At 36.8% G+C, this 72,089-nt stretch overlaps 2 protein-coding genes and 2 long non-coding RNA genes across 12 annotated transcripts in view; 3 read left to right on the top strand and 1 right to left on the bottom strand.

Moving 5' to 3' along the window:
- Positions 1-23,855: 23,855 nt before the first annotated feature.
- LOC149951618 (uncharacterized) lies at positions 23,856-32,764 on the top strand. 9 transcript variants are annotated; one of them, XR_016479854.1, is made up of 5 exons: positions 23,856-24,065; positions 26,287-26,314; positions 29,225-29,333; positions 29,837-29,892; positions 32,293-32,764. It is a non-coding gene; the product is annotated as an uncharacterized LOC149951618 (long non-coding RNA). The 9 variants fall into 9 exon arrangements; XR_016479856.1 differs by lacking the exon at positions 32,293-32,764 and adding an exon at positions 29,974-30,795 and having other exon boundaries at positions 29,837-29,888; XR_016479857.1 differs by lacking the exon at positions 32,293-32,764 and adding an exon at positions 30,112-30,795.
- Positions 32,765-42,180: 9,416 nt separating this feature from the next.
- On the top strand, positions 42,181-42,939 carry LOC149951617 (uncharacterized). The gene is made up of 3 exons (XR_016479863.1): positions 42,181-42,302; positions 42,386-42,797; positions 42,879-42,939. It is a non-coding gene; the product is annotated as an uncharacterized LOC149951617 (long non-coding RNA).
- A 5,657-nt stretch (positions 42,940-48,596) lies between these two features.
- On the top strand, positions 48,597-49,477 carry LOC149951616 (uncharacterized). The gene is made up of 2 exons (XM_090169623.1): positions 48,597-49,010; positions 49,082-49,477. Exons 1-2 carry the CDS (start codon positions 48,597-48,599, stop codon positions 49,475-49,477), a joined length of 810 nt encoding a protein of 269 aa, XP_090025749.1.
- Positions 49,478-70,451: 20,974 nt separating this feature from the next.
- Positions 70,452-72,089, bottom strand: part of LOC149951615 (uncharacterized) — a 1,779-nt gene continuing 141 nt past the window's right edge. The window contains exon 1 of the mRNA XM_090169622.1: positions 70,452-72,089. This exon is cut by the window's right edge and continues 141 nt beyond it. Within this exon, the coding sequence (XP_090025748.1) occupies positions 70,452-72,089 (1,638 nt within the window).

The following is a 72,089-nucleotide window of genomic DNA, read 5'->3' as shown; positions in this document are numbered from 1 at the left end:
ATGAAATGTTAATAATAAAATTAACATTTTTATCTTAAATATAATTTGATTAAAAATGTTTTTATTTTACATTTGAATCAAACAATCTGACGTGATGGTATTTAATAGGCTCCTCATATTTTTATAAAACGATTTTGAGCAATAAATAGGTTTTTCCCCGAGCTTTTCAGTTTCCCCTACCATAAAAACTTGTTGAGGTTAACGGTAATAGTACATAGGGAGTTGTTGGCTACACCTGCAAATTATTTTTACCATGTATATTTCAAAAACGAAAGAGTTCAACCGAGACTATATCTTACTTTTAGTGGGATAACAGTAACGTATTTTCAAAAGTATGAAATATATATCCACGAGAAAGGTACCGATATGGAAGCAGAATAGAGAGATGGAGATTCTGCTTTTTAAGAAGTATTACTTCAATTTTATTTGCTTTAATCATTTCAGAAAATGAAAGAACTAATTTATTAGTTGTTAATTACGCGTTAAGCGTATTTTTCGTAATGACGATTTTTATTTCTGGCTTGAGTGTATACCACACACGAGGAAACGGCTCATAATTTTTTTGCGTCTGAATCTATTTAACTTTCTTTAAACAGTGAATGAAGAAGGAATATTTTTACTTAAAAACCAAAAACGTATAGCAACGTAAAATTTAATTTATCAAAATTATTTAAAAAAGTCTTCAAACAAGTGTTTCGTTGTTGTTAATGTTATGTTACTTGCTGTAGCTATCCAAGAGATAAAAGCCCACGCTGCCCACGCTGGAAAGACCAGATCAGACTTGCTTGAAAAGCTGCATGGAACGGTTCTTTACCATTCACCACGGTTACATTCCAATAAGATTTGTTTCTTATTTTCAGTTACAAAATATATGATATATAAAATTTTTAATTTCTTCTGGTCACGATACTTTGAATCGCGAATGGAAATGGTAGGTAAAATCCGGGAACGAAAAACGTTACGGTTAGGGATTGCAATCCAGCAGGGTTTTCAATCCAGCTGGATTTTTGCTGGACCGACATCAATCCCGCTGGATCCAACGCGGATCCAGAAATTTATATATTTTTCAAAAAAACAAAAGAATTTTATCGCAAATGTCCAACAAGTTAGAAACCCAAAATATACCTCTCCGCGGAAGTTTTCCATGGAGAACTAACCGGAGTTTTTTTGAAAGGAGATGCTAGCGTCACCTGGCTGTCGTACTGTTCTAAATAGCGTGACAAATTTAAACTTCTCCTGTTATTCCTCCATGTTATGTCGATGATATTATTAATTGCAATTAGAAGACGTGGCAGTCATTGGCTCAGATGTAAAAGATCGGTGTTCCTGAAAAGCCACCTTTTTGGATTTTTGTCCAGGCCAGTGGAAAATACTGGAAAATAGTGGCTAATAATATCTAATAAGGAAAATATGCCTTTTGAGAATAGAATAAGTTGAAAATCTAAGTTATCAATAATTAACTTTTGGACCAACCCAAATTCTGGCAACTATGTATAGATATTTGTATTTTATAGCCCAAAACGCAAAAACATCAATATTGAAATCTTAATAAAAGTAAAAAATATATTGGCCACTTTTTTCCACTAAATACATTTTTGGCCAGGCCGGTTTTTACCACTATTTGCCACATTATTTTCCACCTGGTATTTACCACCCCGGAACCCTAAGATGCACTTGATAAAAATATAACTCCTGCTCGTTTCCTGTTCGCAACTGTACTTTTAATTATATCAAATAATTTTAATCTAATCTAAATAATAAAATATTGCTGATTAAATTAATATATATCATAAATAATATAGAATAAATGACGTTAATGAGTTCATAAAAACGTAAAGGAAGACGGACTTTTCCCAAAGTTGTTTGTATAAGTATCGTTGCAACATAATTTACCGTAACCCTAAGCACCCGGCCCGTCCCAAAAGTAAAAACAAATTAGGAGTTTTAGAGAAGAAAGCCCCATACTTACCGAACATACACAACATTCACCCATGTCTGAACACAAACACACAGTACACAAAACGTTACAAAAGCACGAATTCGAATACAAACGTTCAAAAGCTGGTTTACACTAACAAGTAAGTCAAAACCGTCGTTACGGTGTGCGTTAACGTTAAAAAATGTATCAGATGTAACGAGGAGTTTAGCCGTTACACCTGTTTTGCCCTGGTGAACCTTTTCCAAAGTTCATGAAACTGCCAAAGCGGGGAATACACTTTGCCAACAGACACACCGCAAAATTGTAAAACCCCTCCTAGGGAACTCTGTTATGGGAAAGTCTTATTAGAAGTAGGAGTTATAAAATATTAGTCTTGAAGTATTTTAAAGTATTAAATCAATCACGTTTGTATAATTTGTAACGCACGTGGGTTGGGGGAAACTATCTACACCAACTAGTTAAGGGGATTCTTGTTGACATATTGGAAGAATAATGCAGACAATTACCAATAAACCAGACTGTATTGTAAATACTGGCAACTAACTACTTTTAAAAAATATTAAATCACATACATTAATACAAGAGGCCTTTTTTAAACTTTTCTGTAAGTATAATCTCAAGAAACAAATGGTATTGATGGTCTTGTCTCACGCAGGGCCGTAGCGCACCTAGCAAAGCGGCAACGTTCACTTTTGTGCCATTCGCGTCGCGCGGCGCGAATCGCGATTCACGTGCCAATTATTTAAAAGTTAATTACTTGCGAATCCGCATCGCTGGATCCAGCACCACGTGCTGGATCCAGCAGACCGAAAAATGCGCTGGATCCAGCTGGATTGCTGGATGAGGGATCCAGCAATTGCAATCCCTAGTTACGGTATATGGAAAGGGAATGGTTGGGAAACAAATATTTGAACGGAAATGCAATGGTAATGTATATTGTTTCAACGAGAATGGGTGGGAATGGTTATATATTCGAAGGGGAATTTAATGGGATTGTTTATTTTTTCAACGGGAATTGGTGGAAATGGTAAAATATTTGAACGGAAAGGGAATGGGAATGCATATTGTTTCAACGGGAATGGGTGGGGATGGTAAAATATTTCCAAACCGATAAACCCATTTTTCATTCTACATTTTTTAACACCGATAATCTTATTTTACTTTACTTTATTCAAACGCGACCAACATAATTCTTTCGAGGAATGTCGCAGCTAGCCGCTCCAGAAGCAAGAACGCCTCTTATCTGTCATTGCCGTCGCTTATAAATTCGTCAAATGGTGCGCGGCGGGGGGGCAAACATTAAAAAGTCGCGTGGGATTAGCCTAACATCCCAACGCAGCTCCCGAAAGGTGCCAGAGGCATTTATAAGGTGACTTTATTTCTAGAAATTTAAAAACGTTTCGAAGATTTTCAGAGTTCCATCTATAACGTTGAAGAGATTAAGACGCATTTCATACATCCTATATCCAACTGATCGACATGTGGCGGATAAAATGAGCCCAAGATTAATTCAAAACTATATATTGATAAATTTATTTTTGAAATGGATTGAAAGCCTGTTGAACGCGAGGTCAAACGAAAAACTGATCCTATTTTTTATCATTCGAAGCTTCCGGACTTCATTTTAGCTTTGATTTTTAAGCTGATGAAGGCCTACGCTTTTATTTTAATTCATTTTATCCCTTTATTTTAAAAATATAAATCGCTAAATAAAATTGTCATCGTGAAAAAGTTTTTTTTTATTCTGAACGTAACGTAATTTATTGAAGCTTGTTTCGTTCATACCTTTTTAGTGCTTTTATTTTAGTTATGATATTTTTCGTTCAGTACTTAGTATTTCCATTTTAGCTTAGAGTTTTTTCGTTCAGAACTGTGTTTCTTTATTTAAGCTATATGATATTTTCGATCAGAAATTGGTCTTTATTTAAGCTATATGATAATTTCGTTCAGAACTTTGTTTCTTTATTTTAGCTATATGATATTTTCGTTCAGAACTTCGTGGCTTTTTTTTAAGCTATATGATATTTTCGTTCAGAACTTCATGTCTTTATTGCAGCTATATGACAAATTTTCGTTCGGAACTTTGTGTATTCTTTTCGGCTATGATTATTTTTTTGGTTCCAAACTTCATGACTTTATTTTAGCTATGATTCAGAACTTTAAGGCACACAGAAAGTGAACCAAGTGAAAACTAAAGGATAAGCACAAATTTAAAAAATGGACGGGCTATAATGTAATTCAAAATTAGAATTTTTCTCGCACAAAAAGCGTGTAATTTATTTTTATTTAACAAATAGGTGTTCCAATAAAAACCTATCTAACTCGCTTGTGACCCGTTGGGAATTCTGGCTGTTATGTTTAAGCCTTTCTTTTCTTGCACGGTAGTCTGTTTTAAATCAGTGCTTTAAACCGTATGATTTTTAAAAATAAAATCACTGCATTAAATCGCCTTTTATACTTCAATGTAGTTATGAAAATGTACTTCAGTAGGTTATCTAGCAGAGCGCACAAAATATATTAAATTTCATTAAGTACCTAAAATTAATTACGAATAATTTATTTTTTTATAAATAATGCTGCACTCAAACTATTAATAAATAATAATCAACTAGGCTAATTATTAATCAATTTATCGACAGACAGACAAAACGGTTAAAAATCAATAAAATCAAAAATTAATTAATATCAATAAAACCGATTTTTATCAATAAAATCAGAAATGAATTAATGTCAATAAAAACCGATTTATCTCAATAAAATCCAAAATTAATTAATATCAATAAAAACCGATTTAAATCAATAAAATCAAAAATTAATTAATATCAATAAAAACCGATTTAAATCAATAAAATAAAAAATTAATTAATATCAATAAAAACCGATTTAAATCAATTAAATAAAAAAATTAATAATATCAATAAAAACCGATTTAAATCCATTAAATAAAAAATTAATAATATCAATAAAAAGAGATTTAAATCAATAAAGTCGGTTTAGTTCTTATTTAGGTAATGTAATCCTTTTTTCCCTCAATCCATCTCTTAATCTTCTCTCTACTAAATAAACACGTAGATTTAGTTACTGTAAAAGTAAACCAAAACACCAATATAATCGAAGGACATAGTGAATTATGTAAAGGTTTAAAACCGAGCAACATCTGTGAAGAAGTGCGATGGCTGATTAATTCCATAATTTCGAAATAAAGGTTTATCCCAGGAAAACTGAACAGAGAAAGGCAAAACCCGTAAATCACCTCGAATCAAACCTGATCTTTAAAGTTATGTTTTCGGGACATCTCGTTTGATCTAATTGACCTACAAGGTTGAGCTAGGGCTCTTTCAATAGACAATAATGTATTCGACGTTTAATTGGTGTACGCCAAACCTTAAACATTTTAATTAATATTTTATCTCATTTATATTTAGGTGTAATTGTTTTTGACTTATCACTACATTGTAAACCTTTAAACTACATATTGATTTGGCATAATTACTAACGTGCTGACTTACCTGAAACTTTTATTTGTAATTTAGGGGAGTGTTCACGATAAGATTTACAACCTCCCACTTTCGGTGTTAAGTATGCTGGCTGTGAGGATTCAAAATAAGAAACGAATAGAATATAGGAATATTATAAATCTTTATTTCATTACACACAATAGTTTGTTTAAAAATTAAACTGTTAAAAATGATCAAATTGGGGCGTACTTTAACACCGGTTTAAGAACTTTTTTTAGGTCCAAATTTGTTCCCCTAAGAGTTGTTACTTTACCCCATTGAGTGTGTTTTACTACTACAATGTTACACCTTAACCACAATAAATATTAATAAATATTCCTTAATCTTAAACATCTTTTTCACAGATGCAGTTATCTAACTGAAACAGAAAAAAAAAACACTATTTAACACATTTTAAAGTATAAGAAAGGTGTTTTTTACACCTTTTGTTTTTTAAATTTATAATTCCCAAGTGCGATGTGACAACTTCAAAGGTGTAAAACCATATTTTCAGTTACTTTTAAAGGTGTACACCTTTATTTCTGATTTAATGTTGTAAATTTAAAGTATTAGTGATAAAAAACATCTAATAAATATAGTGCATCCCATTTTTACCTCTCCGAGGGTACTATGTAACCTAGGAGGGGTTTTACAATCATCGTGTCTGTGTGTGTGTCTGTTTGTCTGTGTGTCTGTGTGTGTGTGTGTGCGAACGCGTTACCGGGGGCAAAGTCCATTAGTCGTGAAATCGTTGTTAAAGGTTGGCAAAACCACCGTCTGAAGGTGAGCGTTAACGGGTAAAATTGCGGTTGCGTAGGGTGCGGTTTAGTCGTTTTTTTCGTTAACGCTCGCCGTCGTTTCGGGTCCGGCTCAGTTGTAATGGGAATTTGTTGCAATGTTTATGTGTATGTAGGAATGTTGAGTTTGTTTGTTATGGCGGTTGTGAGTGTTGAGTTTGTTTGTTATGGCGGTTGTGAGTGTTGAGTTTGTGTAATGGCGGTTGTGAGTTTTGAATTTCCATATGCGTCATTGCTCTCCAACTTCTACTTATTGACTTTTTAAGACGGACCGAGTGCTTAGGGTTACGATAAACGTCTCAACGTCCAAATGGCACGGTTTCCACCAATTGTATACGGTATTCGTCTAAGTATCAATTTGCGATCTCATCAGGCGGGATTTGAACCCGAGACTTCCTGTTTGTCAGGCGGACGTTCTACTACGGAACCACCGACACTTATTACTCTTAATCAAAAATTAGACCCTCAGCTTTATCGGAAGCGTTTATTACAAATTTACAGAGTATTAAATTTTGGTTGTTACTAAATAGAACGAAATTTCGTGTTCTATTTAAATTATTGCATCGAAGTAATTCTAATGTAGCGTATTCTCTGTTGATTAAAAACGAAAGCGCCGCCCAGGTTTCGAAACCGAGCCCTCCTACGTGACAGGCGATTGTTCTACCACAGAACCACCGTTACATGTTACCCTTTTTTGAAAATTATAAACTCAGCTTCTCGGAAGAGTATATTAATGGTTTTTAAAGTCTACATTTTTACGTATGAAATTTTAAAGGTTAAAATCTTGTTTCGGATACGTTTTTTGTTGTGTTTTTTAAATGACCCGATTACGTTCTTTTTTGTCTAATCTTTGGTATTGTTGGTTTTTTCTGTCTTATATTTGTATCTACTATTTTTTAAGTTTATTTCCTTTTTCCCGCAAAATCGTCCAGTCTTAGAGGAACCTTTCAGAGCATAAGTCATGCCCAAAAGCTTATCCGGTTTCATTATAATAAGGTGAAAAATCGTACTTGTGAATGGTAAGGTGTTGCGCTTCTTGATATTATATTTTCTATTGCTTGATTTCTAAATATTTGAACTAATTTATTGCTTGACTGCGTTATAATATTTTTCTATGAATTATTTTGATTCTGAAGTCTGATTGCTTGACTGCGTTATAATATTTTTCAATGAGTTTTGTTTCTGAAATCTGATTGATTGGGTTGTTAATGTGTATTTTTTTATTCGTTATTTTTATTTTTTGATACTCTAATATTTTAAACTGGATATATAGTATAACGTTAATTCTGCGTATTTCGAATGTGCGTGATGTGGAGGGTATTTTTACGTTTTATTAGGATCAGTTTTTTTCATTTTAAATATCTTTCGTTTTATTTGTATTTTATTTCGTTTTTTCAGTCGTATATTTGGTATGATTTTACAATGAGTGTCGCCCCCCCTAGATGGCGTTTTTGTTTCTCAATTTCCTGTAAAATGAAAATTCAGGGTACAAACGGGTACTTGACGAGAGTACCAATATTTTAGACTTGAGTTTGTTAATATATATATTATTAGTACCTCAATAATTTGGTTTTTGGCGTTTTGAGTACGTAGAGCACGTGATGCACGTGCAATTGTTTGATCATTTGCTAGATTTTAGGCCAAAGTAGACTAATATTGGGAGATATCGTTGGTCTCATTGGTTTTTGACCTACAAAATCGATTCCGACGATGGTGCCTTATCGTTCTGCGGCTTGTTCTGCGGAAATTATCAATCGCTGGGCAAAACCCATTATTAACTCATCCAAGGATAGTAAATTTGTGGCATAATACTTATCAGTGTATTGTTACTTGTTAAAACTAAAAACAACATCATCCACTTCTTGTACCTTGTATTGAACAAGAAGTGGATGTTGTTGTTTTTAAGTTATTGTTACTTGTCCATGTTTGGCAAAAACCAAGATTGCAAATGGCTTTCAGTTGGAGATATTTTCGTCAATATCATAAAATAGTTGTAGATAATTTTTTTCTCAAATATGATATAAGTATATTAATTTAAAATAATGTTTTCAATTGTTCCCCTTATTGGCACCTGACGGTGCCGCGCACTCGCTTCGCTCGAGCGCTGGGGGCGAGCGGCGCCACCCCACCCCAACCTAACCTGACCTAACCTAACCTAAATAGCTAAAATCTACCCAATACTAAACTGATATAAGCTTAACTAAGAGAAATAATCTGCAACGTGACAGATACTACATTTACCGCTGAGCAGAACAGCCGTCGAATCGCTCGAGAGCGTAACAGATCCAACATGTCCTCTTGGCCTAGAGGCCCTGAGACGGTGCATAGTATCGAAGATACTCTAATGTAGCTTCTTCTCTGTTGATTAAACAGAAGGCGACGCCCAGGTTTCGAACCCGAGCCCTCCTGCATGACAGGCGAATGTTTTACCACAGAACCACCGATATACATGTATATATTACGCTTCTTTGAAAATTATAAACTCAGCTTAGTGTAAGAGCATATTAATGGTTTTTAAAGTTTACATTTTTTAAGTATGAAATTTTTAAAGAGGGTTAAAGGGTAGAACCTGTGGGTTAGTTTTTTGTTATTTATTTACGGGTTTTATCATCGACTAAAATTTAGTTGTATAAATGCAAAGGCGTTTATTTGACGTTTATTGAAATACGAGCTGTCTTTTAGGCAAGTGGCTTTCTGTGCTTTGTTGATGGTAAGGTTTTTGCTTCTTGTTAATACATTTGGTGTGGATATTTGGATATCTATACGATTCATTACGCAGTCATTGATTTCCTGGGTGTGCGAGTCATTATATGATATTGGAAATTGGACGGCATTGGTCTTTTTCATGCGGTATGTGTCACAACGTCAACTGGAAGTCTACGAGTCGTCCACTACCAGATGTCGAATATAGCTATTCTACGGTATCTTCATCAAGGGCGAGTGTTGAAATAAAATGAGCGTTAAAGATGCGGCAAGTATTTCGTAAGCGAGAAAAATACAAATACCCTCTGTAGATATTTCTTTCATTAAAATTTGCTTCGTATTATATTCAACTGATAAACTTGTACTGTAAAAAGGGTTAAATTGAATTGTGCATTGTTTTAATACGTTTAACTCACTGTTGTTACTACTTAATTTATAATATTCTGAATAAATTAAAATCGGTTGTTTCGTCTCATTTATTTTAAATATAATTAAATTTTTATACCAGGCGGGATGGAACCGGGAATACGTTTTTAGTAAATAACTCTGAATTGCGGAGATCTATCTTTAAGGGTCATCTCGAGAAATTAATACAACTAGGGACAATGCTTCCGAGGAGAGGTATATTTTGGCAAGCTTGCCAACTTGTTTAAACTATAAAGTTATAAACACCCTTAACAGTACCCTAAAATGAAAAAGGTGTGTTGTATGCATACACACTAAAGAGACACCCTCTTTGGATTTGATAAGCTATAAATATCGTGTGTTCGAAAATAACACCTTCACTACACTTAAAGAAACGTTCATTCCTTCGCACTCTCAGAAGCCTGTGGGAAGGTAGAAGGGATTTTCCAGTGGCGCCGCCAGGATTTTTTCAAACGTAGGCACTACAATTTGGGGCCCCCTCTTGCCCACCAAATTAAATATATTTACTTCAACCATAAGTAACATAATAAACGTAAGTATGACACTACCTATTTACCTAATGCATTTTTTTAATAATAGTCTGTTTCGCCATTGACAACGTAAATTATTATGTGATTAAAGACTAATATCTCTCGGCGAATTCCTCTTAGTCTTTGGAAATCGCCGAATGATACAGCCAAGGCAAATTAAAAATTGAAATGCTTTCAAAAATGTAAATAACGCTTACTTTGTGTGAAAATATTTATGCATTATTATATCAGGAGATAAAAATAACTATTATAAACATTATACATTAGCTAGTTAATTCAGAGAGGTTACCCGGAGACCTCTCTACAATGTCGAACAGTTCTCTCCCGCCTTTACGGGCACTACGAGCTAGCCATCTAATTGTACCACTATTGAGTAAACGCAATATTTCTTGCCCCGCCCCCCATATAGGGCAGGCACGAAATAAAAAGAGAAAGTGAGTCACCCATTTTTCTTTGAAATAATACACTACATGTCTACATCTCTGCCACTGACGGTCATTTCAAAAGAGTCGTCAAAATATAGCGAAGAGAACTAAATACAAGCCTTAAATCTAGTCACAAGATAGCTTGTTGTTTATTTTTTTCTCTGTCGCACCTGTGCGATTTAGTGTTTCGTTTAGCCACGCGCTTAACTCCCCCTCAGCGGGAGGAGAAGTGACGGCCGCTTACGTGCTTACCCCCGGTATCATACAATGGGTATTACTCTTTTTAAATGGAGAAAATATAAACCCATAAAATATGTGCATTAGTTATAAGTCAAAAGTTTGAAATTTTTCAGCAATTTCTCTATTAATTCGGCTTCGGAAAATTTACCAATATGAAAAAAAGGGCCCCCTTTTTTAATAAATTTGGGGCCCCTCTAGTTTTCCACGTAGGCACGTGCCTACTCGTGCCTATTTCTGGCGGCGCCACTGGGATTTTCCCAAATTAAACATTTAAATTCTTGACGAGTCGGGCCGACTTTTTCTTAGGCTGGACCCAATTAACCGGAAAAAAATAATTACATTTTACCCAACCGAACGAAAAATAAAAAACGTTTTCGGCTCCGTAGCCGACTGATATAGAAAAACTGCTAAATGCTTATAATAATAATAATAATCAGCTAGGCTAATATCCAAGTGACTTTAAAATCCATTAATTCAGGTGGCCGGGTTACAATTACGCGTAGGAGGGTGGTGGAAAGCCATTCATAACACGCGATCCAACAGCTCCCTACTCTATTACCATTAACCTCAACAAGTTTTTATTCCTAGCTTAAATGTGTTTTAAGCTTTTAGAGTTACTTTTTGTTTGGAAACTTCCGATGTGTCTGCCAAATCTTCCTGGTCATTATCGACAGGGGTGTATTAACCATTAGGCAGAGTAGGCACGTGCCTAGGGCGCCATTTTTCTAGGGGCGCCAAAACTCTGATAAAGCCCCACGGTTGAAGTATTTTACTTGTCGCTACTTAGCTGAACAACCCGTTATACAATGCCCAGGGGGGTGAAAAAAAATTCTGTGCCTCAAGGCGACGAAAGGGTTAATCCGCCTCTGATTATCAATACTTTAAATCCACCCAAAAACCATTTGGTTAAAAATGGCAAGGTCCTTCAAACAAAAACGTCACGTCCTATATTACTCTAGGCCATAAAAGTAGTGAAATCAAATAACGGGCAAGATCTGTAATTATATTCCAATAAACGTCATAAACTGGACTTATTTATCGACAAGTGATGTGCTCTGAAATAATATGCTAGACCTTGCGCGTCCTAAGTGTTTTACTGAGTTAAAATCCTTTGTACAACCATAAAACATTTCAAAGAGAATGGCTAATATTAGAAGAGACAAGTTTTCTTAGCTTAGCTGTAACGATTCTAATGATACAATATCAGTTCAATAATTTACCAAGTTAATTCAAGAAAAAGGTCAATATAAGATAAAACGTTTTCTTAAGAATGTATAAAGAGTGAACAAACCAAAAAAATTACAACGTAGCGGACGAAAGGCAAGCATAAATATCAAGGATTAGTTTCTAAAAACGATGTAGACGGTAGCTAGGAGCAACAAACACAAGGAGAACGCAGCTAGCCTTTAAACACGCTAACGAAGGGTTGTGTACTAATTCCATTGGACGAGCGTTTACGCTGAACGTTTTACGGGCGGGGGGGGGGGAAGACAATTTCCTAATTTTCCCCTTCCGACGGCACCAGGCGCTAAAGCGTCTAGCCAATGAAAAATGTACACAAGAAAATCCGCGACTTTTGACGGGTTGCGTTCTCCTTGTGTGGGGTGTTGTGTTTGTTGCTCCTAGATGGCAGCATTACCTAATCACGGGACCATTTCAACCTCCCGACTTTAAGTTTTCTTTCGTTCTCGCAAAACGTGGCCCGGCTTGTTTATTTTATTTATAGGAGCATATATTGTTTAGATCGAAATATATTATCTACTCTGTTTAGATTTACTCTTTTACCTTAAAAGCATAGTAAACGAGTTTCAATAATCAGAGTCAACATAACTTGGCAGGGAAATAAACGTTGGCACGTGTGTAATTCTTTTCTCGCTCAAAGTACCACCTTGGCCAACCGAGACAAAATAAAAACACTCGATAAAATTACTGAAACTGGCCGTACTAGTGGTACTCGAACATTTCTGAACATTATCGATAGGTGGCGGTGCGACTATTGAAACAGGCCAATTACTGAAAGCAGACAAGTTGTTGACTGCAGTGACGTAATTACTGCAGTCAACAACTTGTCTGCTTTATTTAATTATGGCTTTAAGGTAAAAGAGTAAATTTAAACAAAGTAGATAATGTATTTCGATCTGAATAATATATTTGATACAATGCGATTCTAATATTAGCCATTCTCTTTGAAATGTTTTATGGTTGTACAAAGGATTTTAACTCAGTAAAACACTTAGGACGCGCAAGGTCTAGCATATTATTTCAGAGCACATCACTTGTCGATAAATAAGTCCAGTTTATGACGTTTATTGGAATATAATTACAGATCTTGCCCGTTATTTGATTTCACTACTTTTATGGCCTAAAGTAATATAGGACGTGAAGTTTTTGTTTAAAGGACCTTGCAATTTTTAACCGAATGGTTTTTGGGTGGATTTTACGCCTTTTTCTTTATAACAATAGAAGTGAAGTTATTATAATACCTTCAAACGTAACAAAGCGGAAATAATATTTATGAACAAAATTGGAAAGTGAACTTTCACCTATTTGGAATATTGAGAACTGCCTAGCTCTTTCGCCAACATTGTGTACGTTTAGATATTGTTTACTTTAATTTTTTGAAAACGTGACGTCATTATGCTCTTTAATTTATTTTTTAATGTTAATAAATAAGCTTGTACGATTGTTATTAAACTTTACACGTTTTGAACTGTTTTTATTACTCATTGCCATCGTTTACCGCCCTCTGACACTGGCGAGACACTTCGAACTCACTGCACCTCTTTCACTTAGAAACAACCTATAAATCAGTAGCATTCGAATGTTTAATCTATTTCCCTACGACAAGATCTGTAGTTATATTCCCATAAACGTCATAAACTGGACTTATTTATCGACAAGCCCTATGGCGGACAACCCCCACCCTGACACTCGCAAGACTATTGTTGTCGAACTCAGCGCCCCTTTTTACCTACAATCCACCTATAAATATGTTGCATACATAGTTTCCAAGTATATCCGTCATAGCGGGCATTTTAACCTTTAAGACTATTTTTTCGAACACAGCGCCACTTTTTCACCAAGAATCAACCATCAAACCTTTCGCATTATTTTTTTTAAATCGCTGGTTGCTCCGGTTTAGTACTTCTTGTGTTTATTACTCCATGGTTTCGTTACCCACTCGCTGAACTGTACATTTGTCGCCATAGCTCAAGAACTATACCAGATATGAACTTCTCCTTTGGCAGGACACAATGTGAGCTTAATTTAAAACTGTATACCAAACTTCATATAAATCGATTCAGTAGGTTTTGCTGTAGAGCGGTCTGCGAGGAGAAGATGGAAGAAGAAGAAAAATTAAGCCTTAATTTGCCCCATTACTACGAAACTTCGCCTCAACCTTGTTCGATGGAATTCGTATATGTTTGTCGCGTGCCTGTAACCTTTCAAACGATACATCACTTGTTTTGATACGACCTATAGGTTTTGAGATACGAGGGGTTAAAATCAGCTTCATTCTGTGCCCGGGTAGGTGCTCTACTCTACCGGACCTTGCATAGGGACTACCGTCCCTTTTGATTAAAGTTGTTAGTTTCCCGGAAAAATGAAAAGCGGAAAAATTTTCCAAATGGCGGAAAAATTTCCGCGTATCGGAAAAATAAAATTGAAACATATATTACTCTTTAAGGGTTTTTATTCTAGTTTACTTTTACTTTTTGATTCGAAAAAATGAGGTGAAAATGCTGCGAAATTTAAATTTGCGAATAATATTAGGCTAATCATGGAATGGAAACCCTTTTTTTATTTTGGATAAATACTGAAAATTTTCCGGAAAAAAGGCCTCGGTAATTTTCCAACTTACAACTCTACTTTAAATAATATTTAAATCACAATTATCAGAAAGTAACGTGTACTTAAAAAGGTTTTACTTGCAAAACCCCGAGGTTCAACGCCGCAACGTTCTTCCAAGCTGCCAGACGTCGCATACTGAAAGTAAAACTAAGGGAAGAGAAATGTGAGTCAGGATAACAAAAGCGGGAGCCTCCTATGGATGACTATTAGGCAAAGGTTATGTGAAACACAACTATATAAAATATAGAAACTTTTACCTTTCCACAGTTTTCAGTTTCCATTAGAAAAGATCTTATCAGGTAGGGTTGGGTAGGGTCGGGTAGGGTCGGGTAGGGTCGGGTAGGGTCGGGTAGGGTCGGGTAGGTTGGACTGATTCAAAGTGAGATTGACCCCTCAAAACAAACCCGACCCGAATATTAAGGAATACATGAAAAAGCCCGACCTGTTCTACCCGACCCGTAAAAAGTCAGATTTTTGTTTTCCGACCCGCACTGAAACCAGAATCCCGACCAAAACCGGAGCCCGACTCGGGTCTAACTATTATTAAATATACGGTCTTTTTTACCAGTTTTGTCGTTTAATTCTTATATATTGACCGTTGGTGGCCTCCTACTTTTGATATCTAACTACAAACACTGCTTGTCAAGCCAGCACTAGCTTGACCTTCCCTGCTAAGGCTATACTCCCTTTAATGTAATATTTCCAAGAATATATTTATTTATTTATTTATTTGAGTGAAGAAGATTAGTGAGATAGATTATGAGCAACGCTAAAAATCAAAAGTTTTCATTCCATGATTTGTCTAATATATTGTTTGCAAATTTAAATAAAACTAAACCTCTAGACTAGTTTAAACTGATTAACAATGTAACACTATTAATGTTTTGTAATATGTTTACTGGTGTTAGACATTATATATCGATAAAAAGTTAAAAACATTAAAAACCCTTAAAAAGTAATTTATGTTTCAATTTTTTATTTTTCCAGAAAATTAACAACACTAGGTGGCTTATTAAGTTTTAATTTCAGCATTTAACAACTTCAATTTCTCTCTGGTTTCCGCTTGCGCTTTATACAATTTACAATCATCAAAATGTAAATAAGTTATTTGGTTATTTAAACAGGAGGTATAGCAAATTCTTTCAAAATAAATTGGGTATAAAATTTAAGTAATTTTTCATTCTTAAGAAATCGTGGTGCGTTTAAAGTGTCAATACACCTTCAAAAATACTGGGGTATTATGGGTGTTTATAATAGCACAAAACAAATTTATGGTATCAATACTTTGTTAAAAAGTTTTCAAATGCGGTAATCTATATACAGGGTGTTTCAGAAGTCAGTGCAATAAATTTGAGGTGATATAGGGGTTGAGTAAAGATGTTTGACTGTCTTTGTCGCGATCCTCTGCGACGAAAAGGAAAAGCGCTAGAGAGCGTTAAAGTTTGGCCTAAAAACGCCTAAATGTAAGCTTCCAACGAACATAAGAACCCAGATAGAAAACCGGTTTTAAAGGGGTAGTAAGAAATTTTACTACTACCCTTTTAAAACCGGTTTTCTATCTGGGACTATAATGTCGTTAAGTGTTTTTTGTTGTTGTTTTTTTGTCGTGGAAAGCGACGACACCCTTATTCGAATGCAACCTCAATGCGACGTTATGCGACACCATTAATTTTGAATGCGACATCTTAGTTAACGAGATAATCGCTATCGTAAGTGGCGGGGCTAACTTAACGCCAGCCCCCCCTATATCAGTCAAGGCCTCGAAACACCCTTATTCGAATGCGACCTCAATGAGACGTTATGCGACACCATTAATTTCGAATGCGACATCTTAGTTAACGAGATAATCGCTATCGTAAGTGGGGGGCTAACTTAACGCCAGCCCCCCTAAATCAGTCGAGGCCTCGAAACACCCTTATTCGAATGCGACCTCAATGCGACACCATTAATTTCGAATGCGACATCTTAGTTAACGAGATAATCGCTATCGTAAGTGGGAGGGCTTACTTAACGCCAGCCCCCCCCCCCCCCTATATCAGTCGAGGCCTCGAAACACCCTTATTCGAAATGCGACCTCAATGCGACGTTTTGCGACACCATTAATTTCGAATGCGACATCTTAGTTAACGAGATAATCGCTATAATAAGTCTATGTTAATATATTTGACTAAAGAAATCACTTCACGACCGCCTTAAGCCATTTTCACACTGCCAAAATGAAACCGCCTATGAAACGCTTTGAAATGTTTTTAAAATTCATTAATTAAAAAAATTTTAAATTGAAATTTATCGCCGTCTATACGTATAGCCGAAAGCCGTTGAAATTTTTTGGGGCGATTTGCGACTAGTACACCCACCTTTTTAACTTATTGCCCCCAATAATAATGGATTTTTTTACAAAAAATATCAAAAGATTTAAAGTTTTGTCCGGACCTTCGACTCGTATCCGCGAGCTCTTACACAACAAAAAATTCCTAAGGGAGGTTTTATTTGCCATGGTCGGAGTATGGTTACAAAGTAAAAGAAGAATAAAAGTTTGTCTTTGCGGTACGATCTATTTTAACATCAAAATCAAAAGCCAACAGCATATGTTAAAGGGAATAATACAATCTAGCCTTTGGGGCTACATTAAATTGGCGCCCCCTATCATCAAATTCTAAAACTTTCATATGCGATCGAATGCGACCTCAATGCGACAATATGCGAAAGCTAAAAAAACGGATGCGACCTAACTATTTAGTAGGAATAGTTAAAACAAAAGGGGGTCTAACTTAATGGCAGCCTCCCCCTATATTAGTTAAGGTTTCAAATCACGCCTATTCGAATGCGACCTGAATAACGCGGGGTACTAGGTTAATGAGAGCCCCCCCCCCGGTGTAATAAAGACCGATAACAACGCCTATTCGAATGTGACGTCAATGTGAAGCAATGCGACACAGTGGCGCCGCCAGCAATAGGCACGAGTAGGCACGTGCCTACGTGGAAAACTAGAGGGGGCCCCAAATTTCTTAAAAAAGAGGGCCCTATTTTTTCATATTGGTAAATTTTCCGTAGCCGAATTATTAGAGAAATTGCTGAAAAATTTCAAACTTGTGACTATCAACTAATGCACATATTTTATGTGCATTAGTTGATAGTCAAAAGTCGCTTGATGACTTAGGCCTAAGGTGGTGCCTTGGGTATTAGCCTAGCTGATTACTATTATTATTATTATTATTATTATAATATTTACTCCATTTAAAAAGGATAATACCAGGGCATAAGGGCGTAAGCAAAAACGCAACGGGTGCCTTACGCAGCCGTCACTTCTCTTCCCGCTGAGGGGGAGTTACGCGCGTGGCTGGACGGAACACGAAATCGCGCAGGTGCGACAGAGAGAAAAATAAACAAACAACAAGCTATCTTGTGACTAGATTTAAGGCTTGTATATAGTTCTCTTCGCTATATTTTGACGACAATTATGAAATGACCGACAGTAGCAGAGATGTAGACATGTAGTGTATTATTTCAAAGAAAACAAGTCGGCCCAGGCCGTATTTTTATTTCCACATCAGTGTATTCGAGTGGGCAACCCATACACCCTTAGTAGACACAGGTAGGCAAACTAATACAAAAACTGTTGAGGCTACGTGATTTCTTATCGTTTGATATATAATTTACCGTCCTATGTTAAAGAGTGGCCACCGCCCACCCTCAGGATACCCGGGTGGGCAAACCAATAAAAAAGCTGTTGAGGCCATATGGTTTCCTAGCGTTTGATATATAATTTACTATCCTATGTTAAAGAGTGGCCACCGCCCACCCTCGGGATACCCGGGTGGGCAAACCAATAAAAAAGCTGTTGAGGCCATATGGTTTCCTAGCGTTTGATATATAATTTACTATCCTATGTTAAAGAGTGGCCACCGCCCACCCTCGGGATACCCGGGTGGGCAAACCAATACAAAAGCTGTTGAGGCCATGTGATTTTATATTATCCCTAGTGATTAAATTAGTATTTTCTTAGAGCAGATATTTAATATGGATTATTAACAACTTTATAAATCATATTATAGCAAGAATGTATTTATGTACTAAGACGGAGATTCTGTCCCCTTGGCCGCATACTTTTCAGCTTAAGGGCCTGTTGCCAAAGCCCTAGCTAAAGTGCTAGCCCATTGAATTTAACATGTTTGATTCTAGCAAAGCAGACTTTTGCAACACGCCCTAAGTTCGACTGCTTTGGATTTTTTGGTCTCACTCTTTCAAGTAGATGCGAGCGTAGACGATTACAAACTTTTACTTTTATTGTTCTATGAGACCAAATTGTTTTTTTCGATCACTCTCCCTTTAAGGGGGGTGGAAATAATAATAATAATAGTAATCAGCTAGGCTAATACCCAAGGCACCACCTTAGGCCTAAGTCATCATGCGACTTTTGAAGCCCTTAATTCAGGTGGCCGGGTTACAATGCGTAGGAGGGTGGTGGCAAGCCCTGCATGCCACGAGATCGAGCCAACAGCTCCCTACACTAACTATTACCGTTAACCTAGACAAGTTTTTATGGAAGGGGAAACCGAAGAACTCGGGGGAAAACCCCTTAAACCAGTGGGGAGAGAACTTGCAAACTCAACGCAGAAGGAGTGGTTCCGAGTTTTCACCCAGTGCCACAAGCTGGGATCGAACCCGGCTCCTCTTGCTGCGAGGCGAAAGTGCTAACCACTCCGCCACCCCACTTTTTGTTCCTTGTCCCTTTTGCTTTCTGTCTCCCACCCCTTTCCCTCCCTTTCTTATTGCCGTTATTGTTTAATTTGGCTACCGCCAAGTCCTTCGAAGTGGCCGGGCCGCGTGTGGACGAGGGGTCGGCCATGTTGATGAGCTCGGGCGAGGAGGATTTCCCAGAATTGGGCTTTACGACGGTAGAGAGAGGCAGAAAAAAGGCGCTCACACACGAACGGCAGGAGGGAGCGACTACCCCTCCGCTTCGGACGAAGGACTTCCCGTTCAAATTGCGCCCCGCTGTGGGATAAAAAAATTCCACGAACTTGGGACGAAGGCGTTGCATCGTTTGGTAGAGTCCACTTTCGGGAGGGGGGTGGAAGCGAAAGCATTGAAAAGCGGTGAATTACTGGTCTCCGCTGCCACGGAAGAGCAAGGACAAAGTATCCTGCAGACCCCCGCTCTCGGTGACGGCACCTACACGGTGGTGACGGGTAACTCCGCTACGTCAACGGTTTTCAAGAAGATTATCGGAGTACCGCAAGATATTACACGGGATGACATTTTGGAGGTTCTACGTGACAATGGTGTGGCGATCTCCAGTATCCGTCGCTTGGGGGGCCGTAGCTCGGCGTTTGTTTTGGGATTTCCTGGACAGGCCCCTCACCGAGTTATGTTCTACAGCGCCTCTTACCGGCTGTTCGATTATGAGGCGGGTCCTAGCCAATGTTACAGGTGTCGCCGTTTCGGCCATTTTGCCCGGGAGTGTAAAGCCTCGGTGCAATTCGAAATCTGTGCCCAATGTGGCCAGGACCATGTTTATGACAAAACGACCCCGTGTACGAATCCACCAAAATGCGTTAACTGCAAGAGTGCGCACAATTGCAAGGATGGTCGCTGCCCGAAGTTACGTTTGGAAAAAAGGTGGTCACCTTACAGCGCACGGAGCACCTTCCGTTTCCGGAGGCCCGCGAGTTGACCAAATCACGGAGCTATGCTCAGGTCTCCCGTCAGACCAGGTCTCGCGCTCCCGGACCCCAGCTTGTTCAGCAACGGGCCACTCCTCCCCAATCTTCGCAGGCCCGCATTACTTCCTCGGATAATTCACAACAGCCGCCCTCCTCCCAGCCCCAGGGGGATAACACCACATACTTGGGCGTGGCGGAATTCCGCGACTTGCTGGAGACCCTTATCCGAGGGGTGGCGCACCTTCTCACGGGGGCACCAGCTATTCCTCAACAATTGGATGCTGCTCTCTCCGTCTTGGTGGATCAAGTTGTGGGCCGTTTTGGCAACTCTTCAGGCGTCACCGTTAGTCCTCAGAGCTATGTCGCTGTCTCCACCCCCACCGGTAGGCGCTCCGCTCCCCCTCCCGCACGCCAAGATGGGGCAACATAACTTCGCCCTTCTTCAGTGGAACCCGAAAAGCGTTAACGCCCGCCTTGGAGAACTGTTTAACCTTATCCGCATCCATCAGCCGTCCGTTATCGCACTTCAAGAGACATGGCTTCAACCCCATGACCTTCTTCGTTTGGACTTTGGTATATACGAGGTCTTCCGTGTTGACCGTCCGCACCAACCGCTCGGGAGGGGCGGCGGGGTCGCTACTCTAGTTGACCGTCGTCTCAACCCTACCCAGATACCCCCACCCAGGGGTGGCGGGGTCGAAGCGTGCATGGTCTCATTCTCTCTCGATGGTCGACGTGTGGCTCTCGCCAATGTCTACGATTCCCAGCGCTCGGTGGATCGGTCTTTTCTGGATCGCCTTCTACGGGTTGCTGGCCGCTCATGTATTCTTTTGGGTGACTTCAATGCGCATCATACGCTCTGGGGATGTCAGGAGGTCAACGCGCAGGGTACTCTCCTTGTCGACTGGTTAGAAGATGAAGATAGGATGGTTCTGCTTAATACGGGCGATATTACTCGTCATGCCCGGTCCTCTGCCGATAGTGCGCTGGATCTGGCGTTCGTCACTTCTGACTTGGCGCCTACTCTGTCTTGGCGGACGCTCCAGGGCGGCTCAAGCGACCATCTCCCCATACTTTTGGAGTCTGATGCTCTGCATGCCACCCGCACCAAGAGTGGGACACGCTGGCACTACCCGCTAGCAAATTGGAACGGCTTCCGTCGGATGTTGGAGGCTGTGTGGCCGAACCGGCATTTGAAGCAATGGTGGCCTCCACTACGTCTCTTCTCCAGAGCGCGGCCAAGGCGCATATTCCGAAGAGGGTGGTTGGCCCCACCTCACAGCCTCGTTCTCCACAGTGGTGGGATGCCTCATGCGCTGCGCGGGCTAACCAAGTGACGGCTCTAAGGTGGAGGGCTATTCGCAGCAAAGACACAGCAGTATACATCAAATTCCGTAAGGCTTCGGCCGAGTTTCGGCGCCACGTGAAATCGCTCAAGCGGAAAAGCTGGCAAGAGTACTGTCATAGGTTGAATGGTCACTCGTCCCTGACGCAAGTCTGGAACCAAGTCAAATGGTTCACGAAAGGATCCACTTCGTCTAGAGCCATCACGTTGGTTGATGGTGGACACACCTACGACAATGCGGTTGATGTAGCCACCTCCTCCCAGGCCCCTGGTCATCTTCCACCAACCCGCCGTTTTTTAGCCGAACCTTCGGTCTTTGACCTCCCTCAGGGGGCCCAGTATAACACACCCTTTTCGTTTGCGGAACTTGCTACGGTCTTGTCATCCCTCAAGAACACAGCTCCAGGCGCCGACGATATCTCCAATCTGATGTTGACGAATACTCCCTCGCTCTTCCGCGAATCCCTCCTGAAGCTATATAACTCCTTGTGGGAAGCGGGCTCCTACCCAAAGGCTTGGAAATACGCTATCTTGCACCCGATCTGCAAGCCGGGCAAAGATCCCCAAAGGCGTCTTCCTACCGAGAAATTTCGTTACTTCCGACACTTGGCAAGGTCTTCGATAAACTGGGGCTGAGTCGTTTGACTTGGTTCCTGGACGACAACGCTGTCATCCCGGATTCCCAATCCGGCTTTCGTAAGGGCAGGCGGCCCACGGATAACTTAGTGCGCCTCGTGCAGGATACTCAATTGGCCCTTGCCAGGGGCCACTCTTGTGTGGCTATCTTTTTGGATCTGAAAGACGCTTTTGGAAGCATTCACCATGATGCCCTGTTGGAGAAACTCCGGGCGAAGGGTTTGTCCGGCTCCCTTTTCCATTGGCTGGCAGATTTTCTACGCAAACGGACGGCGGCGATACGTATTGGGGAGACGGTATCGGACACTTTCGAGGTCAAGCGAGGCGCGCCGCAGGGGAGTTCCCTTAGCCCAACGCTTTTCAACGTCATTCTCGGGGCCATCACGGACTCTTGCCCAGTGGGCGTTTTACACGGTGAGCATGCCGATGATCTGGCGCTCTGGGTTACTGGTCTTCATGCCGTCACTCTGCGGGAGCACTTACAGATTGCACTTGACAATATGGTGGAGTATTGCAGCGAATGAGGCCTCACTTTTCAACCGTCTAAGTGCAAATACATGGTCTTCTCCCGCAAACGAAGCGCGGCCTTTTACGATGATATCTACTTTTCACTCGGAACCTCTCCGTTGGCGAGGGTGGAACAATTTGTCTACCTTGGTGTTACCCTCGATCATAAACTGACCTGGCGCGCCCACATTGATGCCTTATATCGATCGTCCATGCAACGGCTAAATTTGTTGCGTGCGGTTTCCGGTACATACTGGGGAGCCTCTCGCCGCGCCCTCAAGGTGTTGTATTTGCAGTTTATTCGCTCCCGGATCGATTATTCTAGCATCGTCTATAACTCCGCGGCTGTCACCCACTTACGGCGCTTGGACCGTCTCCAAAATGCTGCACTTCGTGTCATCTTGGGTGTTCCCAAGTCGACAAGTATTCAGCTAATGGAAGCTGAAGCGGCGATCATGCCGCTTTCCCACCGTAGAGATCTGCTGGGTATGCAGTTTGTCAACCTGGCCGCCGCCGCCGATGCTCCCGACTACTACAGGCGCTACATAAATGGCTCGGTGGCCACTCTCAGTCACTTTGACCACATCTGGACGATACATAATACCCCAACGATCCTCAAATACTGGCGTCAACTTGTCACTCTTAATCTTGACTGGCTTCATGAACTGGTTCCTTCTCCCAGCCTGATTTCCCCTCCTTCTTGAACCCCTGTCCAGGCGGACGTCAACTGTCGCTGGCTGAGCTCCTGAAAGTCCGAGTTCTCGGATGTCGAGTTGCGTCAGCTCTTCTTTTTCGAACTCCATGCAATGGCCGGCGATTCCGTGGTCATATATACCGACGGCTCCCTCCAGGACGTCTCCAGCTGTGCCGGCGCCAGCTTCTGCATTCCTGATCGCGCTGTCACTCGTCCGTTCGTTGTGGATCCGGGCCACCCGATTAACACGGTGGAGCTCTTTGCCATTAATCAAGCGGTGGCTTTCGCTCGCAGTGAAGGTCTCGGGAACATTGTCGTATGCTCCGACTCACAATCGGCCTTGGCTATGATTTTGGGGGACGGCCCTGACCCTCAAGTGCTACGTTTCCGGAGCCTCTGTCACGGTTACCCCGGGCGTGTTAAACTGTTGTGGTGTCCGGCTCATGCCGGAGCTATTTCAATGGTCGTATTTTGACACTTACTCATGAGTAAGTCTATGGAGCTTTAGGCTGGAGCAGTGCTGCCAGACATAACATTTTTAGAAAGGCTAGCATGGTGCTACAAAGACGAAAGAGTCAACAATTTTAGAGTCCTGTAGGCTTTATAATGCATTTGAATTGATATTAATCTTTGGATAGGATTTGATTTGCTGCATCGACCAAAGAATCAACCAACATGTTGGGACTCCGTAGGATTATAGGATTGAAAATAAGATTTTTACTCTTTGCTAATTTCTTAATAATTTTGTCAGCGAATGTATTTAATTGTTCTTATACCTTTTTTTGTTATATATTACGAATTTAGAAAGGTAAAATGTTGTTTTTATATCAATATCTTGGTTATTGTGTTTTATTTACACTTTTTTAACTTCGTGGAATGGTTTTCTTGTTGTTTTAGCTCGTAATTAATTTTAAAAACCAAGGCTTAATTAGTTAAAATATTAGTTTTTAACTATTTATTACTTGGGCCTGCGGTATTAATTTAATTAAGTACCGCGATAATTAAGTGGTACTATAGTTAATTAGGTAGTACTATAGTTAATTAGGTAGTACTATAGTTAATTAGGTAGTACTATAGTTAATTAAGTGCTACTATAATTAATTAAGTAGTACTATAGATGTGGAGAGAAGCACATTGTGAAAAACTAATTGAAAAGAGACTTAAAACCGTTTTAAGTCTCTTTTCAATAAGTAGTACTATAGTTAGTTAATTAAGTAGTACTATAGTTAGTTAATTAAGTAGTACTATAATTAGTTAATTAAGTAGTACTATAATTAGTTAATTAAGTAGTATTATAGTTAGTTAATTAAGTAGTATTATAGTTAGTTAATTAAGTAGTATTATAGTTAGTTAATTAAGTAGTATTATAGTTAGTTAATTAAGTAGTACTATAGTTAATTAAGTAGTACTATAGTTAGTTAATTAAGTAGTACTATAGTGAATGAGGTAGTACTGTAGTTAATGAGGTAGTATTGTTGTTAATTGTGTAGTAATGTAGTACGGCATTCAATTAAGTTGTTATGCCATTTATTGAAAGTCTAGACTTCTTTTGGAGTCTACTCACATCCACAAGCCACTATCGAGTTCTTCTCTTCCATATGACAATTTTATATTTATCTATTTATTTATTTACCCAGTGAAAACGCTTATAAAGCTAGTGATGGCTTTTATACGAGCTTCAATACAAAAATAATGGTAACAATCATTTATCCAAATTTTTGCAAACTCAATATTGGTATACTTTATATAACTCCTCAACATTTTAATTAGGGTCTAACGGTGGTACTTCGGAGGTAAATAGATAGCCTACTTCGAAACGTTAATACTGAACCGATTCTAATCGGTGACATAAATTGTAATCTTTCTGCAAAACCTTAAGCAATAAAAAATAAACTATTAAGAGAACGATTCTAGATTTAAAAAACTTACAACTTCGTATACTAGAATGAAAAGGCTGACGCCTTGGGACGGGAGGGTGCAAGAGCTGGGTTTAGTGGGCCTGTATTTGCTCTTCCCATCCCCCGTGACATCCAAGTATATATCGGATTTTCAACTCAAGCTTTGGCTTGAGATGAATGGTCAAAGGCAGGACAATGAGTTTATCCCTGGCCCCTCTAGGCAGAGAGCAAAAGAGCTACTCTCGCTCATTAAGACGAATATAAGGTTGGTAACTGGCCTATTTACAGGCCATTGCTGAAATGTATTGAGCAAAAGATGGCGCTATCTCTACCGCATCCAAACCTCCTGGGTTTACTCGAATCTTCGCGAGCAGCGATGATGAACAGAATGACCGGGCGATGTAGAGAGTAGCTATGCAATTACTATTGTTATACCAATAATTATTTTTTTTGTTATATAACGTATTCGTTTAAATTAATTATAATAACTTATAGTAAGTCAACCTTGTTGTCTTTATTCAACGCCTAGACGAAACATAATAATTGCTAACTTAACAGACACCTAAATCTTATTGGAGTCATTGATGACCCAATTTGTAGGGCTTGTCTAACCGAGGAGGAAACTGCCTATCACATTCTTTGTAGCTGTGACTATTATGCGGCTCAAAGGTTTGAGCATCTTGGTATGCATCGGTTGGAGACGCATGACTTCTTCAACATCCCGGCCCAACAGATTCTTAACTTTGTGTCGGAAATAGGACTTTTTTTTACCTAAAGTCACAGGCTGGGGTTGTACAATGGACCTAAGGTCGAAGTGCGAGGCTTTCCACCCCTTCAATAATAATAATTAGTAGGGGCCGGGTGGTTGGGTCAAGCGCAACCCTGCACTTCGACCAGAGGTCCATTGTGCAGCTACAGCCTTTTAAACTACATGGAAAAGCCCAGTGTCTGAAACGCAGCGCGAAATTTGCTTCACCAAGGTATTGGAAAGATCGCTCGTTTAAAGCCTGTGCATACCAAAATACTTTCATGGTACGAGTGTTTTTGCATTAATGCTGTGTCATTGAGAAGTTGAATTAGCAAAATCAAAAGATCTTATGTGTTTTCTAAAGTGAAAGGTTTTTGTTACAGGAATCAATTTGCAATTGAAGAAATCATGGTAGGTTTAAATACATACTTTTAGAAATCTTTGATAAAAGCAGTGATGTCCAGTTATGGGCATGGTAGTTATTTGATTTCACTGTCAACAAGCTTGTAATTTACTTTTGTCTCTACTAGGTTTAGGAATTTCCTTGTGAAAAATATAAATGCCGCCCCTAAAATAAAATAAAAAATATAACATGGTTACTCAGCCTTCCCTGAAATCTAGAAAAAAAAGGAAACCAAAATCATACCTAGGAGGATTAAAAAATGAAAATTAGCAAAAACTCTTTGGAGGTTTAATTTTAATTACTTAATTTACAAAACTAAGCTACGGTCGCTTTGGCGCCAATACTAGCGCCGTTGTCAGGCTAATTAGTACAGAGGTTTTTCTATGGTAAGAGCAATCTATTTTAATTAACCTTTTTTTTTAATTTATCATTAAAAACGTATCGTGATTCTCCTTATAAATATTTCCGATTACTTTGCAAACTTTTAAAAGTTTGTTTTGCTCCACTTCAATTATAATTTTTTAGTCTAAAATCACTGTGGCTTAGTATAAGCCCTATTTGCTATAAATTAAGTGATATTTTATTAAATTGTCAGTTTCATTTTACACCTGTCTATCTTCATTATTTTTGTGTTAATTACAGAAAATAAGTTAAACTCTAGGCCTAAAAATTAGATACAACTACCCTTACCAAAAAATAAGTTGGTTTTTAGTTGGCTTTTAGTTGGTTTACACATTTCAGTTGATATTAAGTTGGTTTTAAGTAGGCTCAAGTTGCCAGCATATTTCAAGAAACTAGTTAAAGGGGTAATAAGTTGGTTTTAAGGTGGTTTTAAGTTGGCTGGAAAATACTTCTTTTTTCTAAGTTGGTAATTAGTTGGTTTTTAGTGGTCAGAAAATTTCATATTATTTTTAAGTTGGCTTTAAGTTGCCTCCATTAAGCGAAATCAGAGTTGGTTTTAAGTATACTTCTAGTTGGTTTTAAGTAGGTTTAAACTTGGTTTTAAGTTGGTATTTGAGACAAATACCAACTTAAAACCAAGTTTAAATATTTTTTAGACAACTTATTTTTTGGTAAGGGTAATTTGTTTAAATATTGGTTAACCGGAAATCGCCAGTGTTAATTAAGGCAGTGAAATTCTATGGTACTAAAAGGAAAGAAAGTAAGCTTATGCCTCATTATCTTTAAAAAGGAATTTGTTTAATTTTTTAGTTATTTTAACATAACTGTGCTTATTTAAATTACTTAAGGCGGCCATTTTAGCTATGCAATTCCATGTCAGAACTTAAAAAGCTATTTGCTTTTTATTTTTAATTTTTGAATTTTAGTCTAGTTAAATGTTTTTTTTTAATATTTTCTAACAATATGACATAAAGCTCTCAGCAAGAGTAGCCAGGTTCGATACTAGTTTGTGGCTCTGGGTTAAAAGCTAGAGCAACTACTTCTGTGTTGAGTTTGGAAGTTTCACCCGATATCTTCGGGTTCCCCTTTCTATAAAAACTTGTAAAGGTTAATGGTAATATTAAGTGTAGGGAGCTGTTTTCTCTAGTGGCATGAAGAGATGGCCACCACCCTCCTATGTATTTCAACCCGGCAAGAAAGTAAGTTTTGGCCTATACACAAGACTACTTAATTAAATTAAAATTGATTTTAAAGGGACATGTGTTTATTAATGGTTTATGCTTGTGCTTAATATCGGTTGCTAGCCTGAATTTTAACTCCTGACTAGTATTCTTTACATGCATTGCTAATGAAACCAATAATTGGGTTATGAGTTTCTAGGCACTGAGTTTTAGCCATAGTTTAGCATTCCAAGATCACATTATCCTTGAGTCGACACGGCATTTATCCTTTTCCAGTATTAAAGATTATATACTAATGACGAGGTAGTAGCTCACTGGAAACCTCTGGAGAGTAAATTTTTATTAGTGCTGAAAGCAAATTAGAGGTAGGATTTTCTGTAGAAAGTCTAGAATATTTGCTACACCATGCCTTTTGTCCATGTAGAGAAATTTGATCTTTTGAACTGAAAACTGGCAATTTTAAGTTTCAAAATTAAAAGGAGTGAAGTGTTTAAAAACATGCAAATATTCTAGAGGTCATCATTTTGGAAATATATTTTGGTCTCTTGTTGCCTACTTAAATAATAAACCTTTAGTAAGTCCTGTCCACCTTCCCAGTGTGAAACATAATGTATGGAAGTGTAAATCATGTTTGATAGCTTGATCAGCTCAATTGTTTTCTTCTGTTTAATCTGTATTATTTTGCTTTATAGCAAAAAGAGTTGTTTCAAAATACCAAGGCGCCTAGTCTTTTAGTATGCAATACCAATAATGTGGAAATAGATAGTTTATTTCTTTATCTTTCTTTTCAACACAAAAGCAAAGTATCATATCGACACTATTAGACTCTTGGACAGACAAGCTTGTCCTCCTAACTAAGTCTTCTGTTATCCTTTTTCCTATCTTGGCTATTTTATTTTTGTTTAATTCAATGATCAATTGCACTTATGGGATGTATTATTGAAATTTGGTACATTCATTTAAAAGTGTGTGGTTTGGCCGTGTACGGGGCATTTCTTCAACATTGTACCAGGTAACAGCAAAATTATTCAAGATAGTAAATTTTAAGTTTGGTCGCATGCTTCTTAGAAGTTCATTGCTAAGAACTAGCGCTCAAGAGTTATTTTGGATTGGTTTTATTTTCATATATGTAAGGTAATTTACGAAGCAATGAAATTTTTGGAACCGTTATCCAGGTCTATTTATGTCTACTTCATAAAACATGTACAGAAATTGTACTATTGGTGCCAACTAGTGTGGGTTTATTTCTTAGGTATAATTAAATAAAATTAGCATAATTAAATTTAGTTTTAACCATTACATCCTAATATGCTTAGAATAAAGTAATTTTTTTAGTTTATGGCTGTTCATTGGACAACAAAATGAAATTGGAAATAAAAAACGTTTTCTTAAATGGCATTATTGAGGCGTCATCAGGAAGAAGTGAATTTGAAGATATAATTTGGTAATGTTCTTAGATTCACATGAAATCTCTTAGGGCACCATAGTCTTCCTTAGATATTTCACGCGTATACATATATAGTTTAAAGCTTATACTTAAGTTTCTAATAAACATAAAATGCTCCATGAAAATGTTGTCACTACATATTCAATTGCTATTCCAAGCTTCAGAGCTAAGTGAAACTGTTTATTTGTGATTTTTAACATGGCGAGAAATAAATATAAGTCTTAGACTATATAGCTCCTGGACTGACTTGATAATGGTATATTTTCAGCATGAGAAAAACTCTCATTGGTGTATTGGAAAGTTATGTTTTCAAAATAGAAAAATTAATGGATCTATCTCAATGAAGAAATCAAAGAAAATCATTGCCAGCCAATTACCATTACCACTTTTATTGAACACTATGGGTAGTTTGTGGTCCTAGGCTGCTTTGCCCAACTAATATTTCCCCCCTTAATTGTATATTTTCAAGATGATCAATCATTTCTTTTTTAAATTCTAAGGTGGAGTCTGTACACAGTTCAGTTGAGGGAACTAATAACTCTCCTTAAGCCAGTGCGTGAGTAGTAACTATTATTAGTTTCTTTTAAGTTTTATGCAAAATAAGTAAATTTAAAGCAGGTCTCTCAATTATTTACAGTTGGCCATTGCCAACTTAGTCAGTAACGTTATTAAGGTCCTTGGCGTTCACTAGTTAAATTTGATTTGAAGCCTTTTCTGAACATGTGAGGGTCCGGCTATCACATTATTTATTGCACTGAACTTAGCCAACCCTTAGATTTGCCGCTGGCTTTTGGTGAAAAGAGACCACAGATATAGGAATTCATGTTGCCGTGTCACAGGAAAAATAAATTAATAACAAAACTACATGCTGTTGTTGGAATAAAAAGACAAAGCCAATGATATTTGTGTTAAATGCTTAGATACCAAAGTGATATGTAATTTAGTATAACCACAAGACTGTACTTAGTTTCATATGCCTGTAATCATTGTGCAGATTTTTAGGAAGTGCATGGCTAGCTCCTCAAGATTTATAAATATTATAGAATAAAAATAAATTGCAATACCAGTAATGAAAAAAATCATGCGTAACACATTAGCTCTTGGAATTTCTGATGTATTGCATGAAATGTAAATTTAATCATGACTCACAAAAAGGTTTATCATAATTTAAAAAAAAGACAGCTTCTACAATTCCCACTACAAATTCTAGGTGTATCTTATGACAAGTTAGAAAATAAAGAACACTAAAGGCCTTTTCACACGAGCCAACTTTTTGACCCAACTAGATGAGTAAACTTGAGTTGAGTCAACTAGTTCGTTCGTGTGAATAAAAGTTCGATGAGTTGATCCACTAAAAAAGTACACAAGAAAAGATGTATCACTGATCAATTTTTGCTGACTCAGTATTTTGATTTGAAAAGTTGGCTCGTGTGAAAAGGTCTTTAGTCATGTTTCCATTGATAATGTGATAATGGGGAGCAATTTTTATGTACCATTTGTATTTATTTCAGTTTCATTATATCTGAATGATCATTCCTTTATCACAGACGATCCCTTACCAAAAAATAAGTGGTCTAGGAAATACTTTAAGTTGGTATTTGAGACAAATACCAACTTAAAACCAACTAAATACCAACTTAAACCTACTTAAAACCAACTTACAAATAATATGTCATTTTCTGACCACTAAAAACCAACTAAATACCAACTTAAAGAAAAAGGCATTTTCCCACCAACTTATTACCAACTTAAATGTGAATAGTATTGAATACCAACTAAAAACCAACTTATTTTTTGGTAAGGGATTAACCACTACAAGAGGTGAAGTACTGCGCCCACGAGCCAAAGAAATCTTGCAATATGCATCAAAATTGTGAAATACTGCCTCAGGACATAAATGGAATCTTAACGTTTTTCCCCTCCACCTTTATAGTGCTGAGAAAACACACTTAAAATCAGGGTTCGCAAAACCCAGCCAAAACAGGATTTTGCTGGGACATGTGGGAAAACCGGTGAAACAGGCTAAATTACTCATTAATATATCTATTAAGTTACGAATTTGTGGTATAATTTCTGGTTTGTGTATTATGTATAGACAGACGAGTGAATAGAATAGAAGAGAGTATCACTGCTTTTATTAATTTTTTATTGAATTTTGCTACTAGGTGTGGAAAAACCATGGAAATACATTTTTCCACACAGTTTTTAACAGGAAAAAACCGCGGTTTTTTCCACCCTTGGAAAAATCGTGCCAACCCTGCTTAATCTGGCCGTGGGCTACAATCACGGAAAGGGATAAGAATAGTTAACAATAATTTATTTCAATTATTTTAAAGTGTAGACGACTTAAGGGTTTTAATGGCAACAAATTTTATTGGTGGAAACTAATAGTCCATTTCAAATTTAAAGATTTATTATAAGGTTTTTTCAAACAATGGAAGTTGTATTTCTAATGACAACCTCATTTTTTTTGTGCGTTTAGAATAAAAGATGTTGTAATATTGGCCTAGCCAATGAAAGAAAAGTATCATAATACACATCCCGACCACAAAGGAAAATTTATTGGTTTTAAAACAACATCTTAAGTAAAAAGTAGTAAAATGTGCAAATTTATCCCTTTTTGTTTTAAATGTAGTTATGTGCTGAACATGATGCTATAATTTTTTTCTTTTAACAAAAACACCTATGGAAGTTTTACTGTGCATCAAAAAAAGGGCAAAAGTTAATAAATATTTTTGTCAAAATATTTATTTCTGAATTTTTATTGAATTCATTAATTCTGTGTTGGCTCTCTTTATAGTAAACTATTGCAGGTTAATAGCACTACCTATTAAGCAAGACCCATGCATGCATTTTTTTTTTGAAAGCCCAAAACAATTTGGATTTAAAAATTTGGGTTAAAAACTGGGAAGGTTTCATAACCACTAAGATATAATTATCAAAACTTTTTTTGTAGTTCTGAAGCATGGAGTCTATCAAAAAATTTCTAGATCAGACTGGTCTGCCTTACGTTTCAGAAACATATTATCTTAGGGATGTGCAAGTAGTGGTTTTTGGTGATCGAGTCGGGTATCGAGTACTCGACAAGCTTTCGTTGAGTAGTCGAGTCGGGTAATATTTTGGTCGAGTCGAGTACTCGATTAAGCTAAAATTTTTCCTTATTCGAGTATCAAGTATTTAAGAAAAATCGTTCGGGTACTCGAGTAGTTTGAAAAATCGCCCGGGGTTGTCGATTGAAGAAAAACCAGTAGCTAATTAAAAATTTTAATTAATTTTAATAACTTTAAAATCTAAATTAACTTAATTATATTATTCTTCTACTTAGCTTTAACATAGTTCCGTACGGTTTTTAATTGTTAAAAGAATACGTGAAGCCTAACACCCGAAAAACGCCGCTGTCAGAGTCGTGAAAAACCGCCTAAGTGAAGCTCGATTCGAAACCGAAACTTTAGAGAAAGTTCTTGTTACTACTACCAATTCAAAGCTAGCCGTCGTACCGTATGCCTAAGAGTACCAGGTAATGATGGCATTTATTAATATCATAGCTGTGTACTGTGCAGCCGCGCGTTGAAGATAAAATAAAACGCTTCATCGGTGGAGAAAAGGGCTACCCTTACCAAAAAATAAGTGGTCTTGTAACTTTTTAAGTTGGTATTTGGAACAAATGCCAACTAAAAACCTACTTAAAAACCACTTTACACCAACTTAAAACCAACTAAAAGCTTTCTTAATAAAGACCACTTAAAGCCAACTTATAACCTACTTAAAAATTATAAGGAATTATCTGACCACTAAAAACCAACTTAAAACCAACTTCAAAAAATGAGTATTTTCCAGCCAATTTAAAAACAACTTAAAAACAACTTATTACCTCTTTAAATAGTTAATTAAAATATGCTGGCAACTTGAACCTACTTAAAACCAACTTAAATGTGAAAACCTACTAAATAGCAACTAAAAACCAACTTAAATGTGAAAACCAACTAAATACCAACTAAAATCCAACTTATTTTTTGGTAAGGGTAGACGAAGAGAAAGAGACTCTTTTAGAGGGGGAGTGTGGCGTTTTTTAGACGATTACATGACGGGCTGAATATTATCGACGGGGAAATAACTCGACGAGTTTGGCAAGCGGCTTATTCGAGTAGTCGAGTACTCGAATAAGGCAAATTTTTACTACTCAATAATCGACGAGTATTTAAATTTTCTTATTCGAGTTCGAGTTTCGAGTACTCGACCTCAAAAAACGTCGGGTACTCAATGATGATCGAGTACTCGCACACCCCTATATTATCTCCAAAAATGGCATATCAAGATAAATCGATTTTTTTAATTCTTATTAAAAATAATAATAATAATAACAATAATCAGCTAGGCTAATACCCAACCCTTACCAAAAAATAAGCGGTCTAGGAAATATTTTAATTTGGTATTTGAGACAAATACCAACTTTGTTAATATCGGCCACGGATAGCCAATATATCGGTCAGCCAATATATCCCCTTACCAAAAAATAAGTTGGATTTTAGTTGGTATACACATTTTAGTTGACATTAAGTTGGTTTTAAGTAGGCTCAAGTGGTACGTCAGCATATTTCAATAAACTAGTTAAAGGGGTAATAAGTTGTTATTAAGTTGAGTGGGAAAATACTTTTTTCTTTAAGTTGGTAATTAGTTGGTTTTCAGTTGGTATTTAGTTAGTATTTGTCTCAAATACAAACTTAAAACCAACTTAAAGTATTTCCTAGACAACTTTTTTTTGGTAAGGGTCGGTTCTACCCATATTGGTGCATCCCTAATAGTTTTATGTTTAAGCTACTGGTTACAGTAATAAACTATCAATTTTAATGTTTGTTATGTAAAGAATAGCTCCCATACTGTGAAAATGTTATCAAACAAAAATTAATTAAGGAACTTAATTGTTACCTGAAAATGAACAGTTTGGCTCTGACGATGTGCCAAATATCAACTGATCTTCTCGGTTCATACACAAACCCTGCAATACCACTTTGCAACAATCTGTAAACGTTTTAGAAATAACTTGTATGAAAACTGGGGTTTCCTAAAATACAAAGTTATAAATAAGATCAGGATTAAGTTTGAATATGATTTTATACTTAAATTTTCAAAAGTAAAAAGAAAATATATAGACTATAAATCGTTATCCATTAAAAAGAAACGTTCATTTTAATAAATATTTATTGTTATTGGATTAATGTAGTTACTTTTAAGGTTCTTGGTTATAGATTAAAATCTAACAAAATGAACCAATTGTGTTCTTTGTACATGGCATCATATAGCACCATTCTTAGAAATCTCCTATTTGTAAGCTGTTGTGTCATCAACCTAAAACCAAAAAAATTATACTTTAATTGTAAATCTAAGTTATTGATAGTATATGAATGCATGAGACTTGTAAGCGCAACTTCCATTTTAACTAGTATCAGTGACTAAATAATAATAAATGTGCAAGTAACAACTTCATAATAGTTCTTTGCCCTGCCCAATATTGATTTGATGGGGCACTACATTATAAAAAAAGAACCGAAGTGATCTGAGGAATACCAATCCAATGGATCTAACTATACACAGAAGAAGTTCAACTCAAACATTATGCAAGACTCAATTATCTGTTATGTAGACTAGAAGATACAGAAAAAATCTGAAATTCTCTGATACACCATCCAAATAAGTTGATGACGACGTGGCAGCATGGGCTTATCAAAATAGTTTTTTTTTAAAAACATACTTGTTACCTTGTAACAAAAAAAAACAAGTTTGATCTCATGCAATCAGAATCTGATAAAGTTTCTAGTTTAACATTGAACAGTTATTTGAAGAAATGGTTCCATTTTATGAAATTTGAATCGTTGGTATTAAGTCTAATATGATGTGCAAAAAGTTAGATATTATTAGATATATATAACCATCAACAGCCCCAATATAAGAGACTTATTGTAACCCCACATTAACAAGCAATGTGTAAAAAATTCTCAAAATAATGAAATTGAGGATTTAATACAGAAAAATGCTAACAATCATTTCAGCTCAATGGGGAAATTTTTCCTTCGCTGGAAATAATTAAATGAACTATATTTTGGAAGAAATTTTTGTGGGTTAGTACTTATTACTCCCCATGAAAAGCATACACTTTACAATTTTTTCATATAAACTACTTTCAAATTTCAGTCTATGACAAATAAGTGTCTCAATTTGGTTATATTAATTAGTTTTTACTGTGGTAGTATCAAACCCCTTAGCCAACTCTTTTGATGGAGTAAAACAATGGTGGTAATCACTAGGGCAAATAGTTTCCTGAGAAAGAGAGACTGGGATAGATGGCGAGAGAGAAAGCCTGAAACTATGAGACTCGATGGGGAAAGATAAGAGCGGTGGTTATTCTTCCAGAATCAAGAGGAAAATAAGGTGCAGTGTTTCCAGCTAATAGGAAAATTAAAGTTAAGGAATTATGGGATTGAAATCACAAAATTGTCGGAGAAATATACGATTAAAATTCCAAAATTATAGGAGAAGTACAGTACTTATTTTCAATTTATAGGGGTCTTATATGGTTAAAATACAAAAATATATGAGTTTTACAAGTTATTTAACAGAAAGCGTTGCATTAATTATTTTATTGTAATTTATAACCGTTAAACTTTCAACATTTCATAGTTAAAACTTTTTCCCTTTAAAATATCACATACATAAATAGTTAGTGTTGAACTATGTTAAGCTTCAAACATTTTATGGTTAAATTATCTAGTTTAAAAATGTCACAATATTATGAACTTTTTTCACTTTTTTACAAAAATGCGAGATTTTCAATGGTAATGGCATCTTTAAGTTTAGTGGTAGCTTGTTCAAACCAATTATAACCAACTTCCTCTTCTTTTTTATTTGATTTTTGTAGATACTACAATTGAGATGGTAAATCAGTTATTCCCTTCTTTGCCTGCAATTACTTTATTTTTTTCCTCCTGTTTTTCAAGTCTAGCGTAAGAAGAATGAGCTACTTTTGAAGCTATAATAAAATCTTTGGTAGTAGGGAAAAGGTGTAAATGTTGTCGGTATGGCCTTAGCAGTAAGACATACGTTAATGGTCATCAGTGACAAGTTAGTTCTGTCCTATGTTAGACATCGTTTGGCCTCAGATAAACTTCTCCCAACCTATGCGCATGGCCATAGCCCAGGCATTGTTGTACACCAGGCAAATAGTATTTTAAGGGGGGAGTGATACAAAAGCAGGGGTCTTGGGGGTTTGTGTAAGTGACGCCAGGTCAGTGACATAGCAATGGGGGAGGAAGGGATGGTCCACCCCAGGCGGTACTTTTGTGGGGGCAGAATTTTTCATGAGTTACCCTTGGAAATAGGTAGAGGAGAGAGAGAGAGACTGAAATCTGGTGTATATTAAGAGGGTACGTGGATAACAATGGGACCACCCTGGGTAGAAAACAGGTCTAGCTACGCTACCGCACCAGGTTGGGCGAAACAAATCCCCGTACAGCTAGTTCGGGTTTTGATAAGAAACCTTAAGTATTATCGTAAGGTGGTATACTTTAGTATAGGAGCTACACTATAGCAGAACTCATGAAATAGTTCTACTTTATTTCATTAGTATTTCAACTATAGTACTACTTCATTAACTATAGTACTACTTCATTAACTAATAACTATAGTACTACTTCATTAACTAATAACTATAGTACTACTTCATTAACTATAGTACTACTTGAAAAGAGACTTAAAACGGTTTTAAAATTCATAATTTATTTATTTAGAAAATCCAACGTTTCGGAGGAACAGTTCCTCCGAAACGTTGGATTTTCTAAATAAATAATTTGTGAATTTTAAAACCGTTTTAAGTCTCTTTTCATTTAGTTTTTCACAATGTGCTTCTCTTCACTTCTATAGTACTACTTCATTAACTAATAACTATAGTACTACTTCATTAACTAATAACTATAGTACTACTTCATTAACTAATAACTATAGTACTACTTCATTACTAATAACTATAGTACTACTTCATTAACTAATAACTATAGTACCACTTCATTAACTATAGTACTACTTCATTAACTAATAACTATAGTACTAGTTCATTAACTAATAACTATAGTACTATTTCATTAATTATAATACTACTTCATTAACTATAGTACTTCATTATCTATAGTACTACTTCATTATCTATAGTACTACTTCATTATCTATAGTACTACTTCATTATCTATAGTACTACTTCATTATCTATAGTACTACTTCATTATCTATAGTACTACATTATCTATAGTACTACTTCATTATCTATAGTACTACTTCATTATCTATAGTACTACTTCATTAACTATAGTACTACTTCATTAACTATAGTACTACTTCATTAACTATAGTACTACTTCATTAACTATAGTACTACTTCATTAACTATAGTACTACTTCATTAACTATAGTACTACTTCATTATCAATAGTACTACTTCATTAACTATAGTACTACTTCATTAACTATAGTACTACTTCATTAACTATAGTACTACTTCATTAACTATAGTACTACTTCATTAACTATAGTACTACTTCATTAACTATAGTACAACTGCATTAACATAAGTACTACTTCTTTATCTATAGTACTACTTCATTAACTATAGTACTACTTCATTCGCTATAGTGCTGCGTGCTACCTGCCATTAGCGATTAACATCTGAAACCAACTCTTATTAAATCTGAAAAATTAATTTAACATATAATCAAACGTTTTAAAATAATAATCAATAACAATCATTCCATTTTTTTAAGAATCCGTCTGTAAAATTAAAATTTACTCGCCTTAATCGTGGGACAGACCTAATCGTGGAAAGTGACAAGAGAAAAAGATATAGAAATACTAGCAGACAACTTAAACTACCGCGAAAAATAACATTTTAACCCTTACCAAAAAATAAGTTGGTTTTTAGTTGGTATTCAATACTATTAACATTTAAGTTGATATTAAGTTGGTTTTAAGTGGTCAGCATATTTCAGTAAACTAGTTAAGTTGGTAATAAGTTGGTTTTAAGTTGGTGGGAAAATGCCTTTTTCTTTAAGTTGGTATTTAGTTGGATTTTAGTGGTCAGAAAATGACATATTATTTGTAAGTTGCTTTTAAGTAGGTTTTAAATTGGTATTTAGTTGGTTTTAAGTTGGTATTTGTCTCAAATACCAACTTAAAGTATTTCCTAGACCACTTATTTTTGGGTAAGGGAACAAGAAAACATATATATCCTCGCTTCAGCTGCTATAAATACGACGTAATCCGCATTATCGGTAAGTTTTCTTCGGCTGACATTCCTCAAAATTTGGTTGATTTACACGTGTAGTAGATAAACATTTCAAAATCCGATAATTTTGATAACCCGCTTTCTGTTATCACCCGTTTACCGTTATCAATTATGCTAGGTCCCAAAGTGATCACGTTAAGCGGGGTCTACTGTATCAGAAAGTGTGCTTTATTAAGATAGAGCTAACAGAAACTCCACTAATTAATTAAATACCATCTAGTCCAAGTCGTCTTTGTTGTAATTTTATTAAAAAAACTCACTAATTAATCTCATTGTATCTAGTACTAAAGTTATTTAATGCATGTGTCAATAATTTCTTTAACATGCTAAATAAAACTAATATTTAACTACAGTACTACCTCATTAGCTACAGTACTACTTCATTCACTATAGTACTACTTAATTAACTAACTATAGTACTACTTAACTAACTATAGTACTACATAATTAACTAACTATAGTACTACTTAATTAACTAACTATAGTACTACTTAATTAACTAACTATAGTACTACTTATTGAAAAGAGACTTAAAACGGTTTTAAGTCTCTTTTCAATTAGTTTTTCACAATGTGCTTCTCTCCACATCTATAGTACTACTTAATTAATTATAGTAGCACTTAATTAACTATAGTACTACCTAATTAACTATAGTACTACCTAATTAACTATAGTACTACCTAATTAACTATAGTACCACTTAATTATCGCGGTACTTAATTAAATTAATACCGCCCAAGTAATAAATAGTTAAAAACTAATATTTTAACTAATTAAGCCTTGGTTTTTAAAATTAATTACGAGCTAAAACAACAAGAAAACCATTCCACGAAGTTAAAAAAGTGTAAATAAAACACAATAACCAAGATATTGATATAAAAACAACATTTTACCTTTCTAAATTCGTAATATATAACAAAAAAAGGTATAAGAACAATTAAATACATTCGCTGACAAAATTATTAAGAAATTAGCAAAGAGTAAAAATCTTATTTTCAATCCTATAATCCTACGGAGTCCCAACATGTTGGTTGATTCTTTGGTCGATGCAGCAAATCAAATCCTATCCAAAGATTAATATCAATTCAAATGCATTATAAAGCCTACAGGACTCTAAAATTGTTGACTCTTTCGTCTTTGTAGCACCATGCTAGCCTTTCTAAAAATGTTATGTCTGGCAGCACTGCTCCAGCCTAAAGCTCCATAGACTTACTCATGAGTAAGTGTCAAAATACGACCATTGAAATAGCTCCATGCCGGTATCCCGGGAAACGAGATGGCAGACAAATGTGCCACAGTGGTGGCTATCGACCATCCAGCGCGGCCTATGGTTTTTTGCCTTGCACCAAAAGCTACCTTAAAGCACGGGTTTCGGTTCTGGTTGCGGACTCTTGGCAGGTTTCATGGAACCACTTTGTTTCGGCTCGGGGCGTCGGGTGGTACAAGACTGATCCGTCACGGGACTGTATTGCGGGTCTTCGGTTGCCACGTTGGCAAGACTCGTTAGTAGCACGTGTTAACTGTGACCGGCTTCCAACTGCTGCGGTGCTTTTCCGTTTTCGCTTAAGAACGTCTTCTGTGTGTCGCTCCGGTCAGTGCGCGGCTATAGAGACGCTTCACCACATTCTTTTTGAATGTCGGGCTGCTAGAGGTCCCCGCCATTCGTTTTTGGAGTCGCTTACTGCAGGTGACTTTCTCCATTCTGTGTCGGGTCTCCGTATGGCCTTTTCTCGAGGTGTATTACCGATTATTTCGGACGTGTGTACTCTGCTTCGCGCCTTTGGCATTCGTTAACTTTACCGAGTCCAATAGTTTTTTTTTGTTTGTTTCTCTTCTTATCGCTGTTTGTATTTACTTTAAATTTGTTATCTAATCTGTATGATGTACATGGTGTGAAGGCCTCCGCTGCCATATACACCAATAAAGTCTTTCTTCTTTTTGAAAAAAAAAATAATGAAAATTATACAAAAAATTATTTTTCGCAGCTCCATCTACCGTGTCGTCGCTTTTCCACGCCAAACAAACAAACTACAACACTTAACGACAATCCATCCATAGCAATAGTCCCACTTCGATATATATATATATCTCGATGTGGAACTTAAAAGGGTGACTCGCTTTCTCTTTTTATTTCGTGCCTGCCCTATATTGGGGGTGGGGCAAGAAATATTACGGTTACTCAATAATGGTACCATCTCCTGATATAATAATGCATAAATATTTTCACACAAAGTAAGCGTTATTTACATTTTTTAAAGTATTTCAATTTTTAATGTGCCTTGGCTGTATCACTCGGCGATTTCCAAAGACTAAGAGGAATTCGCCGAGAGTTATTAGTCTTTAGTCACAGAATAATTTACGTTGTCAATGGCGAAACAGACTATTATCAGAGAGTGTAAAGATTATGAGGCCGGGAGTAGTGGCTCACTCCTGTAATCCCAGGCGTCCGGGAGGCAGAGTTTGTGGATGGCCGTGTGAGGACGACCACCAATCCCCCAACGGGTGGTCGGAATACTTCCGCCACGGGTGTACCCCACCCCTGTCCCCACGTATCCCCCCGTTGGCGTGGCCGTTACACATATCTCGCCCTGATTAATCAGATGGACGAGAGGACTGTATTGTCCCACACGTTACAATCGAATAAAAAAAAAAAAAAATTATGAGAGGCGTCTCTTCCTATTCCCGTAACGTTAAAATTTCGTACAAGATTTTGAGAGCGCGCGCCCATAGGAGAGGCATGGCCAACTTCGCGCGCTCACTACGCTCGCACCAGGCGGCCTACCCAAAAGATCAAAAATAGCGAAATTCGTTCTTTGCCGCTACGGAGGCGCTGGAGCCACCTGCGGACCTAACTATTAGCATAGAATCGAATGGAACGATTATGGTTTTTCGTTACTTTAAGGAATTTATTGAAAACTATTCGATATATTCGTCGATGTCAGAGGTAGAGTAAACCTTTTTCCATGATTTACAACCCTTTTCAAAATTTTCTAATTCATTTTTCCCGCCGAGATCGACTATTTCCAAAAGTGCCACCGCTCAGGCGCCAGTGAAAATCACGTGTTTAGAATGGAATGTAAACAAACCGACATGTGGAATTTTTCATCAAACGTTTTGGTTTGGATTTTAAACTATTTTATGGCAAGTAGATAAACAATTAAACTGATATTTAAAGTGATGCAACTAAAATTTTAGTGTAATGAGCATAAAAAATACTTTTAATATTTTTATGAAATAATTTGTTTGACGTAAAAGTTAATAATTGCATTTTTTCATTAAATTTTAGAGACATATATAGTTGGAATAATAGTGATAATGAACGAAAACATGAATGAACATTGGTAAAAAAAGTATGAATACTGGTAGAATAGAATGAACGCTGGTAAATATGGTTATATGAATACTCGTTGATATGAATGAACACTGGTAAATATGATTATATGAATACTTTTAGATATGAATGAACACTGGTAAATATGAATACTGGTAGATATGAATGAAAACTGGTAATTATGAATGGTAGATATGAAAGAATCCTGGAAAACAATGAAGTATCACTGCATGGTGTATGGTGATCCAAATATGAAAATCCATAATGAAGATGAAAGACCTTTACATTTTCAGAAGTTTTCTCGATTGAGGTTTGTAAACTAGTTCCTTTACTTTCTCAAATCAAATTGTCCTAGTTATGTTATCAACTACGGTTGGTATTATTTTGTCACAGATAAATTTGGCAGATATCGAGGCATGAGGGACATTAAAATTGCAATGCAAAATTGGACACCTGGTAAGTTTCGGCAACACGGGAGCTTCAATATTTTCGCTAATTCTTGCTGATTCTCGTAAATAAGGAAGTGCTGCCTCAATGAACCATTACAAAATCCTTATTTGGGTAACTTATACCTCCTCTGTCGGATGTTTTAATAAAGTCTAAAAGTGGTGAATTAGAGAAGGGTCCGGAAATGCACTCGAGACACAAGCTACAAAATTCAGCCTGCTCCATTTTCTGTACCACAAAACCAGCTACGTAAGCCAAACTTGCCAATTTTAAAGTGGTTCGTTGCATATCAGGCTCTGTACTCAACGCATTTGGTATCATATAAGTTGGATACTGTATAGCCACTCTACTCTAGAAGGTTGGGTAACGTGCCTTCGGAGGCCTTAGTGCGAACTATACAATAACTATCCTATTATAATAAGATACTAATATTTCTTAGATATTCCCACCAAGGGAAGAGAATGCAACCTGGCAGCCACTGGGGGAAAACTAGAACTGACTAGCAGGCTAGCTGGGAGTTAACCACTCCCATACTAGTTTCTGACTGCTACTAACCACTGACTCTACAGCTCTGCCTCTATGCTCCTAAAAGCCCTATCTCTCTCTCTGCTACCTCCTTTTATACCAACTCCCACACAGGTGCCACCACCCGCGCCCTTGGGAGTTAGGCCTAATAACATAAGGGTTTGCCTGTTTGGCCTACTAGCAATATGACTGCCACTGTGGGAATACCGTAGGTATTGCCATTTTTTCCAGCGTTCGTAATTTAAGACCTTTACGGTAATCTGTTTCACAAAAATATAAACTACATACAACGCTCAATTCTGATCTGTCATTTATTTGAAAATTATCCCTAGAGATATTTTCTAGCCACATGCCTCTCAACGCCCCATCAGAAGGAAACTCATGGAAAGAAACTCCAGGTGTTTTGCCTTTTACAGATGGGTCATAGGGAACGCAACTCGAAGGCATATTTGGGTAATTTATACAAAAATTATTGATATGTAACAACTTTAAATAATAATTGAAAAATGAAATAAATATCTTTTTACATAAATCTGATATCACACAGCATTAAGTAATTATCAAGTGTTCGAATTTCCCGCCGCGAAAATTGTTTTAAAAGACAACAAATCTTAAATCCAACAAGGCTTAACTATTCATACAAACTATTTAAAAATTACCTAAGTAATTAAGTATTTTAGGGGTTATTTATGGAAATTGAACTTTTAAGTTATAACCTGAGTATAAAATAAATACAATTTTCTGATATTTAAATAATTTCCAGTACTATGTACTCATTATGGTCAAGTTTCGCGCCATAGAAAACCATGTTATTTATATCGTAAAAGGAGCCGACTTTAAGGTCCGGAAGTAGCGCTCCCGACGGCCGTCGAAGACACTAAAAACCAAACTTTTATTTCGCGCCAATACATGGATTTGAAATTCTTTGGGTAGGCCGCCTGGTGCGAGCGTAGTGAGCGCGCGAAGTTGGCCATGGGAGAGGTTACGATACTATCCGACACACGATGTCGCTTCCTGAAAAAGTTTTAAATTTTGTAAACATCCGGAAAGTTTTTCATCAGTCATGGCTGTTAAACATAGTTGAATTATGCTAAATTAAAATTAATAAAATTCAATTTCATGAAAAATAAAGAAACGTAAGTACAAGAAAGCGGATTATTTATAATATTTTGATACTTAAAGAATTATTTGTTTGATTAACCAAGGAAATTCATTGGAAATTTTATGAAATGGCCGAGGCTTAACGAGAACAGAGCGTTATAAATTAAAAAATACGAGGAAACATTGAAGTTGGTAAAATGAGATTAATGTTGTATTTTTAACAGTTTCCTATCTAATCTTTTCTGGGTTTTCATGTATTCATGGTTGAGATCTTGTTTCTTAAGGGAACTATGTATGCAGAATTCTATGAAAAAAGATATGATGTTTTGGTATGCAGTTGCGCATGGAGAATCTTCATTAGCTTTAAAATATTTCTTGTCAATTCTTTGAATGATGAATCTCTCCAAACGTCCTTTGATATTTGTCATGTGCGATAAAAGCTTAAAACTGGTGTCAAATACTTAATTCATTTGTCTCCGTTACAAATTTAAAGAAACTATCAGTTGGTACGATGAGGCTGCTGAGCAGCTGATAGAAGAATTCTTTGCTGTTTTGAAAGCTTTAAAGTAAAAGAGCAGATTTGTTGGGTCAACAATTGGATTGTCTTTTTTGAGTTGACTTATGCAAGAAGAGCATTGAAGGTTTGAGTAGCAGCGGTGAATTAGATATCCTGAAATGTAACTAAGAACATTTTGTTTTAGCAGGTTTGGACTTCCAATAGAATTACAAAATTCTAAGTCTTTATCGGAACATTGCCCCTGGCTTTGCGAGACTACAAGATTTTCAAAATTAGAATCCGGTGGTTTCAAGAGATTATTCACAGAGGCCGCCCTGTATGCAGCTCGAAATTGTTGTGGATTGGGATGATCACGGACTCACGGTTGCCTCCTTTCTGTCTTATAGATCCAAGAAAATTATCTACAAAATCTTGGCTAATCCTGTCCTTTAATAAAAACTTAAAACCAAAATTATCCTTTAGATCTTCCCAGAGGAGTAGCAAGGCTTGAATTGAAATTACCATTTTCTGAAATTCCCAATGGTGTAGAGTCATTAAGACTGAAAATTGTTGGCACAGCGGATGGTGTAAGCCTATTTTTAGTTTTAATATTCATGAAACTGGCATCAATGAAATGATTCGCGCAAATTATATGGTTAACGTGTAAATATCCCGTAGTTTTATTTGTAAGCCCATCATTATTTACATTTTTCAGCCACAAAATAGAACTAAACTTTATATTAAGTTTAATTTGCCAATAAGCCTATCTAATGAAAATGCGAATTTACCAGTCTTTTTCCTTTGGAAACTTAAAAAAAAAGATAAACAAGGATTTCTTGTTTTCGATATTTTACAATTTAAAACAAAAGAATATACCCCAGACCTACTAAATTATTTAAACACCTTGTAAAACTAGCATTAAAAATCTGGAAAGTTTTTGCGTCTCTTTTAAACCTAACATCGAAACGCACGCGCTGTGAGAACGGCGCCACTGGTGGCGCCATCGCTTTTACGGTAGTAGTGGACATTTTTGGGAAAAAAAAGTTAGTACGCTTTTTTGAAAGAGAGACGCCTCTCATAATCTTTACACTCTCTGCTATTATTAAAAAAATGCATTAGGTAAATAGGTAGTGTCATACTTACGTTTATTATGTTACTTATGGTTGAAGTAAATATATTAAAAATTGGTGGGCAAGAGGGGGCCCCAAATGTAGTGCCTACGTGGGAAAAAATCCTGGCGGCGCCACTGATGCAACACTCTTAATTTCGAATGCGACATTTTAGTTTACGATATCGGTAACTGAATAACCGGGGGTACTAGGTTAATTTATTTTTGGAGTCAGTTTAAGTGGCGTAACGACCAAGATATCAAACAATTTATTATTTTTGTTTTGAACCAGTAGGATATTGAGAAAGTTGAATTAAAGCATGTCTTTAATTCGTCACGTAACCCACTTTACCCCATTTTTACAAGTTTTCTGAAAATATTGTCGTTAAGTTGACCCCCATTTTGTTTTCGTTATATATCGAAAGTTAATGTGGCGCACACGAAAATAAAGGTGGCGCATAAGAGCGCACGACGAGCGCAATCGACTACCGTGAAAAAAATGATAAATTCTAATATTTAGCCGGTTTTCAATTGTAACTTTTGAACGAAGTCGGCGCAAACGAAAATAAAGGTGGCGCATAAGAGCGCACGACGAGTTCTATCATTTGGTGCTATTTATATAGTTAATTTCATTGGGGGGGGGGCTGTCGTTAGCCCCCCCCCCCACTTGTTTTTCGATCTATTTTTAAAACTAAAGCAGCGCAAACGAAAATAAAGGTGGCGCATAAGAGCGCACGACGAGCGCAATCGTTTCCATACATTAGTTCCAGTATACGATTGGGTGGGGGGCCAACTTAATAGACCTGTCGTGGCTTCGACTGAATGAAATGCGTCTCAATATGGAAACGTCGAATATAATAAAAATCCACAAATGTATGGTGTTGAAGATAACTAAATTCCGTGCGAAATAGAAACAGAAAATAATGTGATTGTGCCAGAACCTCATTTTGTATTATAATTATCAGAGGAAAATAGTTTAATTCTACGAAATAAATCCAATTGAAGATGATGAAAACCATGGAATTTTACTATTCATAAAATCGTTAGAAATAGTAATGGATTTAACTTTTCGACAGTGATTAGTGATACGAATGATTCCGATATTTCATAATATTTTTACTTAGTAAATTATTTTTCAAAAAATCTTTGTTAGACTTCATCGTTTCTTTAATATCTTTCAATTTTTTCGGTTAGACGTTTATGAATGTTTTTTTTTTTCTAAATTTAAACTCGAATTGATTAACGGTGTTTAGGCAATCTGTGGCATTATTACTTGAAAATTTGACCATTTCACGATTTCTCGATATTCATTTACGAATCTACGTATATATATATTTTAAATTTATCTTTGAAAATTAAATTTCTGGTTAGGGCTTCATTAATACTGCTTAAACGTATATATTTATTTAGTTAGTTTTAAATGAGGTTTCTGGTGCTATAATTTTATCATCGCAACCTCGAAAACTAGACTATTTGAGTATTTGTTTCTTATCACGAGACTCATTTCAACGCTGCTTTTTTTGGGTTATAAGAAGCAAGGAAAGCTTTTGGGATTATTTTGTTTTTCGGCGACGGTCGGTTCCGAAGGTCCATATCATTGATATTAATTTTAATTTGGCAACGGAATATACCTTATAAAAAATCAGGGATTTTCGGTTTTATTTCAAAATACGTCTCCGTTCACACTACACCTTGAAAATTTTGAATCGATTTTAACCGATTGGTAGACTTCGCAAAACTACTCGTAAGATTTTTAATAGAGCTAAGAGGACTGGTGATTGGTCAGCCTATAAGCTGGCCCTCACTTCCTATCATAACTTCATAAGGCCATCCGAGTAGAAAACAGGCTTCCTGGAGGGATTTTTGTGAGAGTATCTTTGACATTCCCACTACAGTCAAACTAATGAAAATTATGGCACATGACAATACAAAACATCTGGATACTATTAAGTTGAAGGATGGTAGTTACTCCAGTTCTGGAAAAGAAACACTGACACATATGCTGTAGGTTCACTTTCCAGATTCTAAAGTCACTGACAAAGATGACTCTTATGATCTTCCTCTTCGGTTCAAAAGAACTAAAAAGGTAGATTGGGATGTGGCAAAACAAGTTATCACTCACTCCAAGCTTATGTGGGCTATGAAGTAATTTAAGCCCTACCAGTCTTTTGGTGCGGATGGGATCTCACCCATCTTGTTGCAGGAGGGAATAGATATTATCTCTCCTGTTTTGTGCAGAAAGCATTCAAAGGTTATCTTTATTCCTAAACCCGGGAAAACCAGTTAACTCGAGGCTAAGGCATTTAGCCCAATAAGTCTAACTTCATTTATCCTAAAGGTTTTGGAGAAATTAGTTGATAGATAGGTTCTTAGTGTTACATCCCTCTCGAATGCTGACTGATCGGGTCACGACGGCTTCCCTGCTTGGCAAATCGCTAAGGGTCACCACCAGCCCGGGCTGCCCCCAGGGGGGTGTTCTTTCACCCCTACTGTGGTGCCAGGTTGTGGACGAACTCTTAGTGAGGCTAAACAGGGATGGCTGTCGCGGCTTTGGTTATGCTGACGATGTCGCAGTGATAAGGAACCATTTCGACTATGATGAGAAAAGCTCTCATCTCTGTGGAATGCTGGTGTAGGGATGTTGGCCTCACCGTCAATCCTGACAAGACGAGCCTGATTCCTTTCACTCCGATGATATTCAATGATATTTCTTTCTTTGGGACCGTGTTGGTCAAATCAACTGAGGTAAAATACCTCGGTGTTATTCTCGACAGTAAACTAACATGGAAGCCATATCTTGATCTCGTTATCAGGAAGGCAAAAATGTTATTCTGGAGAGTAAGGGTCTTAGCCCAAAGGTTGTGTATTGGATCTATACCATGATAATCAAGCATATGCTGACGTATGCAGCCGTGGTCTAGTGGCCGATGGTAGTGCTTAAGTCAGTTCAGGCTGAACTACGAACTGTGCAAAGACTGGCCTGTGTCAGCATTACAGGAGCTATGAGAACGGCTCCAAGCGTTTCTCTGGAGGTGCTCCTGAATATTACACCGCTTCATCTTTATATAGAGGAGGTTGCAATTATGAGCGCCTATCGGTTACTACATAATGGTTGGTGGAGGTCTGCTAATTGGGAGTGCAGCCACACCAAATTGTTTCGGCAATATTCTGGTCACTTACCGATCTTATTGATGGGCACGAACAACATGGCTGCAAAGTTACACTTTGAAAAGCCGTTTGGTGTTTACTTTCCAAGTCGTTTAGACTTGTCTGGCGACACGGTGTTCGGAAGCAAGGGCGAAATTTTTTGGTTCACGGATGGCTCCAAGACTCACTCAGGGGTGGAGTTTATTGTCCGACTAAGAAATTTGGCTTCTCTGAGAGCCTTGGTGTTTTTGTTACGGTTTTTCAGGCTGAGATTTCAGCTATTGGCTTCTGTGTAGACTTCTGTCTTAAGAAGAAGTATCGGGACAAGGCTATTCAGATTTTCTCGGACAGTCAGGCGGCCCTTAAGGCTCTTAATCAGTTGAGTATTACTTCTAAGCTCGTTCTTAGCTGTTTGAATCTCCTTTCGGAACTGGGCACCCATAATAGGGTTCAACTATATTGGGTGCCTGGTCATAAGGGGCATCATGGCAATGAGATGGCCGGCACTCTGGCCAAGGAGGGTGCGGAGGCTAGGTTCTTTGGTGCTGAACCTGCTATTCCAATACCCAATGGTCTGGTTCGCAGCCATGTGCATGGCGCTATGACTGAGAGGCAGGTCAGGCTTTGGCTTGAGACTGAAGGTCAGAGGCAGGCCAACTAGTTTATTCCTGGGTCTTCTGTGAATAGAGCAACTGAGTTGTTTTCGCTCTCTAAGAGTAGTATAAGGGTGGTTACGGGCCTACTTTTAGGTCACTGCCAGCTTAATAGTCATCTGCATCTGATTTGTATCAGTGAGAGTCTTTTGTGCAGGGCATGCCTTGCAGAGGAGGAAACTTCCTCTCATTTCCTTTGTGTCTGTGATTCTTATGCGGCTCAGAGGTTTGAGCATCTTTGTATGCATAGGCTGAAAACAAGCGATCTTTCCAACATCCCGGCGAAGCAAATCCTGCGCTTCGTTTCTGAGACTGGGCTTTTCCATGTTTAAGTGGCTGGGGCGGCACAATGGACCTCTGGTCAAATGCTAGGTTGGGTTTAAACCAACCACCCAACTTTTACTAATAATAATAATAACCGATTCAAAAGGTTTCGCAACAGGAGTGTTTTGAGTTTGAAGATTTGAATATTTTTTAACACAAAATATTTCTAACTTTATACATCCATGATTGATTTTTCCGCTAATATTGGTTATCGAATTCCATCTTTGATTACTAAATCCCTTTATAGCCTATAGGTTGTCCCTGAATTCTTTACTGATATTCAGACATTGCCGTCTAGGTTTATGCGTGGGAGATAATTTACAAGTTAGTGCAATTTTCCCACTAAATTATCGTAAATTATCGTACCAAATTTAGAACGGACACTGTAGTTTCACATTTTTGACTTACCAGCGCCTGTAGAAGTGTTCAACCCGAAGCGCAACGGTGTACTAGGAGAAAAAATGTCGCTTGATGACTTAGGCCTAAGGTGGTGCCTTGGGTATTAGCCTAGCTGATAATTATTAAAGTATTGAGGCTAGACTACAACGTTGGTTTCCACCCTGTATACTTGCTGGGCGTATACTTGGTCTACAAAATATCTGCATTTTAGTTTTGTATACTGAAAGTCGGCCAACTGTTCAATTGTACGTCGCTTTACATCCGACAGTCATTATTTGTGATGTTTTATTAAATCCCCATTTGAGTTTTGGTATCCGTTAGTAGGCTAATAGTTCTATAAAGAGTCTCCAGGTTTGATCATCATGCAAATCTCTCTATCTAAGTCGTGTGTAATAAGTCGAAGGGCATTTGTTCCTGTTAAAAGTGAAGACGCCCTGCAGCATAAATGGCCAACACGCTTGCGGACCACTGGGCTTAAAGTTGCAGCCAGCGACCCTCAATCCTAATTCAACGTATTGCAAACCACGAACCTATATATAAATTCTAGTTCAAATATGGACGTATTTGTATGTTCTATACATTTTCTATACCGCATTTTGTGTAATTGAATGTAAATAAAATATAGTTTTGTTCCTAATGTCTTTCATGTCAATTAAGAGTGTCGCATTGCTTCACATTGACGTCGCATTCGAATAGGCGTTGTAATCGGTCTTTATTACACCAGGGGGGGGGGGCTCTCATTAACCTAGCACCCCCGTTATTCAGTTACCTATATCGTCGCATTCTAAATTAAGAGTGTCGCATTGCTTCGCATTGAGGTCGCATTCGAATAGGCGTGATTGGAAACCTTAACTAATATAGGGGGCTGGAATTAAGTTAGCCCCCCCCCACCAGTAACATCGCATAAATTGTCGCATTCAAAATTCAGCTTGTCGCATTGCTTCGCATTGAAGCCGCATTTGATTGGTCATATGTTAGAGTTGATATTAAAAAGTTGGGGGGGGGGCTGTCGTTAAGTTAGCCCCCCCCTTTTGTTTTAATTATTCCTACTAAATAGTTAGGTTGCATCTTTTTTTTTAGCTTTCGGATATTGTCGCATTGAGGTCGCATTCGATCGCATATGAAAGTTTTAGAATTTGATGATAGGGGGCGCCAATTTAATGAAGCCCTTCTGATGACTGCGTAAAGGTCGTAAAAACTTCTAATTCGCATTTAAAAAAAAGATCTTTTAAGAAAAAATGTTTTTCTCAAATTATTTCCCAAATTATTTTTAATTTTATTTTGACTGTAGAAAAATATATAACAGCGTGAATACTTCAGTATTATGTCATTCTTTCTAATTTAAAATGTTTAACCAACGTTTAAATCAAATTAAGAATTCTTGTTGCGAATATTATTGCAAAATGTGACTTTATTATCCAGAAGCTAGGACATGTACACTCTACCGCGTAAATATAGCGTGTGAACCGTACCCTTGGAGCCTGTACCGCCGTGTTTGGAAAACGTTGCGACAGCTTTGCTTTTCCAGAGTATGCTTCAATAACAACCACTTCAAAGAATTTTTTACGAAATAGGGATTAGCAGCGCAAATATCGATTTCATCGAGGGCAAATTTTAGTTATTTTATGAACTACGATGGAAAGCCACGAAGAAAACATCGAATTAGATCGTGTTGACGAATCGAAGATAAATCCAAGAATAAAAGTAAAAGTAGGTCTAGTTCATCCGAGTTTGATATCCTTAGTTTGCGTTCTAGCGGGAGCTGCACTTTGTACTTTAGGCGCGCTTCAGTTTCGACTGTACCGTTGGCTTCCACCCGCGCAAGCGTTTCTAATTGGTCAAGGAGCTACATTTTGTTTCAATTTACCGCAATGGATTCGTCTCTCTCAATTCAGAAAACAAAGACTTCCAGATACGAAGGACAGAAAAATTTACTTGTTCTTGATTTTGCATTGCGTAATCGTCATATCAGCGTCACTTTTATACAACCAGGCACTCAAGTTAGTTTCATCGAGCGTAGTTTTCATTATTGGGAGCTTTGGACCGTTCGTAGCGTTGGTTTTGAGTAGAATCATATTTTCGGAAAATATCACGGTGCTCAAATTGATAGCGTTGCTCGTTATTGTTGTCAGCGTTGTGTTGACGAGTTTAAGTGGCGATTCTCTGTCCGCCACCGGAAACGTGTCCCAGTTTCTCATCGGTATAGCGTTCGCGATTGGCACTTGTCTCGTGGGATCGATAGTTTTTATTTCGTATAAGAAGATGTCTACGTTAAACGCGAATTTTGTGTGTGTGGTACAAGGTGCTTCCTCCTCTCTGTTGGCTGTGACCATCCTTTTAACCAGTGACACTTTCGTAGTCCCCGAGTGCGGTATGCCTGCAGTCATATTGCTATTTAGTGGCTTAGCTAGCGGCACCAATTCAATTTTGATGTACTACGCCTGTAAATTCGGCGAGGCTGGGAAGGTGTCAGCTATGATGACAGCTATGACTATCGTTCTTTCGTTGGTGTGGGAAGTGCTGCTCTTCGGTGCAAATCCCCAACCACTTCAGTACATTTCGACTGTTATGGCCATAACAGGCACCATATTAAACGGGTTTGATAAATATATTACTTACCCCAAAATTCTTACCAAGCCTTTGTAACGTACTTTTAGATTTGGTTGGTTCTTGGTTATATTTATTCTTTTATCCACATTATAAATTTCACTGCGTGAATTCCTTAAATATTTTAATGGCAAGTTACGATAACCTCAAGTGAATAATCGTTGAGACACTTCTGACATTTCGAGAATAATGGGCCGCGTCTAATTCGAAGTTTTCAAAATTCATAATGCACAATATTTATAAGACGGTGATTTTATCGCTATTCATTTTCAACTATAAAATTTTCACTTTAATGGATTTTACATTTTTATTACGTATCCTAAATCAAAGATATCCCAAACAGAAAAAGTCTTGATTTTTATATTTTACATTTTGTAAAAAAGGTAAAGATATTTACCAGTTTTGTTAAATAATAGTATTTTCTTTTCTAAAATTAATATTTGATTTGGTTAGTTGGTAAATTTTTAATTTAGAGAATTTTCGCTCGTAAATGTTTTTAAATCTCGAGTTAAGTTATTTTGTATTTCATATGGTTTTCAGGTATTCGAAGTCAGACGCCCTATCCATGAGGTCACGCGTACATTGTATTCAGATAAAACAATTGCCTATATAGAGCACTTACAATTGTAAGAGCAGTCATTCTAACACTACTATCGTTAATGTTTGTTAGTACTTTTGCACCAAGTTATTGAAAGAAAATTACAATTTCTTTCCTTAGAATATTGATATTTATACAGGGTGTTTCAAAAGGTTATGCAAAAATTTTAAGTAGTTGTAGTGGGTGAGTTGAGAAGTATGTCTGTTTTTTCCCCATTTCCTACGATGAGTTAAAAGAGCGCCAGAGAGCTTCAAAGTGTGGCCTACTAGTCCCTGGAAGTAGGCAGCAAGTGTTTCAACATAAAACCGTGCCTTCAACCGCCGCAGCATATACACGAGATCTCTTATACAGGGTGGCCAAATTTAATAATAATAATAATAATAAGGCATTATTGGGATAACCAGTTCCGTCAGAGACTGATTTCCAACTGGGTCCTGAAATATCTTAAATATGGTTTATATATAAAATGTACAATTTGAAACATGACAGTACAAGTTTAAAGTATAAGACAAAATAAAGAATTAAATAAAACATAAATTTGCTCTGACCAGGCATATTTCTAAACAAATATTTGAGATATAATCTTGAAACTTTCGGCGTATGATAATTGCGTTGGGAACGTTTCAAATTATAAATTTGAAGACAATCGAATATATTTTCTCTTTTTTCTAAATTTATTTTTTGACCGATAGACCGATAGGTGGTAGGAAAACCTTTTCAATGAGAAAGTTGAAGAGCCTACCTAAAAACCTACAAATAGCGTTGGTTTGATCGAAATCGACCTATTTTATTCCTAGATAATGAGGTCAGAAAAAAACAGGTTGGCCATAGCAGGCCAAAGGGTTGTTCAACAAATGAGAGAACGATAAACAAGTTCCATCCAATCAAACAAAAGCATTTTAATCACTTCTAACGAAGAAAAGGTTGATACAATACAAGAATGGTTCAATAATTCCTCCGTCTGCCGTGATACATGTTTCAGCGCGATGAAGCATACTTCGGAATGCACGATGGATCACGTCGGGAGTGATCAACTGAAAGGCATCGATAATACGCTGACGTAATTCAACAACGCTCGTAACAGGCGTCGCATTAGACATGAGCTTTAATGAAACCCCACAGCTCTAGGTTGATGTGGAGGCGCACCGTCATACTGGAACCAGAGTCGTCTGTAGTTGGCTAAAGGAATGTCTTCCAATGCGTCCGCGACGTCATTCGGTATCAAAGCTAAGTAGCTCTGCCCATTTAAACGGTGTGGCAAAAAAAAAGGACCGATGACTCGATCTCCAACCAGACCCGCCCACACGCTTATCCGAAATTGTTGTTGGTGTGGAAATCCCCATCGTGGATTCACATCACTCCACGTGTGATTGTTTTGGTGATTAAACGGCCCGTCTCTACCAAACGAACATTCATCGGACACCAAAAGTAAGTTTAAAAATTCCAGAGATTCGCGCTCCATATTGCACAACCAGTTAATATTTATAATATTTGACCCAGAGCTCAAATAATGAAAGGAGATAAGAAATAAAGTAAAACGATTTATATATTAAACTTATTATTTACCATGGTGAATATTAGTAGAAATTATGTTTAATTCAGAGAAAACGGCATGGTATTAGAAGATAAAACTTATTTTATACAAGACGTTTCGAGCCGAGGCTCTTCTTCAGTCGTTCGTTAGTTTTAATTTGATTTAAAATTTTTTACCACGCGCCATATTCAAGTTCTAATATCACGCGAGCAGAAGGTCAGCGTGTTAAAAAATAAACAAAAGTTTTACTGATTTTAACAATTTACGTGTGTAATAGAATCAATGTAACCGATAAATCCAAAGTATATGTAAGTCAGTGTGAATTATTAAAATATAAATATAAAATTAAATAAAATTTTAAATCACAATATTACCCCAATTAGTTACTTCTTGATATCCTTTATCTAAATTTAAATTACCTAGTTTACGAATATACAATCCTTCATAGAATTTTCTTTTGTACCAATTGGTTTCCCGTTTTAAAATTTTGTAATCATCCCATTTAATAGAGTGGTTTAACGTAGACCAAATATGTTTTGAAATTCCGTTATTCATATCGCCCTTAGCCACGCAGGATTTATGTTCACGTATCCTGTCTAAAATGGAACGTTTTGTTTCACCAATATACGTTTTTCCACATGAGCAAGGGATTTCATAAATAACGCCTCGAATGGCGGAATCTTCTATTTTAGGTTTTAAATGAGAAATTTGATTTTTTAGTATATTAGTGGTTTTTGATACTAAGTTTATTTTATAATTTTTCAAAATACGTTTAAGTTTCTCTGTGGTTTTAGGTATATAGGGTAAAACTAAAACCTCCTCTTTAGGTTTACTTTTCATATCAGAAGGCATGCTGATTAAGTTTCTGTCAAATATGGTTTCTATAAGTGTTTTTGGATAATCTGATTCAATTAACTGATTTTTAATTTTTAATTTATCCGCAATTGGGTTATCAGATATGGATTCAATATGGTGTTTTAAACCTTTTACGACTGATGTTTTTACATGGTTGGGGTGGTTTGAATTAAAGTTTAAAAAGGTTTTTGAATGAGTAGGCTTTTGGAATAATGAAAAGGTTAGTTTACCATTAACATTTTTAATAAATAGGTCTAAAAAAGGAATTTCGTGGTTAACTTCTAGTTCAAGAGTGAAGTGAATAGAGTTATGTAAATTATTTAAATCATTGTGAAAAGTCGTTAATGAATCCAAGTCTCCCTTCCATACAAAAAATATATCATCCATAAAACGAAGCCAGCAAGCCAAATGATTTTTGTCCATGTCCGACCCAAAAATGGTATCCTCTAGATTTTCCACGAAGAGATTTGCTATAACCGGTGATAATGGATTCCCCATTGCTAGGCCGTCTTTTTGTTTATAAATTTGGGAATTAAAGTCAAAATAAGTACTATTTAAACATAATTCCGAAAGCTTAAGAATTGTATTGATTTTAAGAGGAGATCTTTGTAATAAATTAGGGTCATTTCTCAATTTAGATTCCAATAATTTAAGGGCTTCATTTATAGGGATACTACCATACATATCGGTTATATCAAAACTCCCTAAGACGTCATTCTGGGATAAGACAGGGCAATGGGATTTTAGTTTTTTAATACAATCTTCAGAGTTTTTTAAACAAGAAATATTGTTTCCAATTAAAGGGGAAATTATATTACATAAAATTTTTCCCGTGTTGTACGTTGGGTTTCCATATGAAGCTACTATAGTTCGTAGTGGGTTATTCGGCTTATGAATTTTGGGTTTTCCATAAATATGAGGGGTCTGAACATTGTCATTATAGAATCTAAATCTCTCCTTTTCCGTAATTTCTTTTGATTTCACCGCTTGATTTATAATAATCCTAAGTTTCCTATCAATGTCCTGAGTACAGTCATTTTTTAGCTTTAAGTAATTGTTCTTATCTAAAGACTCAGCCATCTTGTGAACATAATCAAGTCTATCCATAACAACTACTTTTTTACCCTTATCCGCTTCTAAAACAATAATGTCCTTATTTTCTTTAAAGAATTTGAGAGCTGTTCTTTCAATTTTGTTTAGATTTGATGGAGTTAAGTTTTTCACTTGTTTCTCGAGAAACAAGTGAAATTCAGACCCCTCATATTTATGGAAAACCCAAAATTCATAAGCCGAATAACCCACTACGAACTATAGTAGCTTCATATGGAAACCCAACGTACAACACGGGAAAAATTTTATGTAATATAATTTCCCCTTTAATTGGAAACAATATTTCTTGTTTAAAAAACTCTGAAGATTGTATTAAAAAACTAAAATCCCATTGCCCTGTCTTATCCCAGAATGACGTCTTAGGGAGTTTTGATATAACCGATATGTATGGTAGTATCCCTATAAATGAAGCCCTTAAATTATTGGAATCTAAATTGAGAAATGACCCTAATTTATTACAAAGATCTCCTCTTAAAATCAATACAATTCTTAAGCTTTCGGAATTATGTTTAAATAGTACTTATTTTGACTTTAATTCCCAAATTTATAAACAAAAAGACGGCCTAGCAATGGGGAATCCATTATCACCGGTTATAGCAAATCTCTTCGTGGAAAATCTAGAGGATACCATTTTTGGGTCGGACATGGACAAAAATCATTTGGCTTGCTGGCTTCGTTTTATGGATGATATATTTTTTGTATGGAAGGGAGACTTGGATTCATTAACGACTTTTCACAATGATTTAAATAATTTACATAACTCTATTCACTTCACTCTTGAACTAGAAGTTAACCACGAAATTCCTTTTTTAGACCTATTTATTAAAAATGTTAATGGTAAACTAACCTTTTCATTATTCCAAAAGCCTACTCATTCAAAAACCTTTTTAAACTTTAATTCAAACCACCCCAACCATGTAAAAACATCAGTCGTAAAAGGTTTAAAACACCATATTGAATCCATATCTGATAACCCAATTGCGGATAAATTAAAAATTAAAAATCAGTTAATTGAATCAGATTATCCAAAAACACTTATAGAAACCATATTTGACAGAAACTTAATCAGCATGCCTTCTGATATGAAAAGTAAACCTAAAGAGGAGGTTTTAGTTTTACCCTATATACCTAAAACCACAGAGAAACTTAAACGTATTTTGAAAAATTATAAAATAAACTTAGTATCAAAAACCACTAATATACTAAAAAATCAAATTTCTCATTTAAAACCTAAAATAGAAGATTCCGCCATTCGAGGCGTTATTTATGAAATCCCTTGCTCATGTGGAAAAACGTATATTGGTGAAACAAAACGTTCCATTTTAGACAGGATACGTGAACATAAATCCTGCGTGGCTAAGGGCGATATGAATAACGGAATTTCAAAACATATTTGGTCTACGTTAAACCACTCTATTAAATGGGATGATTACAAAATTTTAAAACGGGAAACCAATTGGTACAAAAGAAAATTCTATGAAGGATTGTATATTCGTAAACTAGGTAATTTAAATTTAGATAAAGGATATCAAGAAGTAACTAATTGGGGTAATATTGTGATTTAAAATTTTATTTAATTTTATATTTATATTTTAATAATTCACACTGACTTACATATACTTTGGATTTATCGGTTACATTGATTCTATTACACACGTAAATTGTTAAAATCAGTAAAACTTTTGTTTATTTTTTAACACGCTGACCTTCTGCTCGCGTGATATTAGAACTTGAATATGGCGCGTGGTAAAAATTTTTAAATCAAATTAAAACTAACGAACGACTGAAGAAGAGCCTCGGCTCGAAACGTCTTGTATAAAATAAGTTTTATCTTCTAATACCATGCCGTTTTCTCTGAATTAAACATAAAACGATTTATCTTTGTTGTTGAAATTTCTTAAAGGTAAATACCATTAGATTTTATATATTAACGGTTGAAAAATGAGCGAAGTGTAACTGAAAAAATGTTGATCAAAATTGTGCGGACGCGATAGCTGACACTGCAAGAATGTATTTTTCTCGAGGGTCCGACTTTTGCAAATTTAGCATACCGGATTTTCAAAAAGTGAATTCGGAATCAGAAACTGATTTAGATTTCAGAATACGAGTTTCATGTTGATTTTTAGTTTTTAAGCTAATTTCGAGTTTTTGGAGCTAATTTTTGCCAAGATTTCGGGATTTTCAAGTTGATTTCCAGATTTCTAAAATCATTTTTATCTAGAGTGTATGGATGTGTAAGAATGTCGAACCTCTCGATTAATTTATATTTAGGGAATATGACTATGTTCAGAGGGTCACCGAAAACCTATACCTAGAAATTTTTGGCCATTTTAAATAATGAATACAAATACCTTTTATTAAGATTTCCAAGTAAATATAACTGATCCATACCATTAAATTGTTATTTAGTTAATGGCGGTTTAACTAGCTAAGATATTAAACCCAAATTGTTGTCTTAAGCGATAATTGAATCACAAGCTTAATTAGACCAATAATTAATAATCTACCTAGGTAGAAACTATTTTTAGCGTTTCTGTCAAGCCACCTCATTCTTCTTTTAAAATGAAGAACGCATAGTAGAACCTAAGAAATATGTACGAGAAAATTGTCCACTACTGCCATGATTTTATACTTCTCAGTAGGGAAACGCCAAATGCAAAAGTGGGATATTTTTCCCACTTTGATTTAAGATTAAAAAATTATAATATAATTTTAATTTGCTTTAGCTGCGTGAAGAATTATAAAAATAATAATATTCACAAAAATAATAACAAATAAATTATAATTAATTGACTATTTTCCACGACGAAATAAAAATGAAGAAACTAGAGGGCACCAATCAATTACCAGAGTTTGAGAAGTATAACTTCATGGAGCCAGAATTTAAAATTTTCATAGTTCTTAGTTAGTTTATGCGTTTTTATTAAAATTAATCAAATTGACCTGTTATCACGATGGTTTTCTAAAAATCAAGTCTCCGACGAGATAGAAACACCACGGCGAAAACTAGACCATGGTGCCCTATGCCTGAGCATCGTCAGTTCGTCACAGAATTTTCTTATATAATATGTTTTAAGATATTTTCAGCAGGTAAGCAATAGTAAACGAGGGAGATATGATAGCCTTGTGACACCGTCAGAAAATCTCAATCCACTTTGACGGTCAAATTTAGTACGCCGACTGGAAAACGGTCACTTAAAGGCAAATAAATTCAAGTAGAATTAAATCCATAAAACTGACCCCCACTGACAATATAAAGTATACCAAAAAATGAGTTGAATTAAAAAGAACCATTTATAACATAAGTGAGCATCTTATGCTAACCTGTGACTATTCACAATTCCAACTAAAGAAAACGCCCTGCTTATGCAAATGATGGTGCTTTATCAAAGATTCCGTTGAAACGTATACGAAAAAAATTAAAATTAAAGAAATGCTAGTAAAAATAAGGACATTCAGAAAATTATTGTGAAACAACAATAATAAATGCAATCTTATTACAAAGGTTTGTTTAGTATTTTGGGAAAAGTAATAAATTTATCAAATCCGTTTAACCCGGTGCCAATTATGGCCAGAACAGCCGAAATGTACTGAAGCAGTTGGGGATTTGCACCGAAGAACAGCACTTCCCACACCAACGAAAGGACGATGTTCATGGCCTTCAACATGGCTGACACCTTCCCAGCTTCTCCAAATTTACAGGCGTAGTAAAGAAAGATCGAATTGACGGCGTTAGTCAAACCACAAAGTAGCAAAATCACAGCAGTCACACCACACTGGGGTACTACGAAAGTGTCACTGGCTAAAAGGATAACCACAGCCAAAATAGATGCGGCACCACCTTGTACCACGCATATGCAATTCACGTTTAATGAAGACAACCTTTTCCACGAAATAAAAACTAACGATCCCACGAGACAAGTTCCGATCGAAAACGCTATACCGATGAAAAACTGGGTAGAGTTTCCGGTGGCGGACAGAGATTTTCCGGTCAAACTGGTCAAGAAAATGCTGGCAAGTGTCACGAGAAACGCGATCAATTTGAGCACCGTGATATTTTCTTTAAAAATAATTCTACTCAAAACCAATGAGATGAACGGACCAACGCTGCCAATAATAAAAACAACGCTCGATGAAACCAACTTGAGAGCCTGGTTGTATAAGCGTGATGCTGTTATGAAGATAACGCAATGTAAAATCAAGTACAAGTAAAGTGTTCTGTCCTTCGTTTTCGTAAGTCTTTGTTTGCTGAATCGGGAGTTACGAATCCATAGAAGTAAATTGAAACAAAAACTAGCTCCTTGAGCAACTAGAAACGCTTGAGCGGGTGGCAGCCAACGATACAGTCGAAACTGAAGCGCGCTTAATGTACAAAATGCGGAGCACAGCAGAACACAAGCAAGCGACATCAAATTGGGATGAGATTGCCCTACTTTAACTTTTATTTGCGGATTTATCTTCGATTCGTCAACACGGTCTAATTCGATGCTTTCTTCGTGGCTTTCCATCGTAGTCCATAAAATTACTCAAATTTGCCCTCGCTGAAATCGTTATTTGCGCTGCTCATTCCAGTTTCTTCAAGTGATAAAAATGCTTTGAAGCTGTTGTTATTGAGGCATACTCTGGATAAAAAACCTTCGTAACGTTTTCAAAACACGGTGTTACAGGTTATAAATGTACGGTTTGTCGGCACAGATGTTTCGCCTACGGGCAAATGCTTACAGCTAGAGCAAAGTGCCGATTTAATTTGAGTCGGCGACGGCACGGCGCGGCGATTTTTCAAAATTCCTCGGTGGCGTTTATGGAACGCCAAAAGTGTCACAAGCAACACTTTAGGACATGCCAAAAGGTTTTGACTAGTGCTTTTGCGTTACCATTCATTGGCTATTAATTCACCGAATCCCATCGAAGTTGCAACGTTTCCGCCAATAAAACATTGACGATTTAAGCTCATTATTTATTCAACCATTAGAAATGGACTGCTTCATTTAGGCGTAGCCGGGGAGGAGTCACGTTTTTACTTGACTCGACACAATTTATACATGTCAAAATCAATTTTAAACATGTCAAAACTTCATTGTGACTAGTGCTTTTCGTTTCTACTAGACAATTTCTTCACACATCGTGATTGGACTAGAGGTCTTTAACGGTAATTGGACAGAAATATAATTATCATAATTATTGAAAAACGCCACTCTATTGGTTTATTAAAATTTCCACCCTTGTGATTGGTTGTAGGGCATCGCAGATTTAGTCGTGATATTTCGAGACTAGTCAAAAAGGTTTTTAAGCGAAACATTTCCGAACTAGTGCCGAACTCTTGACGTGACTTGAGTTTTAGATTTGTATAACAATTTTCGACTAGTCAAAATCTGTTGTATTGCGACACTTTCGGCTCGCGTTAGATTTCTATACGGGAATTGGTGTACGCGACTACAGTTTTTAACTAGTCAGAAAGTTTTTGACATGTTCAAATTGTCGGAGGAGGGGATAAAGCCATGAGATTTTTTAAGGAGGTAACTAAATGATTTCACGTGACACGTAAAGGCCAATAAAGGCTGTGTATAAATTTTAAAAAACCAATAGAATGGCGTTTTTCAATAATTTTGATAATTATATTTCTGTCCAATTACCGTTAAAGACCTCTAGTCCAATCACGATGCGTGAAGAAATTGTCTAGTCGAAACGAAAATCACTAGTCACAATGAAGTTTTGACTTGTTTATAATTGATTTTGACATGTATAAATTGTGTCGAGTCAAGTAAAAACGTGACTCCTCCCCGGCTACGCTCAAATGAAGCAGTCCATTTCTAATGGTTGAATAAATAAGTAGCTTAAATCGTCAACGTTTTATTGGCGGAAACGTTGCAACTTCGATGGGATTCGGTGAATTAATAGCCAATGAATGATAACGGAAAAGCACTAGTCGAAAACTTTTGACATGTCCTAAAGTGTTGCTTGTGACACTTTTGTCGTTCCATAGGCGTTCATTTTTAGGGGCAAAAGTTTCTCCCTTCTTTTGAAAATAAAATTCTGGTTGAAGAGATATGTTACAAAATAAAATGAACAATATGTCACGGACACTTAAATACACACAATGCATTAAAATATTTTGAATATTAAACTTAATTTTTAACTTCCATCATCTTGTGCATTAACTTAATAAATGTACTATATTAACCCGAGATGAATTTTGTCGAGAATGAGCTTTTTCTCAACCACCCTTTATTTAAGAAACAATATCTCAATAACCCTGTCGTTTAATATAACTAGCCATTAACCATTAACAACCAATGAGTAATTTTAACTCAAAGAAAAACACGAACACGTTTCATTAATCACCTCGTCCTTTAATAATACACAATATTTCAATCACCCTGTACATCAAATAAATAAGCGCACTTTAACAACCTAAGTTTAAATTTCTCCAAAATGTCAACCGCCTTGTATACAATAACTGAATCACTCTGAACTTTAACATAATCAGGCACTGATTCTTAACGAAGAGTAACTTTACGACAAAAATAATTACAACGTTTTATCAATTAACCTGTTATTTAACTTGATAAACCCTCTATAATACCACCTAAAGGGATTTTTACCCAAAGCAACACTTTCTCAACAACCTAGTGTATTAACAGCGATTCTAACCACCGGGTCATTCATACAGTGAAGAATCAATTTTACCAATGAACATCTTGTTAATTTGAATAATAACAAATTAAAAATAAACTCCGAAAGTAGCCAAAACTTGTATCCAAAATATCCTAACGCAGCATAGCCTACACCTTATCTAACAATTAAGTCAAGATAGCTTAACCTAGCATCTGTATAACAAACGCGTGGTGCGCGATAAAGTCCGTCGAAAGTAGAAGACAATGGACAAAGTTCGTAGAGGTTTCCAAGGCTGAAGATCAAATATTTGGAGACAGATGGCGCTTGTATTCTGAATTTAGAATTGGTATAAAATTCTAATATGTTTGGAAAAAATAATAATAAAAATATCATCAAAATATAAACAAATAAAATATTTTTAAATTGTTATCCAAAAAAAATCTACTTTTCATTCGAAGAATTTTATTACAAATAAAGTTTAAAGAACATTTGATATTGGATAAGATTTAAGCTTAAAATTTACAGTTTTTGCCTCTCCGGGTGAACTTGTTTGCGGCGAGGTCTTGCCTTCGCCATCTTTGTCTGTCTGTGAGGGTCTGTGTGTTCGAAACCCATGGCAAAGAGCTATCACGGTGTTCGCAACCCAGGGCAAAATGTTATGACGGTTTTCGCAACGCAGGGCAAAGTGTTATCACGGTGTTCGCAACCCAGGGCAAAAGGTTATCACGGTGTTCGAAACTCAGGGCAAAGTGTTATCACGGTGTTCGAAACTCAGGGCAAAGTGTTATCACGGTGTTCGTTTTAATGTCAATGCTAATAGCGTCGGTTTGGATTCGAACCTGTTTCTATTGCATGCTAGGCACCTGTTTTAACACCGAACCACCGACGCTTCGCGAACTCGCTTGTCGTATTACCAAATATTTTCAATTTTATTTTCGTGTATAAAAAAAGCTTAGTTCGCTCTCTTTAACTCACATTCGTACGAGGAGAGTTACTATTTTCGTTTTCCAACTTGTTATGATATAAATAAAAGTTCATTATTTAGCCTTAATATTGATGTCTTACTTAATTTTAATATTAAAACATTTATATTTTATAAATTTGAAACCAAATATTGATCAAACTTTGGTAAAATTACCAGTGGTTTAATTTTACTAACTGTAATTTTTATAAGCTACTTATACTTTAATACACAAAACTAATTTTATCCTAAATAAAACTCAAATTTTTTAATAATGGATAATATAATCAATTGCTGAACTAAATAACGAAAACATCTTACTCTAACTTTAAAATTCGATGTATATTTTTTAATTTCTGGATGGCTGTAGGTATCCCTACCTATACCTAATTAATAATACTAATTTGTCTTTTGGAATAACTGAACACAACATTCGTCGAACAAAGACTCCTGCCCGCGGAACCCCGTCACTTTCTCTATTGGGGTGAGCGATTTATTGTTGATAAATTAATGTCAGTTCTGGTGTCTAGGGGTAAGCCTAAAATAGAAATTACAACTAGTTGAGGTTTGCCATTGAAATAAAACATTTAATAATCAGACTAAAACGTTTAAAAAATAAAAGTGTTGCCCATACAAACTAAATTACTACAGACATTGAAATTGAATATTAGAGTAGTCGACTACTTACGTCATCGATGGATAAAGGAAAGCTCCCATTTACGGGTAACTTAAGATATAAAGGTCAATATGGCAAAATAAACACATCACAAAGATTGAGATAAATAAAAATTTGGAAAATAAAAATGTAAAGGAAGATTTTACACCATTGTTCAAATGATGCCGTGTAGCGCCGGTGTAATCGATCCGAAGACTCGTTTCTGGTGGCGATGGTTTCGCGTTGGCGATGATTGTTGAGCGGTCCGATATGAGGTCGCACATGCGCGTTGGTACTGCTGTAGCACGGCGAAGTCCCCGATCTCACAAACACATTTACCGACCATGGTTTTTGGTTCTAAGTTCACCGTTTCATTTAATTTTCGTCAATTTGGGACTATATCTCTCGGCGTAATTTTTATGTCCTCGGTTGTAAGGTTAGAGGTCACCAGTAGCGCCGTCAGGATTTTTTCCCAAGTAGGCACCGATGAATTTCGAGGCCCCCCTCTACGCAATAATTTCAATCGATAATTTCACGTTTTTTTCTTTTAACTCAACTCTCCGTTTTGAAAGAGTTCACCGTGTTTCTTATTGAAAAATTATGTGAAGCTAAAATTAAATTAATTTTTTCACTTGTCCCCCAGTTTAACCAACATTTAGATATCCAATATCCCCAATTCCAATAATCCCTTATTTTAAATATTAAAGTCGTTTTACTCAATGAATGACACTCTGCGATTAGAGCTCTTCCCAAATTCATCAACCACTGACATCGGATGTTCTTTTAAATGATTCGATAAATCTCGATTAATGGATAATGTGGCCAGGTTAGAAAGTCTATCCTCTCGCATTGTTGTCCGTAGACACGTTTCAATTCTATTCAAGGAACTGAAACTCCTTTCAGAAATAGTATTGGCCACGGGAATACACAGAACAACTTTATAGTACTTAACTAAGTCGGGTAGCCACCTTCCATCGTCATTATATAGTGATAACAGACTGTTACGCTTTTCAAATTTTTCGGTTTTATTAAATTTCTGGCTATTTTAATTTGACCTTTCAATGAATCTAGGTCGAAATTAAAGCGAGTGTATATTTGGCAGTGGGCTTGGACGTCCGAGTCGGGGTCAGACGCAGTTATTCCTTTAATTAGGCTATTATTTTCTAAAAATCGGTTTTTCATTTCTGATATAAATTTATCGATTATTTGGTTGCAAGTTGATCTCAACTGTTCATTTAAGGTCTTAATAGTAATAATAATATTAATAATCAGCTAGGCTTTGCTTCAGTGTCTCAGTTTCCTGTTGTACACGTTACCACACTATCCTTTCGTCTTTGATTAGCGATTATTTTTCGTTTTCTTAAAGCTAAAGGTGCGGTGTTGCGATCGGGAACCGTGATAAAAACGGATTCGGCTAACTTAGAAGCTTCGTCCCAAATTTAGTCGAATTTTTCGGAGTTCCTTACTTCCTCTAAGGTAGTTATGGTAATACCTAATTTTTCATCTAAAGCCGTAATCAAAATCAAGTTAGTGAAGTTTTGTAATTGCAATATGTACCCTCGACACTCGGCAGCTTCTTCGGGCTTACCATTTTCTACCAAGTTCTCCAATGCTAATAGAACAGAATCAAATCCACTTCTGAAGTAATGAAGACCTTTTTTTTTGCTCCACCACCTAGTGTCGTAGCTTTGCGGCATTTTAAGAACTATTTCGTAGCCCAACTCTTTTTGAGAATTATCAAAACATTCACTCCTAATAACTGAATTGCTTTGGAAATTCGATCGCTTGAACTAGTCCGAGTAATTCCCTAACCGCGACTATATTGGAGCAGCATTCAACCAAAACTAAATTTAAACGATGGGCATAGCAATGGACGTACGGACAATTTCCACCGACTGCCTTTTCTATTTGAACCCTCATCCCTTTTACGTGCCCACTCATTACAATGGCCCCATCATAAGTATGAGCAACGCAATTTTCAATTTTCAGTCCATTCTCCGTCAAAAGGGTAATTATAGCCAAGCTGATGCTTTCAGAGTCGAGCTTATGCAAATCTGTGTATGCTAAAAATCGCTCTACTACGCCAATTTCCTTTCTAGTATACCTAATGCAAACACTCAGCTGTTCTACTCCCGCATTATCTCTAGTCTCATCGGCAATTACGGAAAAGAAACCACCTGATTCATTAAAATCATTTACCATCATTCGCCTAACAAAATTTCAACTAAGGTTAATCAGCTCATTTTGGACAGTGCTATGTATGTGTTTAGCATTATTTGCCATACTTTCGCAATTGCCTTTAAGTCGGGACAATTTATCTTTAATAAATCTAAAATTTCTACGAAATTGTCCCTGTTCCCATTTTCATCGTCCGACCTATGCCCCCAAAGAGCGAGATCTTGTTGGGCGCACAGTACTATTATCTGCACGTGAGCAGCTAAGACATCTCTATTTCTATCAACGTCTCTTTTATGATGCTGATCAACCTAACATACTATTGAGCCTCGAGATTTCGATTCCAAATAGTCTGAATATTGTTTATAAGTCTGTTGGTGTAAAGATTTAGTCGAAGTAAAATGTTCTTCGAACTTTTCGGCCATATTTTTCCAGTCTGAAAACCCCTCAATAAATACCGTATTTCTGCCACCTAAAAAATGCCGACAACAAAAACAATAAACTTTATCGTTTGTATTTGGTGTACCAAGAAGAATTGAAGGTTCGGCTTTTACCACCCATTAGGGTTTTGGAAAAAGACGCGATGTTAGGTTAAACGGGAAGACAAGCCTTATCTAAACTAATATCTAAAGAAATTAATCGTCTTACGTTTGAATTGTCTATCTTTGCACTCGAGGCTCTATTAGAGGATTCAACCAAAATGTCCGATAACTCAGAATTCAGAACTACCTATATCCTTAGCCGGACTGACATCGACATTGGGTGAAACGTCAACAACTTTTTTTTAATGTTTTAAGTCTCTGTAAAACCTAGAGTCTCCCCTGAATTCAGTTTATTTATTTTAGCTGACGGTTGAAGAAATCGTTCCATTGCGTCTTTCTGACTACTAACTATTCTCGCTTCTCTCTTACATTTTTGGCGTTTTTAGGCCCCCGACATAAACTTTCGGGAACTCATTATGGTTTTAGTTTTTAAAGTAAAACTCCAGATATTACGCCTTTTAAAAGTGGTACCACTATAGTCTTAAAAAAAAAACTAGTTTTAAGAACGGTACGACCCTCGGCACCACCAATAGTTTGGTTCAAAATATCTAGCTACTAAAAGCTTGAAAAAAGCCAACTAAGTATATTAACTAGCCCGAAATGTTTTTAAACCTCTAGTAGGTAGAAGTCGGCTCTTGCCAAAAATATTAAAACAAAACAGACATCACTAATATAGTTTTGTTAAAAAATAACTAGGTATTTTCTGGCAGTACTACAATTAATATTAATGTATCAGCGTTGGTGTACAGTACAGAGATATCCATATGGATTTGTTGCTACTGTCAACTTCAGCGAGAAACGTATTAGACTCCCGTCATTTAACGAAAGTTAGTCGACTGTAAATAAGAAGCTTCGTACTGTAATGAGTTAGTGTACCATTTTTGATACGGAAGGCCAACTGATCAGCTCGTAGCCAGTTTCCCAGAAAAATTCAAAAATCAAATTTTGTCCGTCTACGAGTTAACGTTGTTTTTCGCACTTAACTCAAGAAAAAATAAACATTTCTTATGGGAACTTTATTTAAATCTCATTATTTATACGTAATTAAGTATTTTTAAGTAAAATTTATCATTATCGTAATTAATTTACTTGCAGTTTAATAGTAATTAACATTTAACCGTTAGGCCTTTGCTTCGTAGGGAAAATTAGCCCGTAGAACCTGATCGTATATTCTAGGTTAAAAATAACGTATTTAGTAGTACCAGAAATAATTTTGTGGGAAGTGAAATTTAGTTTAAAGTTAATTTTGTTTTATCTCTTCCATAAGTTTTTTTTACCCAGCTGATTTTTTTACAGAGTTAAAAAAAAATGAATCATTGAATTTTGATTTAGGTGTATCCTTCTAGCATTGTGTAAATAATTTTGGGAATTTTAATTACAGGAATGAAGTATGGTAAATATTTGAATTTATAACAATGTTTTGGGCATTCAAACTTGATCATCTATGTAAAGGCGTCTTAATTATTAAAAAGCTTAAAGAGTGAGTAGACTGAAATTATTGTTATTTGAGGATCAGTAGTGTACGATCCATACCGTTGTAAGGTAGTACAGCCAGAACAGGACTGAAGACCCACCATTCAAGTACTGTTGATAAATTCATATTAATTGCCTTTGTGGCTATTTTCATTTACAATGTCTGTGTACTGTACCCCATTCTATTTATATTTCCTTGTGGCTATAAATTACACTTTGCCTTCGTGGCTATAAATTACAAGTACGAGTATTTTTAGTCGATTGTGACGTGTGGGACAATTCAGTCCTTTCGTCCATTTGAATAATCAGGGCGAGATATGTGTAAAGGCCACGCCAACGGGGGGATACGTGGGGACAGTGTGTCAGAATTTATAGCCCGGTGTACCTAGTAACAGAGACCATACCACCGGAGGCCTATTATCATAGTGCCCTACGCCAGCGTCCACCTAGCCCGGACAGGTGACAAATTCAGCATGGGTAGTAGTACCCTACTACTGATGGTCGCACCTTTGACAAATAAACCCAGCAGAAGGTGCAGCAATGGGTAGACCAATCCCCACTTCGCACACAGCAGTGGGATTAAGAATGGTGCTGTAGCAACTCCAGCCGACACCCTACCTACACAGGTAAGGAGTCAAACCCTTTGGAGAGAGCTCCTAATGGGGAACGACGAGCACACAGCACGGACCCTCTCCGTTAGCCTGAGCCGAAGCTCAGTATCCATCCCAAACCTGACCGAAGTCGGAGGTGGAGATAGGACCATTTGATCGAAGCTAACATCTCCCAGTGCGCCACCGCTCTTATGGGTTACAAGAGCCGGACCCCGACTCCCCGGTAAAGCCACCAGTTATTGCACACTCCGACCCATTTAGGGCCGATACGTGGGGACATTTAATTCTTGATTTGTATACCCCCGTCCCGCTAGGCACTACGGGGGGTACCACTAAATTTACAAATTAATTTGTAAGGAATGGTGAAATGAGTGCATAAGTCCCACTATTTTTCTTTTTTAATAAAGATAAAACCTAATCAGGGCAAGCCTGGACAACACTTATAAAAGCCCAATACAGGGCAAGAAAGTAAAATAAAGTAAAACGGAAGTGTAGAATTAAAAGACAATAAAAAAACCAGTCATCAACCTGGACATAAGTCCCCGAAGTGACTGATTATAAAGCGCATGACTTTCTCGAAAACAATCATCTTGTCTGTGAGATTCATATCTCCGAAGTTGGCTCTAGGGACCAGATGGAGTGTAAGAGGACAATTAGCTAAGTAGTGCTCAGAATTGCCTGTCTCTGACCCACAGACACAAGCAGGACTGAGCACATGACCTAAACCATGCAAGTAACTAGGGAATTTCCCGTGACCGCTAAGAATCTGCGTTGAGAAGTGGTTAGGGTTGACACCATTGTCACCCACTCTAGGAATAAAATTCCTAGTAACAATGCCCTTTGTGCTGTCGCTCCAACTTCTCTGCCAATACCTCTTGGTAATGCCCCTCAAAATACTTTTAATACTACCCTTTTCGGGTTTAATAGAGTGAACCACCTGATTTAATAATGCGCCCTTGGCCAGCGCATCCGCTCTCTCGTTACCCAAAATACCACTGTGTGCTTTAACCCAATTAAGGGTGATTTTGGCGCCATGATTAAGAATCAAATCCCTTATGTTTGCACACATACCATTAGGGTTGGAAGAATTTCCAATGGCCCGTAGGGAAGAAAGACTATCAGAAAAGATAGTTACCTCTTCATCGTGGGGTCGCTCCCTAGTGAACCACTTAATGCACTCCAATATGGAGTAAAGCTCAATATAAAAAATACTAGGTTTATAACAGATGTCTAGACGAAAAGTCTTTGACACCAGTTCCAAACCTTGGTAATAGACTACGAATGCCGCAGCTGCGGCATTTTCCGACAGCGAACCATCGGAGAAGATCTCAAGTCCTGCATCAGTGGGAAGAGCGTCTCCACGACAAATCTCTACACGAGAGGCAGGATGGCGGATCCAAGGGTCACTCGGGTAAAGAAAATTTCCACCTACAACATTGTAATCGCAGTGTTTAGCGCCCATCTGTTGGTAAAATGACCTAAAAATGGTTGCTTCCTCACTTACAATGTACTCTATTGGGGTTAAGTTGGTAATTACCAATAACGCATCGGTAGAGATAGTACGATAAGCACAGCAGACTCTTAGAGCTGCCGTCCGTTGGATTGACCTGAGCTTTCGAACCATTAAAGAATTCTCCGCCTCGCGCCACCATGCGCCAGCACCGTAGGTGACAATACGCTCAATACAGCCTTTGTATACCACTCTCAAGGCTCTATAATCAAGACCCCACTCGACCTTTGCAAAGCAGGCAATGGACTGAACAAGACGAGTAACCCTGTTCTTGACCTCCTCTAAGTGAGGCAAGAAGCATAAAGTTTGGTCCAAGGTAACGCCCAAGATCTTAACAGTCTTGACATTAAGGATTCTCTCGTTGTTGAGAGAAAAAATTGGAAGCCGCTCCATCACCTTTGTCTTAGCAAAAGTGATAGCAACGGTCTTCTTTGCACAAAACTTTAACTTATAAATTGTGCTCCAACTATTGAGAGTATCCAGAACCTCGTTACCGAGGACCTCAAGACCACGTCTTGAAGAACTCCAGACCATCGCCTGTAGATCATCCGCAAAGGCCTGAATAGCACTCGCAGCCGGGTAAACCCGACTCAGAGCGCCATCCATCACTAAATTAAAGAGTAGGGGTCCGCTACAAGACCCCTGCGGGCA

The sequence above is a fragment of the Leiobunum rupestre genome, chromosome 3, assembly GCF_980474605.1.
Source record: "Leiobunum rupestre chromosome 3, qqLeiRupe1.1.hap1, whole genome shotgun sequence".
In the NCBI taxonomy this organism is placed as follows: domain Eukaryota; kingdom Metazoa; phylum Arthropoda; class Arachnida; order Opiliones; family Sclerosomatidae; genus Leiobunum; species Leiobunum rupestre.
The sequence above is the reverse complement of the archived record's forward strand: the minus strand, read 5'-3'. Positions and strand labels throughout refer to the sequence as shown.

What these genes read in the sequence shown, in the direction of transcription:
- LOC149951616 (XM_090169623.1), top strand. Translation starts at nt 48,597, where the DNA reads ATGGTAGTGCTTAAGTCAGTTCAGGCTGAACTACGAACTGTGCAAAGA. An exon ending in GCTCCAAGACTCACTCAGGG is followed by an intron (nt 49,011 to 49,081) that starts GTGGAGTTTATT and finishes ACGGTTTTTCAG; the next exon opens with GCTGAGATTTCAGCTATTGG.